Raw genomic sequence first — 72089 nt, forward strand, 5'->3', positions numbered from 1 at the left:
GCTCCTGGCCTTCCATTAAAGTGGATGCCATCTCGTGTAAAGCCTCCGCCAAAGCCTGCTCTATGCACTTCTCTGTTTATGTCTGCCACTTCAAATCCTTTCTCGTGGCTTAGCTTTATTTCACAATTTACAGCCACAACGTCCTTGGCAATTGCTCCATTCCTTCCTTGCACCTCTGGCACTGTGCGTACCACGATCTGGACTTGCTTTGCTATCACCCTTAAATCGTCAACTCCCTCCGCTAAGCTCCCCACTACTTTTGCAGCTTCACCATTCAACACATCATTTAGCCCCGCCGCTACCACTACCAAATTGCGCTCTGCAACATTCTCAGAAAGCTCGCTTTTTGTTTCTCTCAGTACTGCGTCCATTTTCCGCCTGGGAACGTCCCGACTGCTACCCGCTTATCACCCTTTGCACGCTCCATTATAGCTCTTTTGCACTTCTTTATATTTGAATCACCACCGATAAGTACTAGGGCATTCTTTCCCTCCCTCTTAACTTCCAGGTTGTGCTTATCATTGACTATGAGCTCATTCCTTGGGGTTAGCTTGTTCCCCTCCTCTCCTCGCGCTCGCTGGCGCCCCTGTGGCTGCAGCGTCGCCTCCCGCGGGGCGTGTTGCGCTGCTTCGCTATAACTACGCCGATTCACCGGCGGCGAGCTGACTACCGTTTGCTCTGCCAACCTGCCCACGACTTCACATGTAGGGTCTACCCTACAATCTGTGCTTTTGCCACCGGCTTGGTGTCCCGACCCATCATTCTCCGCTGCGCGCGTCTCAAGCGCATCGAGACGCCTATGCAGTTCTGCTCTCCTTTCCTACTCTTCTCCAAGCTCGGCCACGGTTCTTACTAATTGCGCGGCCTGCACCGCTTCCACCTTCCCCAACTCGGCGACTTTCGCCTGCAAAGCTAACCGCCTCTCCCGCTCCTCCCTCAGGTCTGCATTCAGCTCCTCGAATTTGGCTGTCCAATTTCCTTCCAGTTTTTGGACTGCTTCCCTGACCCCTTCGCACAGCCTGCACGTAAAGCTAGACTCCTCCGCGTCTGCTAAGCTCTGGAAACTGGTCTCGTCGAGGGAGCACCAGCGCAGGCACTCGTCGCACTGCACTTGCTCCGCGTCCCCCGCGGCCTTCCCTTTCTTTGGTTTCATCGCTAGGCCTACGTCCTTAGGCTCAACGAGCACGTCCGCCAAATCACTTCGAAGAGCTAGCTGAGATAGTTAATTAGGCCTATCAAATAGGTCCCGCCTAGCACCTAGATCTAACGAGGGAAACCGCCAGACCTAGACAAAGCCGGTACGTTTACCACATAGAGTTAGTACAACAACTCTAGAGGAAAAGCTGGGCCGGAAAAGTGGGAACCTCTAGGGCGCCGCCCTGTTGCTACTGGTCAATGTGGTCAGCGCAATTACTATTGAAAGAGCTGAGAACAAGTACAGGTCACCTTATGCTTTTTCATCTAAAAACGCATACCTGATGGTTTTATGAAGGTGGTACGTTAATATTAGGTTTACAGAAAGCGATCGCTAAGTCCGTGACTTATGGAAATCACGATGTACGCATTCATGCAATAAAGGATGACGCGAATTTCGGTTTCGAATCTGTTTTTTGGATGCGTAGTAGTTTCGTTTAGGTTTGACATGCGATCGCGCGTCGACATCGGACGCTATGACACACTCGTGCCTTATGTGCCACCGAAGCCCCGAAGTGGTCTGGCATATACCTGCACATGTAAGTAAACGAATGTATCTCCTTGTTGAGAATATCACGCGAGTAGGCAGCTCTTGTGGTACATCACAATCGTTTGAGAAGCGTCACAGTATAGAGCATTTTTCTGCATGCGGAGCGGTGTTTTTATTTGCAGGTTTCCCTTCAGTAGGAAATTGCTGAACAGGTGGACCAGCGCACCGGAATTGTACTGGCGAAGCCACAAGCAACTCAAACAATGTGTTAAATTGTTGCACTTTGAACAATCATGCTTCTACAAAGGCCACAGCAGAAAAACAGCCTGATGCCGAGTATTTCTGTGCCACGAAGTAATCAAGAGGCGAGTGCCTAATGCGGACGAAATCGAGTGCATCGAGACTTAGAACGACAGAAAGCTGAGCTAGTTGGTAAGGATTCATTATGCAAAACAGGTGAGGCGTGCAGACAGGACACAAGAGTAGAGAAGTGGGCGGCGCTCGTGTTGTTTGCTTGTAAATACTCTACTCTTGTGTCCTGTCTGCACGCCTCACCTCCATTTTGCATAACGAGTGCATCAACCCACATATTAATAGCTTAGGCGTTTTATTAACTGTACAATATTTTCAACACTTCCTTGCATGCCATTTCATGTGGAATATCTTTTCTGGTCACAAATTTGTGCAGCGAATCTATTTGCATGATCGACTCTGGCCCTGTGGGACCGTTCACTTGCACTTGATGCTGAGTCTTTTACATGTATCCATAAACTGCAGATATGCACATCAGATCCCTGCGAGCATTTTCGAAATTCAGTTATTTTCGACAACAGGCACATATGCAATACTGACATAATCCCGAATACCACTAAGCAGCTGGGACACATTTTTGTTGACCATACTCGCAGGTAAAATAAGTACATCATGTGGACAGCTCCAGCTCATTTTCCTTAAGTCAGTGTGTACAAGGGTTATGCAAAAATAATTTTTTTCTCGCGCACCGATTATTTTGCTTTAGAAGCAAGAGAACCCACCACGTTAGTGTAACATATCTTGTGCATCACACTAATATGTGCTTTCATTTACCAAGTGAGATGAGTTACTTTTATGGCTCATTCAGTCATATCACACTGCAAGCTGCATTCATCAATCTTCAATTGGATTTTGCAAATGTTTAATGAAACATGTTTCCCTTTTATGTAGATATGCAATGGCAAGCCCTTCCATGTGTTCCAAAAGTAAAATTTAAGCTCTAAATTAAAGAAGATATTTCTAGTCAGAAACAAGCAAAAATGGTGACTGCAGAGTATCAGAAGCCCAAGGTACAGAAATTATGAGAAGTGTCGAATGATTTTAAGGAAAGAGTCGTATTTGAAAATGCAAGACTCTTTAGTGGAGGTCAAGCAAGTCAATATAGGTAGAATACTCTGCAAAATTGTGCGAGTGAGGGGATGTCAAACAATGGGTCAGGAAATGCATTGTTTTTCTGCAAAACAAAAGCTGATTGCCATTACATAAGTCACTTTAGCATCATGATAAATTCAGAAATAAACCAAAAAACAAGACACGCAAGAAAAAAAAAACATTTAATGATATTCCAGCAGAACTTTTTGTTGGGCTAGTTGGTGCATATTACTGAAGTACTATAGCGCCAAACAGACGACACAAGAAGAAGAGACACGGACATAAGCGCTCGTCTGTGTCTCTTCTTCTTGTGTTGTCTGTTTGGCGCTATAGTACTTAAACCATTTAATGATGCTCTCTCCACACGGGGATAAATAAAAACAAACACATCACATCTAATGTGGACATATCAGATGCCTTGTGAAACACTAAAGGAACAATTCAGTTTCGAGTTATGGCACTAGCCGCATAGATGTGGGGGGGGCCTTGCACCAATAGTGATAGTTACCACTGCATTTAGAAATTGAAAGCGTTCGTGCAGGCAAGGATGATTCTTTATATTTTTGGCTACCACTTCAAATGCTTCCACCAAGTGTTACAATGCTGCACGCAGCCATACTAAGGATCTCGCAGCAACACCTACAGGTAAAAAGCAGAAGCAGTCAAAGTGCTGGTGTGTTCTGGACACTGTTTGAAAACTTTTAGGCAAGAAGAGTGCAAGAAGCAGACATAACAACTACATTTATTTCCATAATTCCCCATTTAATTGGTCTTTTCTTTTTGCTTAGACAATGCCTACGCCTAGCCACAGCAGCTCCCACATACAGACTCCGCAAGCCAAGAGGCCGTGGAGGCAAATGCAGGTAAGAGGCAATAAGCAATAGCACTGGTATCTACATTCATCTAATTTCTTTTTATTTCGTTTAGGCAGCCAGCACACCTCCAACAGCCACCTTGACTGCGGGTGTGTCACCCTAGTCGCCAAGGAAACATTTGAGGGAAAGTGACAGGCAATGTGAACAGCCACTTCTCCATGTAAACAATACTCTTTCTCTCGGATGACTCCTTTGCCTCGCCACACCAGCACACTTGTGCACAAAGATGCCGCAGAGGCACGTGCAGGTCAGAGGCAAGAAGCAGTGGCACTGGTGTCGACATTTACCCCATTTCTTTTTCTTACACTGAGGCAGCCAGCACACCTCGAACAGCCACCTTGACTGCAGGTGTGTCAGTAGATTCCTGTTGTACATATGCTCATAATAAACTTCAGTAAACTTTAACTTCATAATAAACTTGAAGGCAAATGGGACGTTGATGCATTGTATTTTTGAACATTTATTGTACACATACAATGTATGTTATACTTTGCAGTGCTACAGAGCGTATTTTGAAGCTTCCCCCTATATTTTGCACCTTTAATTACGCATGTGTTGTGTGGCCCTCAATGCAGTTCATGTTGTAGCAGCTGCTTTGTCTGTGTATCGCACATTGGCTTAAGCTCATGATATCCACATACTTCTCTCACATATACAAAATAAAGTTCTATGTAGTCCTGAGTGTAACAACAAAAAATGAAAGTAAACAATCCGATCGTGGAATTGTGTTTATTACAGTGATTCCTACGACAGTTACTGACAAGTTGATAACTTGAACTGGTCAATCGGTCCATAGCCTCCTCTATTTTTCAAAAATAAAGGAGGCTATGATCCGTCATGGCAAGGAATTGTATGTATACATAAAAAAGGGGGTATGTGTGTGTTTGTAGTGGGGGTATAGGATTAGGGCAGTACGAAAAAATGTACCAACACCGTCCTCTAGACCCATTCCGTTAAGGTAGCGTAACAAAGCGTATTATGCATAAAGTTCGTACAACCAACTCTGATATTACTACAGACGCCAGGCGACGCGAGCTACATTTGTCATGATGCATTCGAGACTGCACCGGATGCCCTCCACATTATTCTCGTTAATCGTGCTCACTGCGCCGAGGCAAAGGAAAGATCATGGGCGCAGATGCCTTTAAAATATCTCGACCTTGCGAGGCACGGCTGCGCGAGCCAGGGGAGCTGTCCGCGCGAACACTCCCTGGCACACACCTGCCTCGGCGGCCCCAACCTACGTACCGTTCTGCTTCGAGCTTTGATCCCCTCACTGTCCCTCGGGTGCCCTGGAGTTCCTGCGCCGCCTGCTCTACTATCATCTCGGGTGATCTCCTGAGACTTCCGTTTGTCGGTTACATGTGCCCTACAGCTGTTTCATTACCTATAATAATAAAAAACGCGATCTATCGTCACGACGATAGATCGCGAAAGCGGCTTTTGCAACATACCGCGCCCGTGCGAAGAGAATTACGGAACGCCAACGAGGAATCTGACCACAGCTTCGAGCTCGTAACGTCGTCGAGTGACACTCCTGCAACAGGCGTGACCGCTGAAAACCGCATACCGCCGGAAACTTGAACAGGATCATCCCTCAGTTCCATAACTGCCAGCTGTACGGCCAACATGGACCACACCCACACCATCCCGCAACATAGAATAAAGAACCGACTTATAAAGCCCAAACACACGGCTGCATGCACACATCTCAACACTACAAGTGAGACGCCATGCTGCTGCGCTGCTACTGTTGCCGGATTAAAACTGACTACTGTCACCATGTCTAGCAAGCGTCTCAGGAGCTGGCAACCTCGGCGCGTAGCAACATGGTGGCGCTCTTGCGGTTCCCGATTTTAATCCATGGGCCCTATGGGTAGCTTGTCCTCTAGAGTCAGCATAGTAACTCTATGGTTTACCACGCTTACCACGAATTCAAAATTTGCGCTCCTGCTCAATGAAAAATAAAACACTTCAAAAATATCAGCTAATAAGAAGAAAAAAGAGTACTTAGCTACGAACGAAGTCGCTGGAGCCTCGACACAGGAGCGTCCGCATGCCCAATTACTATTTAAATGCAAAAAAAACAGCAAATAAAAACAAATGCAAGCTCAAAGCATGCACAAAAATTTATGATTTCGTCGTGGCCACGGAGCCCCGAAAAGCACGTCCATCCGCCACAAAATCCAAATCCAACTCTCCCAAGCGACCTGTTGATGGCGCCACCCACCACCCCGTTTTCAATCCAATCCAATCCAATCAGCATGTCTCTCTGTTCATAGAGTTTCCTACTTTGCCTACAAAGTAATTTTGACGAGCACATCGAAAATGATTTTCACCGCTCTTTCTGCGCACGCGCGTGGAGCAGTAGTTGAGAGAGAGAAATGTGGGGACTTTTGGCGCTCAAATGTTCTCTTCGCCTAGGTACTACTGGGAAGAAAACCGCTTGCTCCGTTTGTCCCTAGCCGAGCTTGCAGCACAGAATCGACAGGATGCGTGGGCGGCAACACGACAAAGCCGCGTCCGAGGTGAGTTTGTTGCTATTTTGTTGCGACCGTAGCATATTAACGCGACAGCGTTAAGGAGCTCGTGTCGCAGAAAAGCCGGTGTCGTCGGCGTCGGCGTCGTCGGCGTTGGCCATGAGCGATAAATCCCAGCAGGCACTTCATGAATAAGAAACAGCTTGCAACATGGGCTGGGTGGGAATCGAACCAGGGTCTCCTGAGTGTGAGACGGAGACTCTACCACTCAGCCACGAGTTTTTTTTCTTTATTGCCTTTTTACAAACGCAAACAAAAAGATCAAACACACGACATGTACATATTCTAAAAACACCAGGCACAGCTCGGCCAGTGTAAGGTGTTTAAAAGGGTTTCACAGAAGCCAATTGGTCTAGTACAGGAAGCCATTCCGGGGGTTCACATAGTGCTCTGAACAAGTCGCGTGTGTATATAATGCTCTCAGCAAAATAGTGTCTTGCTGAGTAAGCCTGTATATGACAATGCCTGATGTCCATTCTCGTCTTCCATACGCTGTGCATGCAAAGCAGCATTAGCATATCACTCGGCGCTCCCCCTGTTTCTGCACGTGGAAGAAACCGGATTCCAAAAGGGCTTATCGGCAATTCTTTTTTAAGTGTTCTTTGTAGGACGTCCCACAGAAATACAGCGTCATGGCAGTCAATAAAAATATGCTCAATTGATTCTGGCTTATAGTTAGATGCTTCAAAGTGGTACAAAAGCTTCTCTAGTGAATGCGGTGTTGGCTTAGAAACGAGCTCTATGGCTCAGGCGTGCGTCGCTTGCTCAGGCGCACATTTCGTTGCCGCGCCGACCGCGGCGCTGCTCGACGCTCACCGCGTCCGGTGCGGGACGCGTAGTCGCTGCGCCGTAGCCCACCGTCTTACACCCCTTGGCGGGTCGACAGGAACGCTGTCGCGTTCCACTCTTGAGGGTGAAGCTTAAGCGTCCTCCAATTTTTAAATTTTATAGTCGCAAGGGAATACGTTTGGAAGTGAGGGGTCTTCTCGGATGACTTTAGTGGCAAAGCATTACGTCGTGCCGATGCATTGTTCATTAGTGTCGTTGATTAAGGTCAGCATACCACACACTTCAGGGGAATCGCGAGAACGGAAACAGTTTATGAATTAACTGCCGTGCCGGTGCATTAGCTCTTAATGTAACTGAGAATACAGCACACTTGGAGGTTCGTGGGAATGGAAATCTTGTACTCTGTATGTGTAAGTATAAAACTTGCGTCGCCATGCAATCTGAGCCGTAGGTCGTTGTGAGCTGTACAGCCACACTGGCAAAACACTACGCCCTGCGGATGAATACGGAAGAAATGTATGCTAAAGAAAAATAGACGTCATGCAATTTCATAGTAGTAGACTTTTGTGAAAGCTGTGCAGTAACACTGATGTTGGCTATAGTTAATAATCCCGGCTGTTACGATGTCTAGCTCATATACGGGGCGCTCTATGTGGGCGAAACAAGAGCTCAGATCACTACAACCGCATGCGAAATAGCTCTGAATGCCTGCCAGTATACTTGTTCGGCGTCTCTGTGCTTGTACTGCGGCAGGAGACGTGACGGCAAGTGGGCACGTATATCACAGTGGCCGCTTTCCACTCTTGGTATATTTTGCCGCAATACAATGCGCATGCTTCATTGCGCGACACTGGTACCTTGCAGCGAAGCTGGCTTTAGGCAAACGGCATTATGCAACGCTCGAGCCATGTTGTCCGTCACTGTGGATAGAAAACGCATAAACGTTCATGCTATTTGAGCTGCATCACTTTGTCGATGTTTAACCATCTGTACTAAATGAAGAGCATAATAGCATAATATACGCCTGTGTGGGTGATTTAAAAGATTGATAAAACGCCTGGTAACAAATGTGCAGTCAGTCAAAAAAACACTATTTATGCAGACGTCCACGCTCCTACAAAAAAAAAGAAATGCAACTCATTGATGACCCTCTGGAGGTGGATCCGCACCTGTATAAGCACAGCCGGCTCATCAGTCGCAATGTAGGAGCTGAAGAGAAATTTTTAATGCTCATTACACGACATTAACAGCGATTCATTTGTGGTCAGCCAGTGACAAACGCATTGCACGAAACAGTGAGACATTGTTTATTCCGCAATGCTACTGTGGCCAACGTGAGAGCAAAAGGTGAAAACAATGTTTTCATACAAGGCAAGTCATCCATGTAATTTCATTTATCGTTGGTGTAGTGTTGATGCACTTTCTGAAGAGCGTTGATGCACTTTCTGAAGTCCAACCTTCAATGCAACTTAGTTTTCGTTGGTGCAAGTGCTTCTACTGGAAACATCCAAAATATGATTTAACAAATCAGGTTGCTGTCTTGTAATTTTAGAAATTTTCCTCTGGTCTTAAGTCTTTTCTGAATCTGGAAGAGCTGGCTGATTGCACATTTCATCTCGAGATAGCTCACACACTTCCTGCAGCACAGGTTAGCACACTTTGTTGAGTGCAGATGAGCACTGCAAATTCAATCATTTTGATGAGGCACCGATCTAATGCCGCTCACTCTTGCCACAACACTTTTTCAACTTGTACTGTACTTTTTTCTTCCACCTTCCATTTGCAGCACCAGGGCTAAGGCACAACAGCAATAACATTTCTAGCAGAAAATTCTTACTCCTTGGCATCTGAGCTCCCCATTAATTTGCTACTTTCTTCAAATTTTTCTTTTCATGTGATGCTCTTGCCTTCACACACTGTCAGGCTTCTCCTTCATGCGTTTCTTTAATACTCCTTCTGTCGGCTTCTTGCTCGACGTACCGTGCATGCCTTCAGTCATGTTCAATTGTTCGATGCAGTCTTGTCCTTTTGTCTCTCTCCTCCAGAACCTGCAACTTTCGACAACCACTCCCCAGCATTATTTTGCTTCTTTTTGTTATAGTGCCTGGCTATCTGTTGCTGATGCCACACATTCACTTTGCATGGTTTATTAGACCACATACATAAATTAGTAGCTGTACAAAACCTTGACTCTCCAGCACTTCCACAAAATTCATGCAGAAGTGGAAACACAGATTACACTTCATTCCTCACCACAGCTTACTAGAACGACAGAAAGCTGAGCTAGTTGGTAAGGATTCATTATGCAAACTAGAAGTGAGGCGTGCAGACAGGACACAAGAGTAGAGAAGTGGACAACACGAACGCCGACTATCAACTGAAGGGAGCACTGAGGCGAAAAATGAAAGAAGACACAAAACTTATCTGCGCATGCTCAGGAATGGTAACACCACGTGTCAATCGGGTACACGTGCTGGTCTACGTGAGAGATAACTGTTAAGACACTTAATCTCTTCCTTATGTAAAGTAATCGAAGGCTGACTCACGCACGCACTTCCACCATTATAGATATGCCATGCCTCTACCATAAGACGCGTATCTTCATTCTTATGCCTGTACAGTATCGCGCATTCATCTAACTTTGGCTTGCAGTTACAATCTCGGCAATGTAGCGAAAGATTAGAAGGCGATCCACCGGTTAACGACCTTTTATGCTCCATTAGCCTCTGATTGATACACCGTCCCGTTTGCCCTACGTAAAACTGGCCACAGCTAAGGGGAATTTGATATACCACACCCATACGACATTCTGTAAAACTGTTGTTCTTATTGTGCTTCACTGGACAAATATCTGTTCGTTTTTTACCTTTAACATGCTCCTTTTTATTCTGTACGGCAGCGCATATCTTACCTAGCTTATTGGGAGCAGTGAAAGCAACATTACCATCATATCTACTAGCAACTTTTTTAAGCCTGTGCGACACTGAATGAATATACGGAATAGCCACTACTCTTTTTTTGCGATTACTGCTTTCTGTGATTACGTCCGTCCCCCTGGAAACCGACTTCTTTAGGCGCTCAGCTACAGTGGCCACCGCTACATTAGGATAACCTGCTTCTAATAGGCGCCGGACCTGCGCACTAAAACTGGCGCTCATTTTGTGCATGCAGGATCTTGTGAGGGAAGACTTAAGGCACGACATGGTGATTCCGTTTTTTACTAATTTAGAATGCTTGGATTGAAAGTTTAGCAACGGCTTCGAAGATCTTGGGGAATACTGCCAACAAACATGATTTTGTTCGAAGATCAAGGAAATGTCAAGAAACTGAATTACGCGTCGCTGAGGTAATTCCTTGGTAAACTTTATTCCTCCCCCATAAAGTTTAAATTGCTCACTTACTGAGGTAGCAGCCGAGTCTAATTCTTTCCTATTGCAGAAAATCAGGTAATCATCAACGTAACGAAATATCTTGATAACGCTATCACCTAAGGCTTTCTCTAAGCAGTTGTCAACCTTACTCAGGTAAATGTTGCTAAGAATAGGGGCAACCTTTGAGCCGATGCAAATGCCTGATTTCTGCAGAAAAACGCCATCTCTCCACCCAATCAGCGTCGACTTCAAGTACATTGAAAGAATTTCTAGAAAAGCTCCCGTGGAAACACCGCATCTGTCAATAAAACCCGACTCTTGCACTTGTTCTTTAATGCACTTCTAGTTTGCATAATGAACAGCTTACTATGTCTGCATCAAAACTTGATATTACCTACACGTGTGCACTGTGTTTGTGTCTTCCTTTCTAGCTGTCGGTCACTGCATGAGCAGAAAAAGATTTTGTTGCTTAAATGTTCATGTGCTTAAGTAGGCAATGTAGTGTACTTGATTTTCACAATGCTTAACTCAATTGGTGGTATGCCTGCACTATAACATGCACAAACTGAACACCATATCCAAACAAGAAAATTGCTAGCCTATCACAGTTAGGTTGAGTCATTTGAATGAAAGTTGGGACAGTTTTTGTATGGGATGGCTGATGGCATTCAGGCTCATCATATGAACATCATAGTGGGAGCAAAAACGCAGTACATGTATAAAATATGAGCAGTTTTATTGGATTGTGGTGCTTTACATGCACCTCACTTCAAGCACAACGATGTCTTTGCGTGTAACCTGTGTCGAAATAAAGCCACTGCAGCTGGTGAGCAATGTGCTTGCAGATGGCACTGGCTACATTCCTTTGGAAAGGCATCCTCATGTTGCACAATAAAGTGAAGATGAAGGCTTTTAAATTAATGTGTACTTTATTTTTTATTTACCTCTCACCTACTGTTGCCAACACAAATGATGTCTCCTGGTAAGCCGAATGCCTGTGAACATTGCAAAGCACAGTGTCTGGCAAGCGTTTATAATCTTCAGCATAATACTGTAGAAGGCGGCCTTCTCGTTTGTATACATGAAAGCACCAGGAAAGCAAGCTAGATAGACTAAAGACTAGCTGACTTGATAGCTCTGTACAGCTTGTACTGCTTACAGAAAGCAAGTCACACTGCTCATGGGACCTATAGCTGCGGCATGCAAATAGAGGTTTGTATTGCCTGTAGTACATATACATAGCCTTTCTTTGAAAAATAAGTTTGGTCACTTTTCATTAACTTTACCTAGTCAGGACATGCATTATCACTTAAGCTACTTGGTCTTCAAATAAAATGAGCATTTTCTGCATAGTAACCTTTACTTACATGAAATATGTGGTGGTGTTGACTTGTAGAAGTGTACAGCATACATAAAATTTTGAAGCACTTAAGCAGAATTTACAAACAATGCTAAATTTAGGTGTGCTGACAAACTGGACTGTACAACACAGATAATATAGGGCACTTGCAAGACAGTTTCTTGATGGCCTAGTTCCTAGAAGGTATTTAGAACAAAAACAGTGTCAACTGATTGGAAAAGGAAAGGGGACAGACACAGTGCTCACTTATGACTCAAGGTTTTTTTTGTGTGTTTGTGTGTGCAGTAATATATACGAGGTGGGTTCGAAAAGAAACCGAACTTCTGAAATAGCGTGCCAATCAGCAGAGGGAGCGCGCTGCGGCTAGTGAGCGCATGTAGCGGCAGGTTTAGACAACAAACTGCCATTTTCCGCGTTTCGCTCTGACCGTTGTTGGCGAGCTACAGCCGCTGAAGTGAGCACATGAACAAGCTGCTCTTCGGATTGGTGCCAAAGTGACAATGAAGGAAGTGGAAGAACAGTGTGTGTGTGTGAAGTTCTGCTACAAACTTGGGAAAACTTTCACAGAGACTTTTCAGTTGCTTAGCCAAGCATACGGGGAGGACTATGCGAGTCGCACGCAGTGCTATGGTTGGTTCAAGCGTTTTGAAGAGGGAAGAATGTTGGTCGGTGACGATCCCAAGCCTGGACAACCTTCCACATCCACAGATGATTACCACATTGAGAGAGTTCGAACTGTGATTCGTGGAATTCGTTGTTTGACTGTTCGAGAAGTCGCTGATGAAGTGGGTATCAGCGTAGGATCATGTCATGAAATTTTGAGTGACAAACTAGGGATGCGTCGTGTCAGTGCAAAATTTGTGCCATGTTTGTTGTCTGGTGCACAGAAGCAGAGCCGTGTTGAAATCAGCCAGGAAATGCTTACCACTGCCACTGACGATGAAATCTTTCTTAAGAACATCATAACAGCCGATGAGACATGGGTTTATGCCTACAATGTTGAAACGAAAGTGCAGTCGTCGCAGTGGGTGGCCAAAGGTTCTCCTTGTCCAAAAAAAGCACGCATGAGTCGGTCAAAAATGAAGGTGATGTTGGTTGTGTTTTTTGACTGCAAAGGCATTGCCCATCAGGAATTTGTGCCACATGGTTAGATGGTAAACAAAGAAGTTTGCCAGGGAACCCTAGCATGTTTGAGGGATTCTGTGTGGAGTAAGAGGCCTGAATTGTGGGAAAATCAGGCTTGAATGTTGCATCATGACAATGCCCTGGCTCACATGTCGCTCCTTGTCCGCAGCTACTTAGCGAAACACCACACTTCTTTTGTGCCCCGCCCACCATATTCTCCGGACCTAGACCCTTTCCAAATCGTAGAGGAGATCCAGGACAATGCGAGAAGAGACCTGCATGCCATTCCAGAAATTGCATTCCAGGAGGCTTTCCAAAATGGAAGAAAAGAAACATTCACAAATTAATTGTAATACAGAAAAAAGTTATTCGCCATATCGAAAATTCCCCATACGATTCCCATACGCGGGATTTGTTTCAGTCACTTAATGTCCTTTCTGTCAAGCATGCATACATATTTAACCTGTTCTTAAAATACCAGACCAGCTTAAGACGCACAAATGAGCATTTTCTTCGAATGAGCTGCCTCAAAAAACCATTGCAGCTGCCGTACAGCGTAAGGCAAAGAGAAATATGGGATTTGCATTTTTCCCGAACTAATAATGGTTTTAACAGGTTATAATATCGTGTACCATTCCTGCTAAATAGCCTTGAAAAGAGGCATATAGACCCGAGGACCATCACTAGAAAACAATGGAAAGAATTTTTAATGGCAAACGACGGTCTTCAACCTTAAAAAAAAGAAAGAAAGGGGAAAAAGGCGAAGGGAAAAATGTAATGTAAACGTTTTCTGTTATAGTGCAGGTCACTTGTTTTCGTATTACCTTTGTATGATTCTTTATTGTCTGTACGACCTGAGTGAAAATGGTCTAAATTGGACCAGAAATGCGTTTTTTATCCTTCCATTTTCTTTATATGTTTTCAGACATGTTGGCCTGTACGTGAGATGCTATTGTACGTGAATACATTTGTCATAGATTCCTTTTCCTCAATATTGTCACGTGGTAGTGACGGTGAAGAAAGAACACTGTAGCAGTACTGTGAAAGACAGAACTAGCTTTTATTGGGCGAACCTGTGCCCACAAAACAGGATACACTTAAAGCACAACGATAGCGGCGAACACAGTCGGCGATCGTCGAAAATCTGATCAGCGGGTCAAGTGCGTCGGCTTTTATAGAGCAGTCGTCGAATGTTCCAGACTAATCGTTCGGACCCATGTGCCTTCCACAAAGTTCTACACCATTCGCGTTACGCGATGAAATCAGATAACACAAGGTTCGGCGACAACAGACAGCCAGGTAGAAGCATCGATAACTTTCCAGAAACATCGGATACATTCAGGCGCGTCCCTCGCTGTGCGATTACAGTTGTTAAGCGGCGAAACGTGGTCGCCCGATAAAGATAAGTACACGTGTCAATACCCCCCTCTTAAAAAGCATCGACCCGATGCTACATACAAGCGAAATAAAAACACCCGTAGCAAAGAAAACACCAACAAAAAATAAGGAATTTCGTCAGCGTCCGTAAAAGGGTTTAAGGCGCACCACGTGGACCACTTCAGATCGTGCGCGGCGCCGCTGTGAATGCGAAATGCCGTCTGGCACGACCTCATAGTCCAGAGCGCCAATACGTCGGGTGACCTTGTAGGGCCCGAAATAGCGTCGGAGTAGTTTCTCACTGAGTCCTCGTCGGCGTATCGGTGTCCAAACCCAAACACGATCGCCGGGCTGGTACTCAACAAACCGTCGTCGGAGGTTGTAGTGTCGGCTGTCGGTCCGCTGTTGGTTCTTGATCCGTAGGCGGGCGAGCTGTCGGGCTTCTTCGGCGCGCTGGAGATAGCTAGCGACGTCAACATTCTCTTCGTCAGTGACGTGGGGCAGCATGGCGTCGAGCGTCGTCGTCGGGTTCCTGCCGTAAACCAGCTTAAACGGCGTGATCTGTGTTGTTTCTTGCACCGCCGTGTTGTAAGCAAATGTTACGTACGGCAGGACGGCATCCCAGGTCTTGTGTTCGACGTCGACGTACATCGCTAGCATGTCGGCGAGGGTCTTATTCAGCCGCTCCGTAAGGCCATTCGTCTGCGGGTGGTAGGCCGTGGTCCTCCTGTGCCTTGTCTGACTGTATTTCAGAATGGCTTGGGTGAGCTCCGCTGTAAAGGCCGTTCCTCTGTCGGTGATGAGGACTTCTGGGGCGCCATGTCGAAGCAGGATGTTTTCGACAAAAAATTTCGCCACTTCGGCTGCGCTACCTTTCGGCAGTGCTTTAGTTTCAGCGAAGCGGGTGAGGTAGTCTGTCGCCACGACGATCCACTTATTTCCGGTTGTTGACGTCGGAAAGGGTCCCAGCAAGTCCATCCCGATCTGCTGGAATGGTCGGCAAGGAGGCTCGATTGGCTGTAGTAATCCGGCTGGCCTTGTCGGCGGTGTCTTACGTCGCTGACAGTCTCGGCATGTTCTGACATAATGGGCGACGTCGGCGGTCAGGCGCGGCCAATAATACTTTTGTTGTATCCTCGAGAGTGTCCGGGAAAAACCGAGGTGTCCAGCGGTCGAATCGTCATGTAGGGCATGCAATACTTCTGGACGAAGTCCTGACGGGACAACAAGAAGGTAGTTGGCGCGGACTGGCGAGAAGTTCTTCTTCACTAGTAGACTGTCTTGAAGCGTGAAGGAAGATAATCCGCGCTTAAATGCCCTGGGGACAACGTCGGTGTGCCCTTCCAAATAATCGACGAGGCCTTTAAGTTCCGGGTCCGCTCGTTGTTGTTCGGCGAAATCTTCCGCGCTTATTATTCCAAGGAAGGCGTCGTCATCCTCGTCATTTTGCGGCGGCGGGTCAATGGGGGCGCGGGATAGGCAATCGGCGTCTGAGTGTTTTCGTCCGGACTTGTATGTTACGGTGATGTCGTATTCCTGTAGTCTGAGGCTCCACCGTGCCAGCCGTCCTGAGGGATCCTTTAAATTCGCTAGCCAACACAAGGCGTGATGGTCGCTGACGACTTTGAATGGCCTGCCATATAGGTAAGGGCGAAATTTCGATGTAGCCCAAACGATGGCGAGGCATTCCTTTTCGGTTGTAGAATAATTGCCTTCCGCTTTTGACAACGACCGGCTAGCGTAAGCTATCACGTGTTCATGTCCATCTTTTCTCTGGACCAGGACGGCGCCGAGGCCTAGGCTACTGGCGTCAGTATGGATTTCTGTATCGGCGTACTCGTCGAAGTGCGCAAGTACCGGCGGCGACTGCATGCGTCGTTTGAGTTCTTCAAATGCGTCGGCCTGCGGCGTTTCCCACTTGAACTCAACATCACATTTAGTTAGACGTGTCAACGGCTCGGCGATGCGTGAAAAGTCCTTGACAAAGCGCCTGTAGTAGGCACACATGCCAAGGAATCTACGCACTGCCTTCTTGTCGGTGGGCTGCGGGAACTTTGCGATGGCAGCTGTTTTCTGCGGGTCGGGGCGTACTCCGGATTTACTGATGACGTGGCCTAGGAACAGAAGCTCGTCGTAAGCGAAGCGGCATTTTTCTGGCTTCAGAGTGAGCCCTGATGACTTGATGGCCTCTAGTACTGTGGCAAGCCGCCTAAGGTGATCGTCGAAATTTCCGGCGAATACAACGACGTCATCCAAGTAAACGAGACAGGTCTGCCATTTCAATCCCGCTAAAACCGTGTCCATCACGCGCTGGAACGTTGCAGGCGCCGAGCACAGTCCAAATGGCATAACCTTGAACTCGTAGAGGCCGTCTGGGGTGATGAAGGCGGTCTTTTCGCGATCTCTTTCGTCGACTTCTATTTGCCAATAGCCAGACTTGAGGTCCATCGAGGAGAAGTACTTAGCGTTGCAAAGCCTATCCAATGCGTCGTCTATCCGTGGAAGGGGGTATACGTCCTTCTTCGTGATCTTGTTCAGACGACGATAATCGACGCAGAAACGTAGGGTTCCATCCTTTTTCTTCACCAGGACAACAGGGGATGCCCACGGGCTTTTCGACGTCTGGATGATGTCGTCGCGCAGCATTTCGTCGACTTGTTCTCTTATAGCTTCGCGTTCTCGCGGCGAAACTCGGTAAGGGCTTTGGCGGAGTGGTCGAGCGTACTCCTCGGTGATTATGCGATGCTTGGCGACTGGTGTTTGTCGAATCCTCGATGTCGTCGAAAAGCAGTGTTTGTATCGTCGGAGCAGACTTCTGAGCTGCTGTTGCTTAATCACTGGGAGACTCGGATTAATGTCGTAGTCTGGTTCGGGAACCGTGGTCGTCGGGGTAGATGTGGCGGAATCCGAGAGGACAAACGCATTACTGGTTTCCACAATTTCCTCGATGTACGCGATCGTCGTGCCCTTGTTGATGTGCTTGAACTCCGGGCTGAAGTTTGTCAGCAACACTTCAGTTTTCCCTCCATGCAGTCGAGCGATCCCTCTTGCGACGCAAATTTCACGGTCTAGCAGGAGGCGTTGGTCGCCTTCGATTACACCTTCTACGTCAGCGGGTATTTCGGTGCCGACCGAAATAACAATGCTGGAGCGGGGCGGGACGCTCACTTGGTCTTCGAGCACACTCAAGGTGTGGTGACTACGAGGGCTCTCCGGCGGTATCGCTTTATCTTCCGACAGCGTTATTGACTTCGACTTCAGGTCGATGACTGCGCCGTGTTGGTTCAGGAAGTCCATACCGAGAATGACGTCTCGAGAACACTGTTGGAGGATAACGAAGGTGGCAGGGTAAGTCCGGTCATGAATGGTTATCCTTGCCGTGCAGATTCCAGTCGGCGTAATCAGGTGTCCTCCAGCGGTGCGAATTTGAGGGCCTTCCCATGCAGTCTTAACCTTCTTCAACTTTGCGGCGATGTGTCCACTCATGACGGAGTAATCAGCACCGGTGTCCACTAAGGCGGTAACTGCGTGGCCGTCGAGAAGCACGTCGAGGTCGGTGGTTCTTTGTCTGGCGTTGCAGTTAGGTCTTGGCGTCGGATCACGGCTGCGTCGTGTTGAACTGAAGCTGGAACGTCGCGTCGTCAAGCCGTCTTTCGTCGGTGTAGTCTTGGCTTCCTGACTTCGTCGGGTCGGCGGCGTGTCGTCATTAGGTCGTCGAGATCGTTTCTTTGTCGTCTTCGTCGGCGGCGGAGGATCTTCGTCAGTTCGACGAACAGCAACCGCACCTCCATCGGTTGCTGCTTTTAGTTTTCCGGATATGGGCTCGCAGAGCGGCCCCGGGCTGGGCCGGTATATGGTCGGCGCTGCGGCGACAGGTAGCGTCCTGGTGACGGCGAACGGGACGGCCGTCGAGGGCTCCACTGAGTAGCGGCGAGGTAATCGGCGATGTCACGTGGGCGCTCGCCAAGCTGTGGACGCGGCGCGTTGACGGCGAAACCTCGCAGTCCCATCTCCCGGTACGGACATCGTCGGTAGACGTGACCCGCTTCTCCGCAGTGGTAGCAGAGCGGGCGGTGGTCAGGAGCACGCCAGATGTCCGTCTTCCTCGCGTAGGTGCGCTGGGCGACGGGTGGTCGTGCTGGCGGCGGCGGCGGTGGTCGACGGAATTGCGGCGTTACGGGGCCCTGACGCGGCCGTGGAAGGGGACCTTGACGGCGGGCGACGGCGGCGTAGCTCATCGCTTGCGGCTGAGGCTGCGGCGGTTCTGGTTGCACCTCAGGAACTCCAAGCGATCGGTGCACCTCTTCTTTTACGATGTCGGCGATCGAGGCCACTTGAGGCTGCGACGAAGGCAAGACCTTGCGCAGTTCTTCGCGCACAATGGCCCTGATGGTCTCGCGCAGATCGTCCGTGGCCAGTGACTGAACTCCGGCGTAGTTTGTCGAGGTCGTGCGGCGGTCGAATTGCCGGTTTCGCATCTCGAGTGTCTTCTCGATGCTGGTGGCCTCGCGAAGAAACTCGTCGATGGTCTTCGGTGGGCTTCGTACCATTGCGCCGAAAAGTTCTTCCTTCACACCACGCATGAGAAGGCGGACTTTCTTCTCTTCGGGCATATCCGGGTCGGCGTGGCGGAAGAGACGTTTCATTTCTTCCGTGAAGATAGCAACGTTCTCGTTCGGTAGCTGCACTCGGGCGTCCAGCATGGCTTCGGCCCTTTCCTTGCGCACGACGCTCGTAAAGGTGCGCAGGAAGCCGCTACGGAAGAGGTCCCATGTCGTTAAGGTCGACTCCCGGTTCTCAAACCACGTTCTGGCGGCGTCTTCTAAGGCGAAGTAGACATGCCGCAGCTTGTCGTCGGAGTCCCAGTTGTTGAATGTCGCGATTCACTCGTAGGTCTCCAGCCAGGATTCCGGGTCTTCAGTCACTGCTCCATGGAAGGTCGGTGGGTCCCGGGGTTGTTGTAAGATAACGGGGGACGCTGGGGCAGCCATTGAGGTTGTCTTGACCACAATCTTCTTTGTCGCCTCAGGTAGAAGTCCGTGCTCTGGGGGCAGTCCTTGCAGTCTGCGGCTAGCACGCTGGTCTTGGGCGGTGTCGGTTTTGTCCTCGGGCTTCGGGCTTGGATCGCGGCTTTGCGGGGGCGTTCGGTACATGAACGCACTAGCACCTCCACCAGATGTCACGTGGTAGTGACGGTGAAGAAAGAACACTGTAGCAGTACTGTGAAAGACAGAACTAGCTTTTATTGGGCGAACCTGTGCCCACAAAACAGGATACACTTAAAGCACAACGATAGCGGCGAACACAGTCGGCGATCGTCGAAAATCTGATCAGCGGGTCAAGTGCGTCGGCTTTTATAGAGCAGTCGTCGAATGTTCCAGACTAATCGTTCGGACCCATGTGCCTTCCACAAAGTTCTACACCATTCGCGTTACGCGATGAAATCAGATAACACAAGGTTCGGCGACAACAGACAGCCAGGTAGAAGCATCGATAACTTTCCAGAAACATCGGATACATTCAGGCGCGTCCCTCGCTGTGCGATTACAGTTGTTAAGCGGCGAAACGTGGTCGCCCGATAAAGATAAGTACACGTGTCAATATGTTTTCAGACATGTTCGCCTGTACGTGGGATGCTATTGTACGCGAATACATTTGTCTTGTTTTTTTTTTCTGTGAGATGCAACACATATATGTAAACAATATGTATTTACTATGAGTGTAAAACTTTCTCGCTGCCAGTTAAACAGGGGCAAGGGCCTCGTCAAGCTGCTTGTAGCAGCTTTTATGCTCTTGTCCTAGCATTCTTTTTTTCATACGCGGAAGAATGCTGAATAAAGATTTGATTTCATTTGATTTGGAAGAGTGCATTGCCAGTAGAGGGGACTATTTTGAAGGGGACAGCACTTAAGATGTTGTACCATAAGCAGCAAAGCTGTTATAGCAAAAGTTCAGTTTCTTTTTCAACACACCTCATATGCATGGAAAGGGTGGGGTTCAAGGCAGGTGCAACAAAAACGCCCAATGTGAGGTCGAATGTAGAGTTTAATGTCCAAACCACAGCAGTAAGCTGGTAACCTTTAAATGGTAAGCAGAACAGTAATGCTACGGGAACTGTCATGCCCTTCATAATTGTAACAACCGTCGGAATGTTGAAGTGTCTTTTCAATGTCCCATTAATTTCCACTATTCTCATTCTAAATGGGCAAATGCACCTCCATTCATTTACCATAAGACATATCAAGAGGTCAACCCCACTAATGCTAGTTCTTTCTAGGTAGCTGAAGCAAAATAGCATTTCGTTCAGTCAGTATTGATGCAAGTTTTCAAACACTCCTATCATGAAATAGCTCAGTTGTCCATCTTGAGCAAGGCAGTTATTAGCTGGTATAATGTCAGAATTTGTTTATCATTTACTGGTAGACCTGCTGATGATAATGTAAGCAGAATGCTGCTGAGACCATTGAGAAAGTGTGAAAAAGAAAATAATTATTGCATTGTTCCAGCCATCATTCCCTAAGGTGTCCACCCTGCCCCATCGTAAGCAATCACTTCACATCCCAGCATGCATATCTTGCACATTTCTTTATTTCACTCTTTCTCTATTGTGGCCTGGCCATATTAGGACTGGCCATATTAGCTTAAAGCACTAGAAATCACTAACAATGACATCAGCATTGCCGCTGAGGAAAGACTGAAGTTAAAGAAAACAGAACAAAATCATACAAGGAAAGTAAGGAACACACATGAGCACCTATTCACAACTGGAAGTTTATTGGTGGAAAAACAGGTACAACACAAATTGATAAGGAAAAAAATGTTCACGGAAAAACTGTACATGTGTAACATAACCTTGTGGGTGCATAAAGAAAAAAAGACTAAATGTGAACCTCATCACCCAATGGGTCCCTGAAACTATTTTATTGGTGTGTTACCTACACGTACACAGTATCTCTCCTCGAATGGTTACTCAAAAAAAGCTTCATGTCACCATGCTATATAAAGAGCTGAAAGTGGTTAAAAGTTACCCCACTCTAAAGCCTTTCCTCTCCAATGTCACTTTTATTCTATGTGGCCTTGGCTATGTCCTGCCTCATTGGACACGACATCGTACAGTGACAGTAGTGTTGGCTACTTGCAGTTGACTTGAACCTAGTGTGTTCCCGTATGACTTAGAGATGCAGCTTTTTTTGTGATTGTAGTGATGATGGCCTCAAAACGAAGTTTACATAGAGCGCTTACGTTTTGTACAGTGTGCAGTCGCGGTAACTTACTCTCTGCACTCACCTGCAGTACTAGAATATAAGTGCAATATGTACAGTGCAAGTTTCTGCCACCACATGTACCCCTCTGCTGCTTTGCTTTGGTTGCTGTCGTCACTGTGCTATTGTTAAACATTATTCACTCTTTTATTTTCACTCTTTGCCTGCACATCTACAGCCTGGCACATCTATAGCAAAGCCCTGCTTTTGTGGAGAAACTCTAATTCATACCTTCCCTACCACACACATACAAATGTACTATCGACCCAAAAAGTTAACGAATGAAGGGATCTCACAAAAAGCTGAATATCTCCGCAGCCTCAAAACGAAGCCTGGTATTCCCATTTCCAGCCTCTACTAGTATATGCGAACATTGTGATGTACGGTTTTACTGGCTACCTCTAAAGGCTGCTCGGATATTTAGCGTTTTCTGAGATCCCGTGGTCCGTAAACTTTTTTAGTTGATAGTATGTGTGTAGATAACAGTGGCAGACAATCTGCTATCTCAGGCAAGTCTACCATTGGACTCAAGAAACATCTACATGTCTTACATTAGTGTGTTTACTTTTACAGGTACATCAATTACTATGTCTTCATATCCTACTAAAAATAAGCTAAATGAGGAGGCTTGCTTTGTGTATTCTTAATGATGTCATGTGGGAAGCCAATCCACTTCATGAAAACTCAAAATAATTTCAGAGCCCTGAAAACGAAGCTTTTTTTCCCTACTCGTCAGGTGTTTCACAATCTGCACTGATGGTATTCTTCTCGAGTATGGCTGGAGTACATATTTGTGCTGTGCGAATGTTCAAAATGTCAAATGTAAATCAAATAGCTGTTGACCATTTGACTTGTATTCAATTGGAGAACACGCAATTAGAAGTTATCAAATCTTCCTTTCTGTCAATAATTGCACATACTGGAATCTTTAGGGAGAAAGTCAGGTGCATGTGGTGACCATTCTGAAAGGGAACTGCAGTTCCCGAGCGGACATATACAGCAGGTACTTTTTTGCTTTGCTTAGTAATTTCTAGTCGCGCAGTAAGGATGCCTCGCCTTTAGGCAGCCAACGGATTTTTCTCAATTGAGGCTGTAAAAATTATCATTTGGACAATGTGAACATGTTCCTTATGTCATCTTGGTGCGGCAGATACTATCACCTTTCAGTCACTCTCATTTACAAACTTATCAGTTGACCAGAAGCCTGGTTGTGACTGGCATTACATGTGTCAAACAATCTAAAAATCAGGGTGTCTACCAACCGGGAAAACCGGGAAAACCGGGAATTCTCAGGGAATTTGTATAGTCTGGAAAAACTCAGGGAAAACTGAGGGAATTTGTGCCTTTCTCAAGGAAAAGTCGCAGTAATGCTGGCTCGAGTAACAGACAGGACGCACTTTATACGATTCGTACGAAGCGCGTTTTCTCCAGAGCCATCGCCGGGCTCCCGCACTGTACTTTCTAGAGAACGTGCCAGGAAAGCGGCAAAAAGCGCAGCGCTTCAAATTTCTAAGCGAGTCGAAATTATGCGGACACTTCCCGGCGCCAAGTACTGCAGAAAACGGGCTTCGTAAGGCTCGCAATCAAGTTTTTCGACGGTCGCCGGCGTCCCCCCTCCCCCCCTCCCCCCCACTTGTTGTTTCCCAGCCGAGAAAGCTCCAGCGAAGCGGCAGAAAGCGTTGCGAGCGAGACTATAAACTCGCGGACAACTTTCTACGGGGGCGGAGCTTCTGCCCATGTGTTACCGCGCCAACTAGTCCGTCAGCGCTTGACAGTGCTTTCGGTTGCTCGGAGAAGACGCTGAATCGACGCTGCTTCCGCGAGCGGCGGTTCCCTTTTGTCCAGACGGGGAAGGGAAAAGCCTCCAAATAAGTAACCTTTTACGTTCAGTGGTGTGTTTTGTTTTATTTAACTGTTTCTAATAAGATGTGTGTTTTCTCTTCCACAGCTTAAACTAACGTGGATGAAAACGCGGGACTCTTCAGAAGGGCTCACTTGCGCGCGCTTTGCCTCCGTAGCTTTCCCTGCAGAGCCACAGAAAGTTGTCGCTACGCTTCCGCTTTCCAGTACGAGTCTTAAACGAACTTTTCCTGCGCAATGCTTCGATGGAAGCGTCCATTTCTACCTTGAGGGGTGGCACGCGCGGGACGCAGGCGGCAAAGCAGAGGGCGACTATAGCTTCGCGCCCTGCCATAACGCTGCCGCGAGCTGCCGACGCTGGCAGAGATACAAAGTATGGAATCGTGTCGCATTTTTTAAGTTTTAGTGACCTCGTTCTGACCCGACTTGGTTTAGTTACAGCAGTGGTGCAGCAGGCAAGCTTTGTTCGGTGTCAAGTATGAGCGCGTCCAAGTGTACTTTCGTCCAGGACTGGACGAATCCGAAACATTGTGAGTTTGCCACCTGGGTTAGGCCCGTTGAAAATAACGCGAACGCGGCGTACTGTACGCTATGCAGAAAGCAGCTTTCGCTGAGCAACATGGGAAGAAGAGCGCTGACAAGTCACGCTGTAAGTAAGAAGCACCGACTTGCTGCAAACGGAGCCAGCACACCTTCTGTTGCTTCGTTTCTTACGCCGCCAGCAAGTGAACCATCGGGCGCTGTTGTGACCAAAGCTGGGCCAGTGGCGTGAGGTTCTGCGCCGCCTTCATCTTCTTCAACCACAGCTACGGACATCCAACCCGAGCGTGCAGCAAAGGATATTTTTCAACGTGACACAGAAGTGGTAAATGCTGAGGTGTTGTGGTGTCTCAATGCTGTCATGACGCACACATCATTCCGTGCTGCCGCGGCATCGGCTTCTCTGTTCCCGTTGATGTTCCCATCATCAGCTACTGCCAAGAAAGTGCAGCTTGGCAAAGATAAGGTGGGATATACTATTGTCTATGGCCTCGCACCTTTCTTTAGAGAGAGCCTCGTGTCGGAATTGAACCAAGCCTCCTACCTCGTCTTAGCGTTTGACGAATCGTTAAACAAAGTTGCACAGAAGGAGCAAATGGACGTGTTGGTTCACTTTTGGTCGGATGCAGAGGGAAGCGTGAAAACACGCTACCTGACGTCATGCTTTCTTGGGCGCACGCGAGCTGAAGAATTGGTGTCCGCATTTAAAAGTGCCACTGATGGACTCTCACGTTCGAAAATTCTTCAGATATCAATGGACGGGCCAAACGTCAACATGAAGTTTCGCCGTGAGATCAAGCAAGAACTGTGTGAATCCAATGACGGCCGCCAAATTCTCGACGTTGGAAGCTGTGGCCTTCATGTGGTGAACGGCGCGTTCAAAACCGGACACGCGGCAACAGGATGGCAACTTGTGGAATTTCTCCGGGCTATGTACAATTTATTTAAATGCGTACTTGCCCGACGTGCTGAATACGCACGCATTACCGGGAGCAACATTTACCCTTTGAAGTTTTGCTCTGTGCGACGGCTTGAAAATGTTCGAGTAATTTCGAGGGCTCTTGAGGTTCTGCCTCACCTAAAGGTGTACGTTGAGTCGTGTCAAAACGAGAACAAGCGACCGACCAGCGCCAGTTACGGCGTCGTCGAAACATCCATCCAAGATCCTCTGTTGTCTGCAAAGCTAACTTTTATGCTTTGTATCGCGGAAGAATTGCAGCCGTTCCTGGCTTAGTTCCAGATGGATTCGCCTATGCTTCCATTTCTTGGTACAGCATTGGAAAATCTTCTGCGATCACTAATTAGTAGAATAGTGAAGAAAGAAGTGATGATGGCAGCGGACAGTCCGTTGAAGTTGATAAAGGTTGACATGGACCAGCATGCGAACGTTCTTGCGACGCCCAAGATCGACCTTGGCTTTGCTACGAAGAATGCGCTCCGAAAGGCCCCAAAACTTTCAGATGGTACTATTTTTGAGTTCAGAAGGGACTGCACCGCTTTCACAAAGAACTGCGCCAAAAAAATCGCGGAAAGGTCGCCGCTGAAATTTAAGCTGACGAGGGGATCGTCCTCTCTGAATCCCGCGTGCGCCCTGATTCCGGAGCTTGGGGAAAGGCGTTTCACTGATGCACTCGAAGTTGTGACGGAACACCAATGGATGACCGGAGCAGAAGCTGATCGGGCAATGCGGTCCTACAAGCATGTGTGCTCCTTAGCCTCGGCGCAAGCAGCGTTGAAAAATTTTAACAGGAGCACGGATCGGCTGGATACCCTTTGGGCAGGCATCTGTGGTTCACACAAGGAACTACTCACTTTTTCCAAGATGATTCTATCTCTTTCGCATGAAAATGCGTCTGTGGAGCGGGGATTTTCTGTTAACAAGGGCTGTCTTGTCGAAAATCAGAAGGAACAATCTCTGGTCGCCCAACGAATCGTCTTTGACTCCGTGTCATCGCCTGGAGGAGTTGCCAGCGTAGAAGTAACTAAGAGAATGCGTCAAATGGTCCGTGGGGCGAACGCACGGTGGAAGGAGGAGCTAGAAAGGAAGAAAACAGAAAGACCGACGCACTCAAGAACGAACGAGAAAGGAAGCGTGTCGCCGCATCTTTGAAGCAGCTCGAGCTAAAAAAAACAGAAAGTGTTGGCTGACGCCGAGATGCAGGTGTCCCTCATTCAAACTGAAATAAACTCTCTAAAACAGTGAACCGCAACACTGGGGCGTTGTGCGCGAGCTGAGCGTATATCAGGACGGTTGACGTTGACTTTGTAGCTGGTGAGAGAGAATCACTTGTGAGAAAGTTCGGGCCTCCAACCAAGATGGTTGCTATCACTTAATAAAAATAGCCCACTTTGAAAAATATTTGCTTCTGTGTGCGCCTCCTTTTTATTCGTATTTGACAATACACGACTCAATTTGCAAAGGGCTTTACCATTTTTTTATCGAGAATATTTTACTTGCTGTGCATTTTACTAAACCTTCTGTTTTCTTTTTGAATGAAGTAAACATTACACCTTACTATTCAAACTAGATTAAGTGTTTTTATAATTGCAGTAGCAATTATATGGACACTCCAGGTGCGTTTTTACCGTCGCCATCGCCGTGAGTCTCCGTATAAAGTCCAAGGGCGATAAAATCGTCGGCGTGCCCCGCATGCTGTATGTGCGGGTGAAAGCCTACGCGGGTGAGCCATCGACAGCGGCTCAATCTCGCGCACTCGACGGAGGAAAGCGGCGAGGAAGTGCACTGTCGCGGGCAAGGCACCAGGGGAACGGACAAGATGCTCATTTGAGGGATCGACTTCCGTTTGTGTTCAGGCATAGCCTCCTATGGTTCAGGCGCCAGTAAGAGCGGGCGCGAGAGAGAAGGTCTGGGTGCTTCTGCTCCTTGAATATATGACTCTGCCTAGGCACTACGGAGGAGGTTTCTTAGCGCATATGTGTAGGCGTTTGTCCCTAGGCGTGCCGGCATTGCGGAGTGGAGTCGAGTTTGTTTACGCACGGACGCTGGCTGCCGGCGCGGTAAAATAGGTGTAGCAGCGGGCACTGACGCCCGATGTGGCGACCGCTGTCTCAGACATGCTGCCTCGCGGCTGCGGCGCTCGCGCTCAGTCAGTTGAGCGCAAGTGCCTGAAAGGCAGCCGGTGACGATGACTGACTCAGCACCAGCGCCGCAGGCGCGAGAATGTCTGTCCGATGTACCTTCAGAGGCAAAGTTCTGACTGGTGTTGCAAAAGTCGTACGTGGGGCGCGGGTGTGCTCGGGCTTAGCGTCACAAGTTGACGGCTGGACGTAATTATGTTTATTCAATCGTCTGCTTTACTAATTGTAACAGCGTGTCATTATTTCGCAATATTGGCGGCACTTCCAGGACACCAAAGCTAGAACCCGGTCTGGTCCGTGGGTTGGGGCTCGCTGAGGCCTGCGCGTACCTGGGGTGTACAACATGGGATGTCCGCTATCGCGGAAGCCACTTTTTTATGCGAACACTCCTTGGTACGCTTCGGCCTCCGCGGCACCAACCCACGGGGCGCCTTGCTTCCAGCTTGGATCCCCCAGCTACCCGTTGGGTGCCCTGGAGATCCTGCGCTGTCTGCTTTATTATCACCTAAGGAGCTCTCCTGAGTCCTCCGTTTGCCGGTTACATGTGCGCTCCTGGAGAAGTGCTTGTCAAAAAATCCCATGTATCGTCGCGACGAAAAAAGCGACCCGCGACTTATACAACCTTGCCCCTTCAGAAACAGCGATCACCATTGGTATGGGGCGTCCGTGCCCACTGCTTCACCGTGCGGGCAGCCCGCGGACTCCGCACTCCGCAAAGCCGGCATGTCTAGGGACAAACGAATACAACACGCGCTAAGAAACCTCATCCGTAGTGCCTGGGCAGAGTCGTATTTTCAAGGAGCAAAAACCCCCAGATTGTCTCTCTCACGCCCGCTGTTACTCGCGCCTGCGCACAAACGGATGGCGATCCCTCAGTCTAGTGGGTAACGGTGGTGGTGGTGAGGGGAAGGGGGCGTTCTACTTCGGGCGGCCGCGCGCGCATGACCGGGCCGCTGTATCTTGAAACCCATCTGCGACAGGGACAGGGTCCGCCGTGCGCTGTTTACCACGCTTAGTTCGCGTTGAAGCGAGAGGCAGCACGAAAGTCAATTCGCTCATTGCTGCTGCCGCGCTTCCTCACTCCACCGTGGTGACAGCGATTTTCCGTGGTCATCAAGTGAGATGTGCTCACAGTTGCTTCTGCATGCGTGACACCATGCTTGTTAATTTAGTTAGTAAGTAAATGTTACAAACTTAAATGGCCAATAAAACTACTAGCCTTACTTCGTATAGCTGTCTACTAGTTTGCTATCGCGATCGATGCTTCGCCTTTCGGGCGAAGCTGCAACTTTTTTTTAACATGCTTATTAGAGAGTGACTGCATCGGGCCACATGGTGTCAGCCCGTCTCGACATAAAACAAAGTTCAGTGTCACTCAGGGAATTTAGCAAAACCAATCAGGGAAAACCTGGAAAACTCAGGGAATTTGGAAATGTCAACTTGGTAGACACCCTGAAAAAACATCTCTTCTAAAGCTTTCCGCGGTTTATTTTCCACCTCTTGAGTTTCAAAACCCGCCATAATGCCTTTGGCATTGTGTGCTGCTAATCCCAAGGGCGCGGAATCCAATTCCGACTGCAGCAGCTGCATTTCCACAGGGAAGAAATGCAAGAACACCTGTTTACCATGCATTGAATGCACATTGAAGAATTCCAGGTGGTCAAAATTAATTCGGAGTCCCCCACTATGGTGTGTCTCATAATCATGTCGTGGTTTTTGCACATAAAACCCCAGACTCACCTCTTGTTCCCTGTAAGTAGCATTCGTTACACGAATTTAAGGCCATACTGCTCCACTCGAGGCCTATATGTAGTAGGGGTTTTCATATTCTGATATTTCTGGATAGAATTAAATATGGATATTTGATGAAACTGACCTATTGAATATTGAATAACAAATATGTTCACATTACAGAGAAGTGTGGAGTATTCTTGAAAAAAAGAAACTTTACATTGCAAGGGTGGACTTTTAACATTGTTGGTACAACATTTTTTTTAATGCTTAGCGCAGAAACCATAGACAAGACAGGCGAGAGAAGAGACACACACAAGTGGTGCTTTCAACGATTTATTGGAAGTTGGATTACGGGTTTATACATGCAAGCATTTGCTACACACTAAGAAAAAAAAGAGTATCCCTTACTTTTTTCGAAGAGTCTGGACTCGTCACGTATATGACACACTTTGTGGGAGACACCCGAACTCTCTTTTGGCAGAGAGTCCCGAGACTATCTGTGCTCCATACAAGGTGTTCGCGTGACTCCGCACACAATAGTCATGCATACTCTGTTGTAGTAGTCGCCTATACCCTCTCAAAAGGGTTACAAGACTAGTGCTGAGGGAGTCGGTTAACAATTCTAGATGAGTCAGACGACTCAAGATAAAGTGTCACATGAACACTGCAAGAATGATTCAGGTAATTGTTCTAGATGAGTCTGATGACTCCAGCAGTGTGTCAAGTTACCCTTAGTGCGTTGTGCCGGTCTCTTGCAAATAAAGTAAAGCAACTGATCCATGTTAGTCGTTTCACTCTTGGATGGCAGTGTCGAGCTGCTTTTCAAAATGTGTCAACAACTCTTGCTGTAAGTACACACGACTACGGCTAGTTCTCAAGAAGACTGCTGTGAAAAGACAACATAGGACAACAAAGAATCCACAGTAAACGTGCAAAAAGCACATGGCAGGCTAGCAAGAAAAAGTTAATATTTCATCAATCTTTGTTATTGTCTTCTGGAAAATTCAAATGTATCAGTCAGCACAGAATCACTATGAAAGCAAGACAGTTCTCATTACTATTAAACTGGAATCAATAGCCAACCAAGCAAAATGTAGCAAAAGCAAACTCCTATATATGGCCTGCAGCTGCATATGCATGACACTGCAATGCCACTCAGAACCTTGATGAGACCCCAAAATATTATGTAACTCATGTAGAAGTTTAATTCACCCCCGCACAAGTCTCTTATATGATGTCAAAAGATTGATAAGTTCAACCTATTTCCCTGTTCTAAACTTACGACTTAACATTCTAAGCAAGTAAGCTACACATAACAAATAAGAAAGGCTGCACTTATGTGGAAAGGAGACCCATATAATGAAATGCAATAAAAACAACATTCCAACTTAGATTACATTATCTATGCATTATACTATGCTTGTTAAAAACAACTGGTTGGCAATTGATAATCCAATCTAACAGTAAAAACAGCTGTCTTACCTTATGGTACTCTTGTTGGCACTTTTTCCCACACAATTTGTGCATGTTAGCCTGAGATGAAAATTGATCTGAAAAACACCACATTAAAAAGTTGTGCATCAATTTTATTCTGTCATACAACATGCAACAGTGTATAAAAACTTCATAACTGACAAAATTACAAAAATAAATACAGCAACACTTATACTGATCATTTATTTATGTTGAGAAACATACTTTTGCAAGACTAAGTATAATAGCTGACACAGACAATTTCACAGTTAGAAAAAACCGCTAATACAAAACTTTCCATAATGCAAACACGTTGACAAAATAAGTAGCACAGGTAGCTGTATTTTGTTACGGCAAAGATAGCACATGAATTATGAGGACAAGGAAGGAAGCAGAACACATAAATACCCAGCTACATGCACGCAGCTGTAACAATACACATAGTGCACAAAGATCCAGAAGAAACAAAGAGGAAGATGTGAGGAAGGCTTCTTTTACTCATCACAAGTCATCCTGTAAGAGCACATTATGCACTGGCTGTAATCTATCCTCAGCCCATACATGAATAAGTTACATTAGGTGCCACATTTACAAATCACTCATACAATGTTCTTGTGATTTCCCTTATTCCAATCTTTAACTAAGCAAGCATGACTGAGTTACGTAAAGCCTTCCTACGGCTTGGCACATATACAGAAGGAAGTGTTTCTATAAACACTGGAGGTCACGGACGGATGACTGACACATACCTCTTTTAATTCTTTTGTCTTTGTCATTATGATTATCTATCACAGTAGTCTTTTGTAGAGTGAAACACTTCCAGAAAGTACTGTGTGCAACCAAGTGTGAATACCTGTTCTCGATTTCTACCTTTCTCTGGTGTCCCGCTAAGGTAACAATGGCGCAAAGGATTGTCTTCCCAATGTATGCGTTCCCATACAACAGGAGCAGATGATAAGCCACATTAATGGTGCGTGAAATAAAACATCTGTGCTTAACTTTCCACTGCCGCTCCAATCTGGAGTGATTTTTTTTTGCTTTCTGCACACTAGCACAGGTGCTACGTAGTCCCCTTGGTGCCCAAAGCAACTCTCACACCCCAGCAGGATGTCCATTTTCTTTAAATTTTAAGCAAAACTCTGGTTATGGGGGACAATTGCGAACTTATATTTTTGCTTTGTATCCTAATTATGTTGTTGACCTTTAACTTTAGCCACTTCACTACTTTTCTGCAGGTGCAGACAGGCCATTGCACCAATGCTAGGTTTTTAAAACACCAGAGCAGGGTAGAAAGCAAGGACAGATATTTATAATTTGGGTGCCCACTCTGCATTGCATGGATATGTTTCAATGAACGATAAAACTACTTGGTAGATAAACATATGAAAGATAAGAGAATTAAGCTCGAAGCCTACCATATCAGTAACTGGGAATTTCATGTGTAAATGAAATTTTGCGATTCCCAGTTATGAAGAAACAGTTTTGACAATATGTGCCAAGGTCACCAACTCACTCATGCTCACAAAGGAAACAAAATAAAAACAAGCAAGATTGAAAGAAGTTCGAACTTGCAACCTAAAGTGAGACACCTCGCATGACTGATTTATGTATTTACTGAGCATAAATTACATCTGGCACATAATCTGCTTGCACAAGATGACAAACAATGAGTTCTGTAAGCCTTGTGGGACAATTCTGTGTGAAAGAGAAATCTATTTGATCATTACCTTTTGGGTATGTGTATCTCAGAACTGGTGCTAGTCTGAGTTCTTACAAAGTAGACGTCATTGAGTACTGTAATTCTAATGCCTGCCGCTGCTATAAATTTCTGTCAGTCGCACTGTCATGAAGCAGTTATTATGTTCAATCATTAGCGGCAGTCACTGCTGAAACACTCAGTACAATACACGAACTAAATATATGCAGTCGGAATATAACTGTCGAACAAAGTTATAATCAAGTCTACATTTCACAGAACTGTCTTTTTTTCTGTTAGTGTGCCAATACCAATTCCACATTCACAAACATTTTTGTATTGCTCTCCTGACAAATGCAGGAAAATGCAGTCTCTAACAGAAGCCCTTGAGAAGACAGCCCAGAGTCGCTTTGACAAGAGGACTTCCCTTAAACTTTTGTCGCTATGTTGTAGGTCACTATAGCAAGGGGAACATTTTGCTGATTGAATATTACTCGAAATATTTTTATTATTTGTACTAGAGGTTTCAAAAGAGAGCCAATTGTAGAGTTCTTCATGCAGATTTCATATATTCCATTAGTTTTTGTTTAGCTGCTTCTTGAATTATGTCCTACACAACAGCAAAATACATAGTCATATTTGCGGGCACTTTCTTGTGTATTAAATTTTCACAAAAAGCAGTGTGCTGCAGCTAACTCAGCTCTTTGTACACTGCAAAGTGTTAATATCTATTCAAACAGCATGTAAAGTTAATAGAAGTATGCAAGATTAGTAGGCAGGCAGACAGGCCTGCCTACTAATCTTGCATACTTCTCATGCTATTGTGAAAAAAAATTAGAATATTAGGGCTGTGCGAATATTCGAAACTTTCGAATACCGAAGCGAATAATGTCATATTCGATTCGACCTTCAATTTGAATAGGGCTATTCGAAAACATCGAATATTTTCGAAGTCTTTCGAAGTTTAATAATACCGGTACGCGTACATTTTTTGCAAGTTTGTCTTTCTATATCTACCCTGGGTAGAGCATTTTCATGCCACTTTGCTGACGGAGCCACGACCGCTTGAAAGAAACAAGCGTGACCGAGCTTTGAACCTAGCATTCAAATTCACGAACGTAAACAATATTGATAACGATAGCGATGGCTCTTCGGAAGTTTTAAAAAAAGCGTTTACTATTGCATATTTTGGAACTAAATGTAACGTAACTGTAACGTCATCATAATATCCGTAGGTATTTATCTACCTAAAAGTACATATTATACCTTGTGATTGTAAGATATAATATAAATCGCCTTAACACCGACAAAAAAAAAGTTAGTCTTAGCGGTAGCAAGTATTTGGTGAAGCAACCATGTGCTTTCTATAGCTTCTTTTTTTAGGCTTGCGTTCTTTATTCTATGCTTGCGCGTGCCAACGTGGTCGCCGGATGTGTACGTCGCTTCGAGTTATCAAGTTCAGTCACGCGTTAGTTGTTCATTTTGCTCGATTGCGCGCGCAGCCGAAGTAGCCAAACCATGAACGAATCGGCGCAGCGGGTGTTCCGGAGTGCCATCTGGGAGTTCTTCGATCGCGGAGCCAGTGACGCGACGTGCCGCACGTGCAAGATGCGCCTTAAGACGCCCACGGGCACTACAACCACCCTCGTCAATCACCTAAAGCGTCACCCTGACCCATTCAAGCAGTTCGAGAAGCTCCGCGCTGCCGAAAGCTCAAAAAAGCTTGCAGGCCCGAAAAAGACGACGGGCACCAACAAGGCGGACGCAAGTGCTGCTAGCTGTAGCTACTTCAAGCCGACGTTGAAAGGCGACAGTCAGCGCGCAAAAACGTTAACGAAGGTTGCACAGTTCCTGGCCACTGGCTTGCACTCTTATTCGATCGTTGAGGAGCCAGGCTTTTTGTCTTTGATGCACACAGCAGTGCCCGAGTACAAGGTCCCATCGAGGACTACGTTTTCTCGGAGTGTCGTGCCAGAGCTTTACGCCAAAGAAAAAGAAAGGATCAAAAGTGAGCTGCGCCATCACTTCGCTGACGGGACCCCATGCTACTCGGTGACGACCGACGGGTGGACGTCTAGGCCCGGGGATAGTTACGTCTCATTTACATGCCATCTCGTTGATAAAGAGTTCCGGCTTCACAATTACCACCTGGCATGCCGGCACATGCCGGAAGGCCATACATCTGACAACCTGAAGCGCATCCTCCTTGACTTGGCAAAGGAGTGGGGACTGCCTCAAGATGTTCCAGTTTTCATTGTGACTGACAATGCCAGAAACTTCCTGGGCGCCGCATCGCGAACGGGATGGACAAGTATACAGTGCTTCGCGCATACGTTACAGCTGTGCATCCAGTGTGCAAAGAAGGACACTCAGAATTTTGAGCAGCTGTGTGTCAAGGCCCGAGCAATTGTAGGGCACTACAAGAGGAGTTCCCAAGCCAGAAGTCGCCTCAAAGAGGTTCAGGTTAGCATGGGCTTAGAGCCCCTTGAAGTAATTCAGGATGTTGCGACGAGATGGAATATTGAATATGAAATGATGTCACGCCTTTTAAAGCTCCGTGTACCAATTTCCTTGAATCTGTCGGAACAGGACACATTGGAAAACTTGACTTCAAGTGAATGGCATCTGATGGCATCCATCACATCAGTGCTAAAATGTGTTGATGATGCAACAAGAGAGTCTTGCTCCGAAAAGCACCCAACTCTCTCGCAAGTGGTGCCACTAGTGCATTGCATGCAACTTCTGCTCACTCAGCAACAGCAGCGTTGTGGGGAGGAGTCTGCATTTGCAGGAAACCTCCTTCACAGCATGAAGTCCAGGTTTGTCGATATAAAATTGCAGGTGACATATGCCTTGAGCACAGCACTGGACCCCCGATTTAAAGCCGTTTGTTACGACACCACAAGTGAGAAACGGTGGCTAAAAAATCTACTCTGCTCAGCTGTGGAGAAAAGCCTGCCTCAGGAGAGAGACAGCGAAGAGCCCAGTGCACCTGCACAGGCTGTCTCTAGTGATGTGTGGGATGTTTTTGGAGCTTTGGCCTCTACCACCACTTCAAGCACTGGTTCCCAGCGACTTATGGAAGAGGTGGAGGAGTACCTCCATGCACCTGTTCGGCCCCGCTTGGAAAATCCTTTCCTGTGGTGGAAAAATTTCGGCGAAGACAAGTACCCGTCACTGTCCAAGCTAGCTCGGCTATACCTGTCAGTGCCAGCAACCCAAGTGTCATGTGAGAGGTTGTTCTCGTCAACAGGAAATGTTGTCACCACTAGAAGAGAACACCTTCTCCCCGACCATGTTGAGCAGTTAGTGTTTATACATAGCAACATGCACTAGGATGAAAGGCTGGGTGAGCAGTGCACAGTGGTCTGAATAAATTGAAAAATGAAAGGTCTCATGCCTCATGTCTGTTTGTCATTGCCTCACATTTATAATGGTTCAGAAAATATAACTGATAAAACAGCCAGCAGAGATCATTGTCACTCCATCAATTTTTCTGTTGTGTACTAGGAGTCCCAAATATTCGCTTCGATTCGAAAATATTCGCTTCGCTTCGAATTCATTCGAATTCGATGACTATTCGCTTCGTATTCGCTTCGAAGTGAAAAAGCACTATTCGCACATGCCTATAGAATATACTTCAAAAACGTTTTCTCACAATAGCATGAGAATAACCTTATGCACTTATAATTGTCCTATACTAACGAAATTTGGCATACATACTCTTCAAGATATGCAGAATGCTGATATCTAATTGAAATCGCAATCTGTAAAATTATTTAATGTGGCCTAATATTTTTTGCATAGTTCCAGTAATTGTACAAGCCGTTTCGATAGGTTTCATCACTTTGCAGTATATAACTAGCTAAATAAGATACAGCATGAAGCTATTTCTGAAAATTTTATACACAGGGAAGTGCCCACAAGAATATTTTGCCACTGTGTAGGACCATAACTAAAGAACAGCAGCTACACAAAAATCAATGACAATTCAAATCTAATAAAACACTTTATGAATGACAGTATATTCAAATCTCTAGTACAAGTATATAAAAAAGTTGTTTTGAGGAGTATTTCCCCTTAATAAGTGGGTGTCAGTGTTTTCTCCCAAAGTGTTAGAAAATGCCTTTAGGCATACCATGGGGAGCTTTATAAATAGCACACGCACGCATCTGCCTAAAAAGGCCCACGCCCTGCTTGCATTCATTCGTCATTTTTGCATTCTGTTGTATGTCACCATTTGCATCCCTTAACATTGAGTGCGCAAAACGAAAAACAGCCTAATACCGTATTTATTCGCATAATGATGGCACTCGCGTAATGACCGCACCCCTAAATTCTGATGTCAAAATTCGATTTTTTTATTTCTCGTGTAAGATTGCATCCCAAACTTGCCGCAGCGATATGTCATGTGCCAAGTCCAGCTAATAATGATTGCGCTTACCATCTGTCAACTGCTATGCGAACAACTCTTCAAGACAAACCAAGCAGTCTGCACGCACCAAACATTCTTAAGCAGATGCCCCATTTCATTCCGTCAATCACTTTCCGCACTTATATGACAAAAAAAAAAGCTACAACCAAACTTGCCTTTATTATGTGTAGGCTTTGTAATGGTTGTGGTCAACAAAAACTACAAAAAAGGCACCTTTCGTTTCTTCTCGTCTGTACTTGTGGGCACGCAACAAATCGCGAGCGGCAATGATAGCAGCCACGTTTACACTGATACGTTAGAAGTGTACCCTACTCATTCGCCGATGTTTGTAACGCAGCTAAGATATTCACCCACCCTTAGCGGAAACGTGCCATATTAGGATAGTGGTGAAGACAAATGCTGCAGTTTCCGCAGCATGCCCGCCATGTGTTCCTATGTCACAGGCAGCTAAGCGCGCCCATCTGTTTCTGTCCCCTCAGAGTGGACATGGCTATGTTATTGCCGCAAACTTGCCGATATTATTCAATACTGATACGGAAGAAACTGTTTGAATGCACGTAATGTACTCACGAAAAGAAAAAAAAATCGTGTTCGGCGTGTACGGCTTGCTCTGCCAGCCACCATGTTTTTTTTTTTTTGTGTCCCGCAGTACATACAGAGGCAGCCACCTCTTTGTCGACCTGTTGTCATCCCGTAGCAAATGGCAGAGGATATATTTTTTTTCTTTTTGTGGCAAATTTACCCAGCGTAATGATCGCACCCCTGAATTTGAGTCAATTTGAAAATAAGTGCGATCATTATGCGAGTAAATAGAATAACACACTGAATTTTTAGCCTGTAAAGGGGTTGTATACAAATGGGGCAGCCAACTCTAGTGTGACAATAAACAAATATTTGTTCTCACAACAATGAAACCAGACATAAAATATATCCTACAAATTTGGAGATGAATGCCCAAAGAACCTTGCTGATTGTCACATTAATTTCCTAAACAAGATCTTTTGATGTTTATAATTCCTAGTTTAATTCACTTTCTCTAGTAAATGGGCTCTGACCTAGACTATTCAGTGTAGGAGACTAACCCAGACCTGGAAGCCAATATTTAAATCTGAAATAAAGTCATTCATCCCACGACCACGTCACTGCTATGTCATCAGAAGCGTGCATCCATGGACATATAGTCTGTAAAATAATTTTTACATAATCTGTACTGTTCCTCTTGCACTAATAAATTAGGAAATGCATTTGCTATTTAAAGCACTGCTGTAAACCTTTGTGTTTGAGAAATGCAATACTCAAAAGTGTAACACAACCAATGTGTACATGAAACCTACGATGCCTTTGACATTCGTCAGAGTGACAAATAGGCACTGAGAAATGCCAAGGGCATCATAGCTTTCTTGTTTCAAACCTTGTATGCGAGTATATTACTGGTATCTTTGCAGTGAAGGGAAGTCACATCATTATCAGACTTATGAGGGGAACTCATGTTTCTCTAGTTTAATATTTTCTTTTTTGTGCTCCTATATTCATTACTTTTCCAAAAATAATGGGTGTTTGAAATAAGTACTCTATATTGCTCTTAAATTTTTCCTGCACCAGAGCCCGCGTTGGGCTACATTTCTTGAACACTTTGCAGTGCTGTAGATTCTCAAAAGGAAGAAAAAAATGCCGTAAGTTTGCATTTTAGCCCTCTGTATAACAAGAAGTATGAACCTATCAATTACATAGACAAGTACAAAAGAACTATGAAAAACTGGGCATAAAGACAGACATACATTATAATAGCAGGAATCGATGGCGAGAATTCTAATAGAAAGGAACCATTAAAAACTAGGCACTAAAGACACATATTAATTATAATAACACAAGTATTTGCTAAGGATTTGAAGAGACAAAAAGAATGTCTCTTCAAATCACTCCACCCCAACATTCATCCATGGTTCGATGAGTGACCACAGCTGGTGATGCGGTTTGGATAGGGGGAAGCTGAGTGCAGCTGTGCAATAGATGGAACATGTTGAGGGTCACCAAAGGTTGCACGCTGGTTGCACAGCAGGTTGCCTCGATCTCCGGACTCACTCGACATCATGCGTTGAGCCTGGTTATACGTCGTTTGCAAGAGGCCTGGCCCAAGTGTGTGGCACGGCTTGGGTAAAATTTCGAGGCAACCTGAAAAACACAGATCCATATCTATAAGCAACAAAATATTCTCCATCATAGGGCAAACCTGAAGTTTACCATCTGCACATAGCAGATAATGAAAACAGACACAAGTCACCAGACTTGAGGTATACAGATGTGCAAAAGTGTAAATGAATGTGAAGAGCTGCTTATAGGACGGAATGTTTCATTCCGTCTTTTGTAGATCAATAATAGTATCTTAACATAAAGTCAAGTGTACTGGGCCCTCCATAAAAAAATTCAAACAATGGGGTTTTATGTGCCAAAACCACTTTCTGATTATGAGGCACGCCGTAGTGGAGGACACCGGAGAGTTCGGCCACCTGAGGTTCTTTAATGTGCACCTTAATCTAAGTACACAGGTGTTTTCCCTTTTCGCCCCCCTCGAAATGCGGCCGCCGTGGCCGGGGTTCAATCCTGCGACCTCGTGCTCAGCAGCCCAACACCATAGCCACTGAGCAACCACGGCGGGTATGGCCCTCCCTACTTCTGTAAGTAGGCTATTTCATGCGAGCTGTCCCGACCTGGCACACGACCACTTGAAATTTGTTTTCGAAAAACTGGAGGCCCTTCAATATAGGACAAATGTTAATTTCAAGAAATACTTGTGTAACGCACCAAACTATGCATCATAAAAGGCATAGCCAAAAAATTGGTTCCTTCATTAAGGGGGCCAAATTTTTCAGGACAATAAAGAGAGGCCTTACACCAAAAACTGAACTGCTTATTAGCCACTGCTCAGTTTATTATGGGTCATTAAAAATGAACAAAATGGCCTATTAACTTTATTTTCATAGAACTCGCTTACAGCAAAAGCTGCAAATTTATGTAATCCACATATTTAGGACTTGTGCTGCACGCAAAAACTGGTTTCAGGAAGATAAATTATGCAGCAGTGCACAGAGATGAGGATTAACTAGCAAAAAAAGTCAGTTTTGGTGTAAGTTTATCAGCATACTTACTATTGAGGCAGTCCTAGTAAATTTATGCCCAATAACATGTATGAAAGTACACTGTATTGTTTTTAAATTCCTAAAGCTTTATCAAAGCAGTTTTGTGTCAAGCAAGAAAAAAAATTGTACAAGTGGTCTCCTACTAGTTTCAAAATTTGCATCGCATTTCATCTAATCCACATAGCCTCTTGGTGGCTAAGGCAAAATGGGTGGACTTGAGCATTCCTGCACCGATAGCAGGGAGTCTAAACTGCTTCGAAGTTAATTCTTTTATTGCTGAGTGGCTACAAGCCACTTCACTCAAAAACTTGCCACTTAGTTACATGTATTTACCTCAATCCTTCTGTCGGCTTCCAGCCTGCTTGGCATCATCACGAAGGCTGCCAACTCCCTAGTGGACGTAGTCAGGACACAGTGGTGGCAGGACGCAGTGGCAGGAGCCGCCAAAGGCTTCGAACTCCCTAGTGAACGTAGTGAGGACACGGTGGTCGTAGGATGAAGGGGCGGGAGCCACCAGAGCGTACCTGCAGCAAATTTGCACAAACGCTCTTAGTCCTACCATGTCACAGTTTACAAGAAAAATTCAGCTGTCTGTGTAACATGGATACCAATACAAATAAATGTAAACAGTTAGGTCCTACAACACAACTAGAACATCGACAAAGAAGAAATGGTACTTATGTTTATGAAAATCCAAGCAATGAAAAAAAAATGTGCATCCGATTTGTGCGTGGAAGCTCAATGGTAACCTGAGCTCATACCATCAAGTGATTTGCTAGTCAACTGCAAGCCTCTTAAAATGTCATTGTATATTTTTTACATGCACTATGTTAAGCTGCATTAAAACAAGTTCAATATCTCTGAATATAAGTAAATCACGAAGCAATTCAATTATTGAATTCCAGTGGTCGTTAATGCAACAAAGTGCAAGCTCTGAATGAAGCTGGCCAAACTGGGTAGTGACAAATAACAATGTGGTTCTCTATATCTTGTTTTTCTGGCTTTCGCTGTAGCATTAAAATACACAAGAAATTTCACATTCCTGACATTTAACCCTGCAAATGTTTATTCCATAATGCATAATACTTCAGCAAGAGCACTAATGCTGTCTTTTAATCGTAAATAGTGATAGAACAAGAAATTTTACTGGGCCGTCCAGCAGGTCTCGGCGGCTCTTGAAAGACAACGGCCGAGCGAAACCGACGGAACGGTGCCCCTCAGGGCGACCGACCGCGGGAGTAACACGCGCTGGAGTTGAGTAGAGACCACCCACTGAGAAGACGTCTGGGCCCGCATCATGGCGCCATTTAGTCATGGTGTCGTTCTGCAGGCGACTACATGAAGTTGTCTCTCTCTCTCACTGGAGCCAATGTTTGGCAAGAAAACTTATCTCCTTCTCTTTGTCGAAACATTGGCTCCAGCGATGCTCCTTGTTCTACGGCTCTTATCATTTCAAGTCTCTGTCTTCCTGTGAACCTCTGTACTTTCAATGTTGTATCAATAAAATTGTAATAACGGAGAATTAGTAAATGTAGCTGACGAAGAACTTGGGCTTGTTGGTAGATAACAACAGAGTAACTGCGTAACATAGACATACGAACAAAGGAGGCTTTTGTGTGTCGTCTCCTCCAGCCATGTGTCTCCTTTGGACAATTACTCTATCTCGATGTAAAAGTATTACCCTTTGCACAATAATGCTAAAATGAAAAAGGCCAGGAAAGTGGACACAAAAATTAAAACAAATAGCATCATATGCTAATGAGATATGCAAAAGTGCCTGCTACGATCTGTCTCACCCATAACGTGCTGGGTAAGATGGCGTCTTCTTCTGGATGTTGCCATTTCTTGAATACATAAAATAAAGTGCATTTCAAAATTACAAAGATACACAGAACAACAGCAATAGCAGAGGAGATAATGCATTGTTTAGTAAAAGAAAGTAAACTAATCTCTGATACACCGCAGACGAAATTTCCTTTATTAAATTAATAGAAAAATACACCACACCTCATTTCATTCAATGATGTGAGCGTTTCTTGGTACAAGAAAAAAAGGTATTTCTGCATGAAAACAGTAAAATAATCATAGCATTCTACTTTTACAAAATACGCTACAGTGACTAAGCCAACTACGGCTGTATATACTTAAAATTGTTATATGCACCTTACAATAACCAAGACGGGATAAAGTTGGGTTCATATGCATCTCACCGGGAGATACAACTTTGCAATCAACTCATTTCTGCTTGCCAAATATCTGCACTAACATAAGACTACAAATAAAAAGGCCCTCTTTTTCATAAAACACCGGACTCAAAATAGAAAATCCAGTAGGAATAGCACAAATTCTCTACACAACACAGCCAGGTTTTGTGCGCCTAGTAGGATTTACTATATAAACGTTGCAGCAAATTCATGCTTTTAAATATTTACAACCGTGAGAATAAAGATGACAAAAAATAATAGCATTATACATCGGCTTATACTGTAAGCCAATGTGTTTCCGACATGACGCCAAATGCACATTTAATTTGTTCTGTTTCAGCGCTTTTAAAGGGTTGTGTCTGTTCGCTCGTGCATGCAGCCGCCTTACTGCTACGAAAATATCTGTGCTGCCACATCGCCTGACACTTCCATACAGCGTGGTAGCGTTTTTATTATTCGCGGTAATATACCTAAAGCGCTAGTAAATCTTCAGAATAGATAACTGTTTTTTCTACAACCTGTCTTCGCCAGCGAAAGTCACACTGGTGCTAGTATTGTTTCTACATTTCAAGTTACGCAGTACTTGGTATTCTACGGATTTTTCGATGCGACAGGCCACTCGTCATTGGAGTCGTTAAGAACGGTGTTCATCTATGGCAGTACAGCTTTGCTATAATTTCAGATGCTCTCCTGAGGCTTCCGTCTGCCAGTAGTATTTTCGCATACATACGCCCACGCATGCCTAAGAAACGTCTGTGAACTGCCAAGAGAAACGTGGCGCAAAATGTAGCCGTGCCGGAAGGGCCGATTACGCGCCGTTTGTAAACTCTGAACAAAAGCTGATATGCTTACCTGAGAGGCTAAGAGAAATATGGCACAGGTCACTCTCCGCTGGTAGTCTTTCGTATGCATCTGGTCGTCTCTGCGTTGCGATCTCCCATATCACAAGGAAGATGCAGTGCAAAACGCAACACTTGCGGCGCTTAGGACGGTCCGGCGAGCTGCACTTGATGTCGGCAAAGACGAAATCGGCGACACGCCGCTGCTGGCGGCAGTCGTCCTCGTCGCAATCACACAGCACGGACAGAAGTTCCCACCGTAACTTGCCGCAACGCCTGGTTGCAGCCACCCCTAACACAGCGCTTTCAGAACCACTCCATAGAATAAAGAACCACCACTCGACGACAACGTACGCGCGAGATGCAACACAACTGAAAAATGGCGTCATGCTATTGACGGCTTCGGCTTTGGATCATTTGAATCCGCACAACTAGTTTCGGTTTTCTTTCCTTGCGTTGAAACAAAAACTGTTTTGCTCACTGATAATTTTACGTCACGTAAGCAATGTTCACGAATGAAACAGCTGTGAATTCAACACGCGTCCTGAAATACCCGCTACTTTCACTTCGCAGAAGCAAAATTTGCTCGTCCCAGTGCGGTTACGTTTGAAATATCTATCGTTGGGCTGTCGGAGCATGGTCGAAGTGGGAAGACGCGGCGTAATTGTTCTTAATTTGCTTAGCTATAACGGTGCGGCTGCCTTGATCCCTGTCGAGTTCAGTTTGCTCTGATGTAAGGCATAACTACAAAGCCGCCGACGTTACTGAATAATCTAGTGCACCTGAAGCTGCCAGAACTCCGGTATTTCCTCCACAAATTCTTGCGACTGCGTTCCGCTGTCACCAAATGCGAGCGTAGTGTTTGACGGAGATTTAGCAACACATTTTCCCGAAATATCGTTCACCGCTGTATCACGACGTGTGGAGCAGCAGCGTTGTTGGTCCTCAGTAAAATTTTCTGTTTATTGCGAATTTTGCGATAGCAGTTATATGGGCACAACCGTCCGAGCTTACGTATAAAGTCAAGTGCGATAAGATCCCATCCCGCGCCGTTGACTGTGCGCGTTAAAGGAAGTGTTCGAGGCTGAGCCGGGCTGGATGGGCGCCCCAAGTCAAGTATCTAAGGAGGCCACGTGATAAAACGCGCGCAAGCCGGGAGAGGGAGGCGCTAGTTTAGCGCGCTTCTCCTCCTCTAGCCGTTGCTCTAGCCCGGCCCGGAGTGGGGGGGGGGGGGGGGGGGGTAAGAGCATAGGTAAGAGTGTGCTCAGATAGCGCAAATTTTCGGAGGCGCTTTGAAGGAAGAGGCAGCAGAAGCGTTCGGTCCGCTCTGCTCGCGCCCTTCATCACGCCAACGCTGTGACAACCAGTGTTCGCCGTCATTGAGCGAGATCTGTTGAAGTTTGCACGTGCGCGCGTGACCCAGTGCTTGCTAATTTAGGGAGTAAGTGAATGTTTACTGCAGTTTATTCAGCCGATGAAACTACGAACCTTGGTTCGTGCAATAGTTCGTGCAGTGGTTCATGCAGCATTGGGGTGAAACTGCTGTATTATTGTTTTTATATTTCTAGGTGGTTCCAAAGCAGTGTTGCGTACACTAATATTTGCTTCTGGTCGCGGAACGCAACGCACTGCGGTAGCCCAGTGGCTTTGGTGTTGCGCTGCTGAGCTCGAGGTGACGGGTCCAACCACAACCGCGGCAGTCACATTCCAACGGGGTCAGAAGGCGAAAATGCGCGTATACCGTGGATTCCGTACACGTTAAATAACCCGAGCTGCTGAAAATAAATCTGCAGCTTTCCATTACCGTGCGCCTCATAACAAGATCTTGATTTTTGAACTTAAATCTTCAAAATTTAATTTTAAGTCGTGGAATTACACTTACAATCGACACTGTTGAGGGCGCCTACTGAACTTGTTATCTCGTTGCTGTGCTCTCTTTAGTAGCCAATACTTTTTTTTTAGATTTACTTATGGTCAGAATCTAGTTTGTCAAATCCAGGTCTTCCTTAGCATAGGAAACCAGCTATCGCTTAAGCGTGCGAGGTATCAACAAACATGGTCAAGGAAAATCAATATATAGACTTCGAAGTAATTGCAGAACATGACAAGGATGAAAGAATGATACACCGCATTACAACCAGGACAGAAACCCGAGGGCCTGCCTAAAACAGAAGAGTTTATCTGGTATTTCTTCTCCTGCATTAAAATCTTTCTCTCGCCTGACTCATCTCAAATATCAGAGAATGGCGATTTTCCACGACGACTCTTCGCGTGCTATTGAGAGTCAAACGACCCATGCGCAAATGTTGACTCTTGTTTTCTGACTCTACTCGCGTAAAAGTGGGTCTTCGGAAGAAAAAAGAGAGTCAAGTTGCCGTGACTCACTTTTTACTCTCTTTTTTCTTAGAGTGTAGGATTCTTGATAAGCCTGGCCAGATTAATGTTATATTCCTGTAGTGCAGACAGAAAAGCATTTGAGCTTGTTTGACACTCTAAACTAATTGAGAAGCTCCAAATTGCAAATCTTCTGCCATACTTAATTGGCTGAATCTCTGCATACTTAACTAAGCACAAACAATTCGTCAGCATAAGCGATTGCCCTTCCCATGAAGTGCCAGTTACTTCCAGTGTTCCTCAAAGCAGCATGCTTGGCCTCTTGTCATTTTTAATATGTAATAATGATATAGAAGTAGTCAGTCACCCCTTTTAAATAAAGTTGTTTGCTGATGATCGTTTTTTATTTAATGAAATACATTTCTGTGAGCCCAAATTTCTGTTATTTCAATCTCAAAATTGGCCTTCGTCGGATAATTCGAACCTCACTGGTCAGATTCGCCCAAATACAGCCGTGTTATGCGCTGAAGCATATGCAACTTACTGTGGTGAAGCATACCGAGAATGGAAAAGGGCCACTGTCACAGGACATCGCACGTGTTCCTTGATTATACAGTCATGCAGTTTCCTGTCACAGTAGGAGAACCTAGCCACCTAATAAGCATAGTGGCAGCCATTCAGAGCTGTTTCTTACGTTTCAGTAGTGATTTGAGTCCTTTTTTTCAGCTTCCATGCATGTCTTGTATATGAGACCGTTAATGAGGCCTAGTACGTCTTCTTTAAGTAAATGTGCCGTGCACAGAGAAGTGGAAAACAATTGTGTTTTGGGAAAGCTAGCAAAAAGGAAGGCAGTAAGTTGAAAAAACTGCGTTAAGCTGAGGAGATGTCAAAAGCCAACAATAGAGTATGAATATATCAAACTCTGAAGGCCTACCCATACACCTATTAGGCGTCTTGGTGCTCATACTGTGACTGGAGACTGCACATGTGCATGTATGTAAATTAGGGAACACGTGCTGTCTTGCAACAATGGCACCTTTCCCTGCTTGGTATGGTTCTATGCATAACGTGGCTGTATTGCAGTGAAGCTAACAATAAGAAAAATAGTAAACTGGGCGAGTTCGTAGCTGTTGATGGTTGCAGGTGTAGCGCTAAACTGAAACGCGGCCAAAGTTAATTTTAAAGGCAAATACTGCAAAGTGAAGCAATGGCATGTTTCAATGTTTTTTATGCCTTTTGTTTAATTCGACCAGTCTCAATGGTCCCCTCAGGATCGAATTGATGGGCATGCCTCATAATCAGAACTGGTTTTGGCAAGTAAAACCCCAGAAAGATTATCAAATTAATGGAAGTCGACTGTATATATGGCTCAGTAGAGCCACACTGTCTAAAACTGGTACAACAAGAAAACACCAAGAAACGTAAATGACCCATTGCAAATGCAGTCAACTTTCATGGCATGCGCAAATAATCTAACTTCCTCACGGACAATGATAGTGATAGTTTGCCGATACATTGGTCAGCGGCCGATAGGATTTGCCCAGTTTCTACAATTAATCTTACACACTTGCGCTCATAATTTCCTACTCACCGGAAGTGAGCCTCCAGCCTGTGGGAGATGCAGAGAGAGGCTGACCGTCCTCCATGTCCTCGTGGAGTGTCGGAAAGCCGAATCTGACAGAAAGAAACATTTTCCGTTAGCATACCGGCAGCATATTCCCCTTCATCCTATAATGTTACTCGGCCCAGAACCGCTCTTCGACACTAACGCAGTCCTAAGTTATCTGAAAGATGTTGTGTTGCATGTTGTTAGCCCCACATGTTCGTAGCGTCTCCTCTTTTCAGAGGATGGCGCTGTGATAGTTCTTTCATGTAGCACGTGCCTCTAGGCCCTTGTGTTTCAAGGGCTCTGGCTAGGCAACAGTGCTCCAGGCATTTTTACCATCTCATATATTTTCTATTCTGCATCATTCTTTTACGATGGATTTTAATGTTCATAGTATTCGTCATCTGTCATCGCCATAATTTTATAGCAAGTAAATTTTGCGCACTCTACAGCGACTATTTTTAGGCCACGGTACAGCCAAGTCACATCTTCCACAATACATCGTCAACATCACCACTTGTCATGGCGCACTTTGGCCAAGCCTGGCCCTTGCGCCACAAAACACCACATATCATCATCATCACACACTTGCGCTTATCCCTGTATATAATAGCGGTGTCATTTAGAAGAGGGCGACATGGACATGTATTGCAATGCAAAGCAAGAAAATCGTCACCTGATACACTATATTTCTGTGCTCTCTTAAGTGCTCATTATTGCATCTTCCGGTTTGGCCTATGTAGCATCTACCGCATGACAGTGGAATATGATAGACCACTCCTACAGCGCATCCGAAGAACTCATCTTTGCAATGCTACCACAAACCGGCTTATTTGTCCTTATTGGGTTAGTGGTTTTACACAAGGTGCTTAGCTTATTTGGAGCTGAAAAAAATTACCGACGATTACGTTACTTCCTAATGCGAAATTTGAGCGCAGCAAATAAGCTGTTTCACCTTTTCGATAGATTGAGGCAAAGAAATCGAGCAACACATGTATGCGCTATCACAGAATTTTTTTTTATTTTTCACACGTATTCCTTTAACAAAGACTCCACTAACAGTTCTTGACAGTCATGAAGGAAGCTTTGTGGTCGGAGAAATAGACTGATATATGTTTGACTTGGTACACCAATGCTTGATTCTCAAAGACGAGATCTATACAAGTGCCTCGCGAGGTTGTCACAGCCGTGGGACGCGTTACGAGCGAGAGGAACGGGATGTTCTCCGGCATAAGTGTTAGGAAATTGCTGTTTGTCTTTATGTCAACATTAAAGTCCCCCACTACTAACATCGGTGTGGATCGATGGACGGTTAATGCGAGTTGCAGGAAGTGCACGACGTCTTTCGTGAGTGCGGTAGCGGACTCACGAAAGCGGTATCAGTCAGTCGCTGCTAGCGCTGGGGGGATGAAAGGGGGGCGGAGCTGGTTATGAGGCCGACGATAACGCCGACGACGACGCGAAACCCAGGAACGGACGCCAAAGAGCCATTTGTGTAGCCAGCCCTCCTCCACAGTCTCTCCTCCTCCCTTCCATCATCCTCCCTCGCCCGGAGAGCCGACAGCGCGCATGCGCGGCGGCGGAGCAGATTCGTCGGCGAGCTACGACGCGAAACCCAGGAACGGACGCCAAAGAGCCATTCGTGTAGCCAGCCCTCCTCCACAGTCTCTCCTCCTCCCTTCCATCATCCTCCCTCGCCCGGAGAGCCGACAGCGCGCATGCGCGGCGGCGGAGCAGCAGATTCGTCGGCGAGCTGGTTACGAGGCCGACGACAACGCCGACAACGCCGACGACGACGACGACGACGACGCGAAACCCAGGAACGGACGCCAAAGAGCTGCGCTCTAAAAACACCCGTACATTACCTTGGCTTCCCATCTTTTTCAGGCAGTGTGATATCTGGTGTATATACGGAATCACAGCGATTTTCACCTGGTCACGGCTGCTAGCTCTTGCATTTGCACGGAGGCATCGTTTCGAAAGTTCCTGTCTGAGCAGCCTTTCTGCCACCGACACCAACACGTGGTTAGGGTAACCAACCTGCTTAAGACTTGCAGCCGATTGCTGGAAAGTGGTTCTCATTAGGACGTTTTTGAAACACGTGTTACTTACGAAGGGTGTAAGATTGGGCTTGTTGATAAATTATGCTTCAAAGTCAGGTTAACAGCGCAAAGCCACCAGAAGGGATAGAAGGAGAATGGAGCGCTGAACTTCCAACTGTTCCTTTTCTTTTCAGAAAGCATCGCCATTTATACAGTCACACAATAGCCCACCAACCATGCTTAGAACATCACGACAAAGCCACGCAAAATTGAATGTGGTGATAGCCTGAGCTATCTGATCTCCTTGTCAGTGACAGCGATAGAGGGGTGCTGATGCAACCATCCTTTAAACGTAGAATTTCTCCCGCTTTGATTATCTCACATGTAACATGGTCTCCGTGTTTTGCAACAATAAAACATTTTTTGAATTTCGGCCTACATCCACATGCGCAGCAGTGGGCAGAAAGCCATCCCTATTAGTTAGTTATGCCCCTCTTCACCAAATTCAAGTGGGCTGAATGAAATTGGAGAAGGGGTTTCTTAGCTCATGGACTGTAAGCCCAGCAAGTCCTACTATCAGTAAAGATCAACTGAAAGTCAAGAAACTGAAACGTATTGCACTTCAAAAGTCACTTCAAGAGGTCTCAAACACTCGCAAATAATCTTAGACATCGGGACATTTTTCTACAAAACTATTACTTGGGAAATCCAGAAACACTAAAAAATTGTTGACAAATCTAAAAGCTCGCTGAAAAACTGTTAGTCCCGTGAGGTGGTCATATATGTGCCTATCTAATTGTGCTAAATACAGGTTGCTAAAGACGGGAGCCAGACACAACCCTATGCAAATGCCTTTCTTCTGCAGATGCAGCCTATTGTTCCAATGTGCAATGGTTGGCGACATGTAAAAACACCATAATTCTAAATACCCTTCTACTGAAACAACCTGCTTCCTGTGAAAACCTTACGGCGCCATATTTGTCAATACAATCCTCGACACATTGAAGAAGGTCATTGAGCAGGATAGAATAATATAATTCTTTGACCTTAGCTTAGAAGGCCTTGAAGCCCTTTTTGCCGCGAAGAAATCAACGATTCGTCAGAACCTTTTACAAGAAACTGGTCATCAATCTCTTTAACGTTCAGCTTTGAAACCAGGTACGGGGCAGCTTGCTTCTGCCAGGTACCCCTTTCGGAAGTTGTGACCCGGAAAAGAGCATCCTCCTTGTGCACTTACTAAAAACTACATCTTTGAACTTTTTTTTAGTTTATCGAGATTCAACTTTCTGTAAATTTCACTTGGTTTTTGTGCTACTTTCATAAGTGATACATCCTTGCGCTCACTGAACACTGCAGGAATTGCTTGACTGGCTTTTTCCAAGAAACATTTAAAGGAAAAAAGTGCAAAACCACCCTCTTTGTCAGCTGGTATGACACACAATGAATAGCTCTTCAGGTAAGACTACACATATTACAGGTAACTTAGAAGGTTGGGGCTTGCATCACAACAGGGCATCTAAACTTTCCGAGTTCATCCTCACACCATCTTCTTGCGGGGCTCTTCTGGACACTTTACTTATGACGGACACGGAAGTTCCGGTTTAGTGCAGCTGGTAGCTTGGGCAAATTTTGGACCGAGGCCAAGAACTTTGCACACACTGTTGGGTAGGATGAAACCTTCAGAAACGTAGACATCACTTGTTGCTTTCTGTCAATCCTTGTTCACATGAGCCCGTAGTAGTCTTATTTGAGGTTGTCAAAGAAACTTGGTGACCTGATCAGCTAAGTGCAGGTGCCTCCACAGAAGATTCCTTGCAACGCACGGCTCATACTGATAAAACATTTGCACGCTGAGGTAATCTCTGTGGAGACACGCCTGCTGAAGTTGTTTAGCACGTACAATCTTCAAAATTCTTTTTCCGTGACCGACATCCGAATGGTGCGAAACCAGTAAACAACGATTTTATATCCTGTGGAAGGTGCTTGTTACGAATACAGAACCTTAGGACACACGTGCTGCTGGCAGCCATGGCAATGAGGGCAACAGTATGCCCGGAATCCTGAGGAACATATTGAAAAAAGCCTGTTGTACTAGAAATGAAATCGACAAGGTTGGCAATATGGGCTTGTTGGTCGGTCATCATGGAATGGTATCTGGGTAGTGCAGCAAAACACGGACATAAAAGAAAGCTAGAACACCTGTGAGCACATATATATGCACAAGTGCATGGTTGAGTAAACTCACAGGTGTTTAATTTGTTTTCTTCTGTTGCTACTTTTTCTTGCATTTTGATTGCTACATATATTGTAATTCCCGCAAAAAGCATCAGCTAGTAGTCACCACTGTATTTTGCAATGCAATTTGTATTTTGTTATGCAATCTTATCTCAGCGCGCGCCTGAAGGCGAAATTGTTGCCTTAGGCAATCTATCGCCGAAGTGGAACGTTTCAGAAGACGTCCCCAAGAATGTGCACAAATATTTCACTGAAAAACATTTCAGGCGTTTGTTTTTACTAAAATTTTGCAGCAACACAGCATTTCTTTACTCCAAGTTATTTATGAATCACTAGATGTCATTATCTACGTCGTTCATAGGTACTTTAGGCAGTGAAAACGGCACACCCACCTGCGAGCTTCTTCGATACCGACGTGTCTGTTATAAGGCGATGATATATATATATTATTCTGGACAAATCGGGCGACGCCAACATGCTAAGCATATAATGAACGATGAGTACCAACAAATGGGATCTTGTTTTGAAATCGAACTAGAACTGAAGGAAACGAAAACGCAGGTTAAGATTGCGGTAGATTACGGTAGAGTTTACGGTTACGATAGTACCCATGTAGTGGTTTCAATACCACTTTTCATCAGCCCTATAAGAAAGTGGCGGTCAGATGCAGCTGTATACCGATAAAGTATGTAGTTAAATTACAGATATTGCCCTTGCAACGAAGGTCGGCGCAAGCTGGCCGAGAGGGTTTGCTTACCTCCAGAGATGGTGCGTATACAAAGACACACGTATCGATGCAGGACTTTCTAGAGGCTCCACAAATACGCACAGCATCTATTTAATGACATTGCATTATGCATAACGGCACACGAAAGCTTCGAGACTCAGCTGCGTTAGTTATGCCAACTTCGAAAAGTAAACAGGAAGCTGCCATGGCACTTTTTGCAGGAAGCAGGTGGCGCTTCATGCATCAGAAACTGAAACAGAAACTAGCAAAACTATTTTTTTTTGTCAGCGTTAATCTTGTTTTCGGCGCTCGGAAATTATTCCATTAGTTTGTTGCAGGACGTCCGTGTCATTGAAGGATTCAGTCCCAGTTTAAATGGTTTAAATTCTTCAAACAGTTTGTATTTTTTGCACCGCGAGTACACAGAAGCGTTTCATAACGATCTTTATTGATATGTGGCCATTGTTTATTGCGTTTTGAAGAGCACTCGCTTCGTCTTTCCAACAAGACACATAGGTTCGGCGCTCCGATTTGCATTTAAAGTGAGCGTTTGATAGCCTTACTTTATCCATTTACGCGCTATATATGCGTTGTGACGCCTTTCACTAGTTTGCGACGACACAGAGTATAACAGCGGAGTCCCGCTGTTTACCTTTAACATCATAAACGAAGCAAAACCTCGGTAGTGCATCGTAAATTTTTTCTAAACATAATGCAGGCACCACTCGCACCGTTAAAGCATGACTCTTAAGAAGCATTTGCAGCAGCTCATTTGTCACTACGTTGGAGCGAGAATATTGCTCATCTGCCGCTTTACCTTTCTTTACTGCTCCATATTTTTGTGTATCCGGCTATTTTAATTTTATGCAAACCACCCCTTCCGTGTGAAAAAGAAAAGAATTTAAGGAAAGGAAGATGCAACAGTTGCAAGGAAGGTGCAACAGTTGTGTGAAATAAATAATGCTTTACCAACATCTGTAGTGACCTGGTGATCGTGCGTCTTGGGCGAATTAATTTTGTGTAAAAATGTGTTCCGGCTACTTAAAAGGTAAGCGTGACGTTGTGGCATCAACTGCTATCTCTCTTGTTGAATGAATTTTTGACAATACGTCATTGTCATGGTACCGAGGCAAAACACAACTAAAGGTCACCTTGCAACTAAAACGTTGCCTTTCAACATACGACAGGAACACATAAACAAAACATTAGTGTATGCTTCAGTATACCTTATTTTTACAGCTATTTTGAGCTATAAAGCTTAGGTAGTTGTGAAAATGACAGGCAACTGTGATGGATATAGAAGAGCATAGTATGCTTGCATGACCAAGAAATTTTTTAAGGATGAAATTTCAGTACTTGAAAACAGTGCATAAAAGTAGAGCACTGCATGGACACTTTTCCCTGGCCTGACCCGAGCCAGTGCCATGCACTGGTCCACCCTTGTCTAGCTCAGCTAGGTTTGTCCAGTTAGCCCTCGAGCCTCAGTGTAGCATGATCCACCTCTCTGTTGTTATGAAGATGCCAACAGCATATGTATTTGCTAGATACATATCTTGATAAGCAGTTTTCCACTTGCGTTGCTGCCGACAAGTGGCAAAAAAAATTAAATTTTTGGCTGCAGTGAATAATTTGCCGCCTTGCATTACTTTAGCTGTGGTCATAGTAATGCAAGCACAAAAAAAATTTAGAAAATTTCTGAGAGCAATGCAATTAACTGGAACTGGACTGGACATTAACTGGACATGGAAGGATATAAATTATGGATATACATTCACCAATTATGTTGCAGGTTAAGGTGTAGTCCAACCGACTAATGGTTTCCATTTAATTTCTTTATTCATTGTTCAAGCAAGTTGAATGAAGTTCTGTAATTCATTGCATAATTACATCTCCATGAATGAATTCTTGATTGAAAGTTTTGTTCAATAAATACTTGAAGGGGGGATGCTGCGAAATTTCTCATTAGTGAGAAATTTCGCATACACCATATTAACATACACCTGCGCTTATTCCTGCACCTTTGGACCTACTGTTCCCTATGCCACCAGCCTGGAACTGACTGCCGCTGATGCTCCACCTCCGAACCTTCGCTACAGCCACTCGCCCTCACCTCAACGCCATCAGTCTCGTTCGCCCCAGGCCCGTCGCTTCTCCCCGCTGCCTATAGACTCCTGGATGCAGCCAAAAAACTAGGCACTACAGCTTCTGGAGGTGAAGCTGTGTTGTCGACCCTGCCCTCAAATTCTCTGCTCATGTTACCTACGAACCAAAACTTTCTTGGCATTGACAGGTATACTGTGTGACGTTCGACCAGCGGGGGCGGGCGATCTTTGAGGAAGGGACCGACGGAAAGGCGCCACCAGGTCTGCTGTGACGACTCGCTTTGAAAGGACGACCAGACATCAGTCCCCAGCCCATCGGCGCCACCATGGCTGTGGCGGCGACTAGTTTTGTAAGGATGACAATGCGCCGCGTCCCCAACGGAAGGGCGCCGAGATGGTTAGACACAGTGGGCGGAGCAAGTATTGTTAGCGTGTACACTGTCAAGGTCTGCTTGGAGCAGGGGAGCTCCTGGAAGATACTTTGCGGTGCCGTCTCATGCAGCTTAGAACCCGTCTCACGCGTCAATCAACGGACAGATGCGGCGGCCACTGACTGCAGGATCAACTCTGGGATAAAGAGGCGCCTGCTCGGGTCAAGCACAGTGTCTGCGAAAACCCTCTCACCTCGGTGTGGTCAGTGCAACCTGCGCAGAAATGAGTGCGTAAACCCTCCCCCTCAAAGGCGGGCTGGTTACAAAGAACTTTGGATGCTCCAAATTGGTCGGCGGTGAACTGCTGTGTTCCGTCACCTAGGGATTTCGGTAGGACAGTGTATTTAAGGAGCTGTTGGCGGCTCTTCAGGGTGCATTCCTTTTTCTGTCATGTTAGACTGATGAACTGTAACATTCTCATGCAGATACTGTAAATAAATCCCAGATTCCTCGTTCTTGATGAGAACAAGTCTCTCCCTTCAACAACGTCCTCAGCGTGGATAAGTTTGATGACCGCATGGGCCAGCTACCATCTATTTCATGCCCGACTCCAACCATTACACCTGCCACTGCACTCATCGATGCAGGAGCACATCTTTCTATTATAAGTGCTGCCTTCCGACGACGACTGAAAAAGCACTTCACCCCAGCGTCAGCACGCGTTGGTCGCGTTGCGGATGGCGGTACTGTGCCTATCATCCGCATATGTACGGCATGTGTCAGCATCGCCGGCCGCCACACTCCTGTCCCCTTCACCGTGATTGCTCATTGCCCCATGACCTAATTCTCGGACTCGATTTTCTCTCTGCGCATTCTGCTCTTATTGACTGCTCTGCGAGTACCCTTTGCCTTGAGGTGCCGATTCTCGTAGAACCTTCTAACGCACCCCAGTGCCGCTTACGCCCCACCTGCTTTATTCGCCTGCCATCGAAGTCAACAGCCTATACTGAACTGTCGTGTTGCCCACCTGTTCCTGATGGCGAGTACCTCGTCACTCCCCAGCCCAGCATTCCACTACAGTATGACATCACCGTGCCTCACAGCATTCTGACTGTTACTGCTAACCACACCCGCATGCCTATCTTTAACTTTGGATTGGGAAAGCAAATCCTACTGCAAGGTATTTGCCTTGTCAACGTTGATTGTCTCGGCGACCATCACGTAGCAGCTTTATCAACCGACGGTTCTTCTGAGCTTAGCAGGCCCCTCGCACCAGCCTCGGGCACCGATGCCAACACAAAGAAAATGGTTGCGGTAGTCCTGTTCTCTGCGCAGGCTGACAGCCTTTGCAAAGTATTATCGTCCTACCGAGATATTTTTTACTTCAAACGATTGCCCTTTAGGCCAGACGCTCGCGGTCCAGCATTGGATTTCTACTGGCGATGCTACGCCTATTCACCGATGACCATATGAAGTTTCTGCATCGGGACGCCGAGTGATTCTAAGTGAAGTGAACAAAATGCTAGATAAAAACATCATTAAGCTTTCTTCGAGTCCCTGGGCGTCACCTGTGGTTTTGGTTAAGAAGGGCGGCACGTGGCACTTCAGTGTGGACTACCGTCATCTGAACAAAATTACTAAGAAGGACGTCTACCCGCTCCCAAATATAGACGACGCCCTTCACTGCCTCCACAGTTCTAGCTATTTCTCTTCTATTGATCTTCGTTCTGGATACTGGCAGATTGCTGTTGGCGATATGGACAGAAAAAATATGCTCAATCAGCTTAGTAAGTTTAAAAAAGTAGGGTACGCTGTTCACTCCAGAGAGAAATGTTTTGCGTTCCTGGTCCATTGGCCTTGAGACGAAATTGTCCTCGCTGTACAGAACTATAACATGGTTGAACTTCAAAAGTTCCTCCCATGAGAATGCAAAGAAGCTCCACAGTCAAGAAGACCCACAGTCAAGATTCTATGGCACATATGTTTCTTTAACAAGGCCAACTTAAAGCAAGGTGTGTGTTTTTACACCGTAGATCAGCAGCACGTAAGCTCCACCTTAAATGTGATTGTTCACCTAAATCTGCCTGCAATTAGAAAGGTAGTGCAAACCTTAAAATTAAATTAAATTGTGGGGTTTTACGTGCCGAAACGACTTTCTGATTATGAGCCATGCCGTAGTGGAGGACTTTGGAAACTTGGGGTTCTTTAATGTGCACCTAAATCTAAGTACACAGGTGTTTTCGCATTTCGCCCCCATCGAAATGTGGCCGCCGTGGCCGGGATTCGATCCCACTACCTCGTGCTCAGCAGCTTAACACCATAGCCACTGAGCAACCATGGCGGGTAGTGCGAACCATCTGTGCTGTTAGAACCCAATTTCAAAGTGTTTGCCCAGCCCTGTGCACTGTAACTTGATGGTTCCAAATTGCTGGTTTTTAGGCCGTTGCCCAACTGGTTTGTTGAATTAGATGTTAAAACGAATGACGGCTACAATTGCCTGGACACTTATCAATGAGATTCCACTGTAATTTCACTGGTGTTCACAGCAACAACAGATTTGGTGAAGTAAGGGACAGGCAGATTGTTAAAGAGAACTGTGAAATCCATCAAACGGATATGTTGAGCTAACAATGTGGACTGATTGTATAAGGCGAGCAAGCTGCAGAGAATTGCTAAGCTTGATGTGCAGACCTCATTTCTCAGGCAAATATACTGTGCAATGTCTTGTTTTATTATTGATGACTGCTCTCTCTGCCAGTCTGTCTGAGTTGTCATTTTTTGTATTTATCATAAAGCAGGCAAATTCATGTTTTTGTAGTTGTGTGACACAGAGTCATTTGTTTCTTACAGCTGTCGTCTTCTCGGAAGCAGGCACTGATGCTTGGAGACCTGCAGAGCACAAACTGCAGCATGTATGCCGAAATTAACAGCTATTGCCTATTTCAAATAAAACCAATGTAAGGCAAGGCCCCTTTTTGCTGTACTGTGCTTGCAAATTGCAAAGCAGTGATAAGACACAATGTAGAAAGAAACATTTTGTTTTATTTGACGGAGATTAGAGTGGCATCGAAAAAAAAAATATGGCTGTGGCTTAGCTAAGGTTAAGCCCAGGATGCGAAGCATACTAGCCTTTATTTTAGTTGAACCACTGTTTAGCCTGGTGAACTGCTGTTGCTTGGCTATATTTGGTTCGGCTAGACGAAGAAACAACTCATGCGTTACTCTGCTTATTCCTTTATTTTCAAACCAATAAATACGCTGTGGTGATCAGTAAAGTAGTGGCTCTTTGTTTGAACACACACACACACAGAACACACGTAGCCGAAAGGATTGATAGTGAAACGCTTGTTAAACTCACGAGCTGCACTCTCAAACTCCCGAACTCTTCTTGCATGTTCTTCACAACGTTGCGCCTCACGTTGTTCTATATCGGCATCGGTGAGGCATTCTTGGGTCTGTAGTAAAACCATCTCTTCTGCGAGCTGCTCCTTTCATTTCTCGCTTTGCCTCTTCCTGTAAGCACGTTCCTTTTCGAGACGCTGTTGCCTCTGTTCCGGAGTTTCTTCGGCACGTATTCTCCGCTTGGTTGCATTTCGCCACTCCGAGCAAGTAGTGCTCCCAGATACACGCAACTTCATCCTTTACCTCGGACTCTGTGGAGGAACGCTGCTGTTTAGCCGCGTACTGTGCACGTCGCTTGGCAAGCCGAACTTCTCGTTCTTCGGCCGTTTCTGTGGCTCTTTGTAACTTGCGCTTTGCGGTCTGACGAGCGGCCCTTTCCTTTCCCACCATCGCGCGGAACGGCAGTTAGGCCGCAGCACCGGCTGTGCGACCGCAGGCGAGCGCAAGAGTTGAGCCCGGCTTGCAGCTGTTGTGACGTCAGTGCCCTAGTGGGAGGAGCGGGAGTTAGGCCGCAGTACCATCTGTGCGACTGCAGACGAGGGCACGAGCTGAGACCCGGCTATGTAGCTATGCGGCCGCAAGCGAGCGCACGAGTTGAGCCTCCGCTTTTGCAGCTGTTATGACGTCATATGGTAGTTACGCGGCCGCGCGCGGCGCAGCAAGGAAGAGTGTGGTTGTGCGGCTAGTATGCTTCGCATAAAAATATTGAGCAGCCCCAAGTCAGTCACTACACTAAGCAGCTCAACTGCAATTCACATGACTTAGGAATCCCAGCCATACAACCGAATGATTATTCATATAAGTGACGATCAAGATCATTCTTCACTTGAATGCCACGGAGCACTGTTCAGTAACAGCAGTCAGCTTGTGTCCCTGCAAACAGGAATATTAATTCGTGTTTTGGTTATTGGTGACATAACGAAATTTATCGTTTTCTGGCCCATCAGATGTTTGAATCAGAAATAAATTCTCCAAAGATGTACACCTTGTCAGCGGTACATGCAGGATGATTTGCGGCGGCCAGAGACTTTTGAGTGGGACTTCGGTATCAATGGAGGTATAATGTGTGCATGCTTCAGTACAAGGGAGATTGGAGGCAACATCAAGGCAACCTATGGGCACTGTGTGAAAAATCTTGAAAGCTACGCTATTTGCTAATGCTCTTCTGCCCTCTGCACTTGATATAATACTTTCCAGCTTTAATTTCAATCGGAAAAGAAATTTAGTATTTTCTGATGCTACCTTGACATGCAAACAAGTTTTTGTCATGTAGGAGGAGGAGGGGGGTTACGTTAAACTACAACACAATTTATCTATAAGTTTTTCAGCGTGCTATTTCATGTGTGGTACACTTTCTTTAATTTGGCTTGCTGACCTGGCAGTTGCATAGTCTTGGGCCAGGGATGACTGGATGCAAGAAGACAATGAGGAGTACTGTTCATTGCTTAATATGCGCTTGCGTAATATAACATGTAAAAATAAGAAAACGAGTGATATTTTTATGCTTTAAGCGTTTTGCAGAGTGAAGTAAAGTTATAACGAATTTTTTTTTCTCTAAGAGATGAGAGAAGATGGTGTTGCTTACTCATGATGTTGCTGGGATACCCTAGTACCTAGCTCATAACTCTTTAGTGCAGTGAAGATCACCAGGTAAAAACCACATCAATATGTAAGAGTTATGAATCTTCAGCATGAAAGTAAATTAGTGTTTTATTTTATTGGATACGTTCCCCTTTTGGACAGTTCTGTGCACGAAATCAAAATTAGCAAAAGGAACAAATAAGAATTTCGAACAAGCATGCTATCAACAACCCTAATGCAGAAGCAGAATTTAGTCACACTACATACCAATAAGGACAGTGTAGGTGTGAGAACGTTGCTGATTACTTTTCCATCTATGACAAAGGAAAAAGTACACTCGAGTAATTCAGATGAGAACACAATTCTTGTTACACCAGGTGTGGCGAGCCCGGGAGACCGCAAGAGCCGCAGGAGTCCTGGACTAAGGGCGCCTCCCACACAAGCAGAAAGACACCTGCTTTTCCTTTCTTTTCTTTATTAAATGTTTTTTTCTTCTCCTCCTCCTCCTTATGTTCTTTAATACAATGGTTTACCTGACTTGGAGGCAGTTTTATCTCGGGAGCTCCTATCTGAATACATGGGAAAAGAGAAATAGTTTTTCTCTGAAGCCAGCAATATAATTCGATGAGGTTGGTTACATGTTAAAAAGAAAAAAAAACTGAAATGTAGCCACTGTTTTAGGGGGCAATATTTTGTGGCAGGAAATTTTGAAAATTGTGAAATTAAAAAGACTTCCGTATGAAGTTTACAACTTGATACAAAAGCTATGACATTGTAAACTTCGTGCTTATATTTTTTAAGCTTACTGACTCAGCAATTTTTCCTAAATATTCAAGGTCCTAAATCAAAATTATGCAGCCTAGAATGACTAAAATTTAACTTTTTCTCTCAAATGCAACAAATTTAATTGAAATTATTCGAGCAGTTGTCTCAAAAGCATTTCTGCATTTTACATGTATTTGAATAAAGAGATTAGAGTTGGCACTGAACTAAAGCATCCTCCTCAAGGTAAGCACGTCAATTCTGGCCGTAAGGCCAGTTATCAGTCAACACTCTACACTATAAAAGAGAATTGCCTTTTTTTACACTTTTCTAGCAACTCCAACTTAGTAGCATGCTTAACTGAATGCAGCTAGGAAGAAGGAAACTTGACAATATTGAGTTTATGTGCAGAATTAATGCATTTGTATGTCACTGAATTTCGGCCTTCATGAGCATTCATATCCTTGAATTTTTTTCAATGTTGAATCTAACATTTGAATCAATTGAATCAAAGGAGCCATCAGGCCACCAAGCAACGTAAGGGCAAATAAGAACTTCATGTGGAAGCACTTAAAAGGTCTGTTCAAATCACCTGCACAACTGCGAACCAGTTAACGGAGGTTCACAAGAAGTTCAGAAATTGTGCAGCTTGTTTCTGCGGTGCAGGCACAGCGCAACACTCGAAACGAATGGCAAGGTGCAGATGCGGTGCAGGCGTTATGTTATGCCCGATAATGTGCACAGAGTGCATACATTTGAAAGATCGTGAACTACAAGTATCAGCTTGTGGGCCTAACTACAAACCACACTTGTACACACATCAGATGTGCGTAAGCGGGCTTTTAATGGCGCTTGCGCCCATGTGCTGGATTTTCTGCTGCACTGCTGCGTCGCACTTGTATGGCTGTACCAAGTCGGCACCGACAGCGGAGTAGGTGCAGCAAAATCATGAACCAGCCCTCCACCTTTTGAAACGAACGGAGTGGTTCAGCGGGCGCCACTGGAACAAATGGCTGGATGCAACACGTCGTGAACTCGTTCAGGCGGTGCAGGCGAATCGAACACACCTAAAGTAAAGCACATTCAGGGGCGCTATAACATAAAATGATTTCAAACTGTTTTGATTCCAATCTCCTTACATCAAATTTACGTAACCACCGGTGCAAGCATTGCGCGGTGACCTGCAGCGTGGTCTGAACAACCCAATCAAACACTCTCCTCGTTTATAGGAGGTCACCTTTGTTCACTTTCAAAACCAATAACATTGCCTACACTCAGCGGTTTTTCTTATCTAATTGGCTGACAAGAGGCGAGGAGTACGGTCTAGTGGAGAGGGTTTCGATGGGGCTGAGCCAGCACAGTGAAAATAGATAACTGCATGAAGAGGGTGGTGCTGGCTTCTCCGATTGGTCCGCTTCACCTTACTTAGCTTGCGGTGGCTGGTCGAACATCGCGGCGGCTTGCAACAGAAGGATAAGAATGCCGCTAAAACGGATCCTCAGCAAGGAAGAGTTGGCAGAGCGATGCTGTATACATGCCGCAAGGGCTCGATAACGTTTTACTGTCATGCAAAAAGGTTTATCATGTGCAAATAAATACATGCTGACCGGCAGGTGCGAGTAGCGAGGGCCTGAGCGATCGGCAGGCAGCCATCTTCTATTCCTTTCAGAACGGGGCAGTCTCTGTTTATTCAGAAAAATTTTAAGTTTTGTTCGGCATATTAATGCATTTTTTTTGGCGAACAAGTCACTTTGATGCAGTGAGTTTTTGCTGTTTTGTGAGGTCGCGTGACAGACAGGTGAGGTGGGTGTCCACCAAGAACATTGAACCAATAGCAGAGGGCTAATGCTGAAAAGGCGTTGAATAAGGAATAATTATTTTTCTTTTGTGCGGTTTAACCATTCATTATCAGTGTGTACATGTATATCAGATGGAGAGCCATCACGGTTTTCGTGACGTCGCGTGACAGACGGGTGAAGTCTGGAGTGGCCTGAAAAAGTTTTGACCAATCGTGGTGAGCTGATTGCAGAATTGGAATAGAAAAGTTTGGAATCATTTTATGTTATAGCACCCCAGGATTCTACAGGGGGCCATAGAAATAGACTTCCATGCAAAGATGACCAACCTCACAAGGTTCACACGGCTGATGTAATGAAGTCAACCTAAGCTGATCTCAACCTCCCAAAGTGATGCAACATTGGTTGGCTTTTAAAATTTTTTAGCTATGGCAATGGCAACCTCATGGACAAATTTGAGGTTGAGTGAGGTCGAATGCTCGGTGAGGTTATATTTCACAGCAGCTGATGTGCACATTTCCACCTCATGAATAAATATGTGGAAAGTTTTATGATTTTACTGATATGAAGGGGTAATTATTTAATACAATAGCCCCAGGCTGGAATCTGGAAGTGGGCTTCACCCCAAGCCACCTGAGGCTTTGTTTTCAATTTTTATAGACAGCTCTCATCACATATGAAGCATAGGTGCCCATTTCTTTTGCTTTACTTCAGATGTGTGACACCACCGCAGTTAGATATCTTGCATCGGCCTGTGTCCTCTGACCATACTTTTAAAAGACAGTGAGTCGCATGCCAAACTTCTTCCTCATCGAGTATTCCTGCTCTAAACTAACAAATGACAGTTGCTGCCTCTCATTCAATGTTGGCCAAAGACACCTAGCCAGAGTCTTGGCACTGAATAATGAAACTACGCAAGACAAACATTCTTCTTCTGGTATGTTGCCTGTAGGCAACAAATGTCAATGAAGGGCTAATGAGAAATAAATTAAAAACTGAAATACAGTAGAACCTCGTTGATACGATCTTCACAGGAACTGGAAAATAAAGTGTATCATAGGAAAATCGTATCATCCAACATATTATCCAACCAAATTGGATTTTCGGGAAAAGAAAAACAAAACTTAACATTTCGAAAAATGTATTAAGCAGAATCGTATCGAGGTTGCACTTTATAAAAAGAAACGACACTGAAATTGGCTGTAGAAAAGTTAGTAAATTACTAACTGCGCTCTGAAGCTTGTCACAATTTTTTCTAGAGTTTAGAAGTCTAGGACCTTGATTTAACGCAAGAAATGAATAGTCAAAAATATTGTTACGGTGAAGGGAAGGAAGAAGTTGGATTAGACTAGACGAAGACGAAGTCTGGCAGTTGCCTGAATGCCATTAACGTGAGTTGTAATTATACATTATTTTACACTTGTGGGCCTGCTTTCTTCCTGCAACATTTTGGTGGAGGTGCTGGGTACAATCACGGAACTTCGCAGCAGACGTCATCTACCTGCCGCCACAATGGCAAATCAACCGGACGATACCGATGCAGACTCGGACATCAGTGTACTTACTATCCCTCTCCGGCTTCCTCCATATTGGTGACGAGCAGCGGAAAGATCCTGTTCTTCGAACACTTATGGAACGCCTAAGCTCCTCACCCAATGACCCATCCCTCCGGATGTTCACCTTGCGCGATGGAACATTACACCATCGCAGTGTTCGCCCAGACGGCCCGGAGCTTCTCCTAGTCGTTCCCAAGCACATTCAACTCGCCTTGCTCCAGCAACTTCACGCTGCTCCTTCTGACCCGACATTTATCGCTCTGTGCGCCGTTATGTCGCTTCTTGCGACCTGTGTCAGCGCCGAAAGATGCCTGCTATGCCTCCCGTTGGTTTGCTGCAACCGATTGATATCCCTACAGAGCCCTTCTACTGGGTGGGCCTAGACCTCCTTGGCCCCTTTCCAATTTCCATCAAAGGAAACAAATGGATTGCTGTAGCAACGATTATGCCACTGCGCTACAGATGTCGCCGACTTCTTACTATACGACGTCATCCTGCACCACGGCGCCCCTCACCAGTTGCTGACGGATCGCGGCCGCTACTTTCAATCGAAGGTCGTCGACGATCTGCTCTGCTCCTGTTCTACAGAACACCAGAGTGCTACCGCGTACCACCCTCAAACGAACAGCCTCACCGAGCGACTCAACCGCAAGCTAACCGAAATGCTGGCCATGTACGTTTCCGACGATCACCGCGACTGGGACGTCGCTTTACCATACATCACTTTTGCATACAACTCGTCCCGTCACGACACTGCCGTATTTTCACCATTTACCTGTTGTATGGCCGCGACCCCACCTTGCCCTTTGACACGTTGCTACCTTCCGCAGTACAATCACCCAGCACTGGTTACGCTCGCGATGCTATTGACTTAGCCGCCCAGGCCCGAGAAATAGCCCATTATCGCCTCACAGTCTCGCAAGCTTCTCAAAAGCGATGCTACGACCTTCGGCACCGACTCCCATTTTTCACCTGGTTCCCTTGTCCTTCTCTGGACGCCTTCACGCCGCGTCGGCTTGTCGGAAAAACTACTTTGCCGTTATTCTGGTCCGTACCAGATCTTACACCAACTTTCCAACGTGACATACGAGATCGCCCCAGTCGGTCAGTCTTCAGTGCCTTCCAACGTCACCAGCGATTTTGTTCACCTCACCAGGCTGAAGCCCTATGTCCCCCCATTAAGTGATGCTCTGTAACTTGCACCGGGACGGAGCTACCCCGCCGGGAGGGTGATGTTATGGTGAAGGGAAGGAAGAGGTTGGATTAGACTAGATGAAGACGAAGTCTGGCAGTTGCCTGAACGCCATTAACATCAGTTGTAAATATACATTATTTTACATTCGTGGGCCTGCTTTCTTCCTGCAACAATATCATGTAAGTACCCCTTTAAAGTTCAACATCTTGAGACGTATTTCTGCACATTGAGACGTAATATTTACCGAAGCCATAAGACTCTTAACAAAGCACCGCCAACAGTGGTATGACATCTGCAACGCGGTCGATGGGCAGCTCCACAATGGCAGTACGTGGCGCCTCCTTCGTCACCTCTTGGGGGAAACGCAGAGCAAGTCTGCTCAGCAAGCAAACCTGCAACGCCTTTTGCACAAGGAACAGGCTACCACGAGTGATCACCAGCTCGTGACACGCCTGCTAGCCAAGTACTTCCCTCAACGGCCCGATGTTCAACACGGAGATTACACTGGAGAGACAAATGTGACACTCGATGAAGAATTTCACGAGTCAGAGATCCGCGCAGCTCTCCACGACCTTAATGGCAAATCAGCACCTGGCCCCGACAAGGTTACGAACAAGACTCTAAGAAACCTCGATGATGCCTCGATAACCGCTCTTACGGCATACATCAACAAATGCTGGCGAGCAGGTTGCATCCCAGAGGCGTGGAAACGCTCTAAAGCAGTCCTGATACCGAAGCCAGGCAAGCCGTCCAGCCTCGATCACTTGCGGCCCATTTCCCTCACATCCTGCGTTGGCAAGGTGATGGAGCACGCGTTCCTCTCCCGCATCAACCACCACCTCGAGGACACTGGAGCCTACCCACCTACTATGGTGGGCTTCCGGTCACACCTCTCCACTCACGACGTCATGCTCCAGCTCTACCACCAGATTATCAATGACCCAACTAGTGGCAACCGGGCCATCCTCGGTCTAGATTTGGAAAAGGCATTTGACAATGTAGCACATGCAGCAATCCTGAGCCGCATAAACAAGCTCAACTTGGGTGAGCGAAGCTACAACTACGTCAGAGACTTCCTGTCGCGCCGCACAGTCACCCTCGCGGTCGGCAGCAAGACATCCGACGAACATACACTAGGAAGCACCGGCACTCCTCAAGGATCGGTCATATCCCCGCTCCTTTTCAACCTCGTGATGCTGGGTCTCCCGGCCTACCTCGACCAGATCGATGGCCTCCATCACGCCTTGTACGCAGATGACATCACCCTGTGGGTCAACAAGGGCAGTGATGGTCAGATAGAATGCACCTTACAAGCAGCGCTCTCTGCAGTCGAAACCTACCTCCAAGACACAGGTCTCCGACTATCTCCACTGAAATCGGAGCTGCTCGTCTACCGCTCGCGCCGCTGGCCCAAGCCTACAGCCGAATCGCGCCAATGTGACGACATAATCCTCTATACGCAAGACGGCTCCTGCATTCCCCGAGTCCCGAAGATACGCATCCTAGGCATGCATATAACAGCCAACGGGTCAAACATAGAAGCTATTCGCAAAGTCGAAGGCAAGGTTACAGCGGCTACCCGCGTAATCAAACGCATTACAAACAAGCACACGGGCATGAAGGAGGACAGTGTCATGCGCCTCATACACTCATTCGCAATCAGTCACATCACTTATGTGGCTGCCTTCCACAACTGGAATGTCACTGAAAGGGAGAAAATCAACACCCTTATACGCAAGACTTACAAGATCGCCCTTGGCCTACCGGAGTCCACAAGCACTGCTCGTCTGCTACAGCTGGGGGTATACAACACGCTTGAGGTAATTGTGGATGCGCAAAGAACCTCTCAACTCGAACGCATGTCTCTGACAGCCACGGGCCGCTACATCCTGCAGAAACTCGGCTTCAACTACCACGTCCAACACGGTCAGAAACAGGTCATTCCACCTGACCTCAGCGACACGCTGATTGTCGCCCCTATACCTCGAAACATGCACCCCGAATTTTAATCGGGGCCGACGCCAGGCCCGTGCCAAGGCACTGCTGCGCTCCTTGGGTGGAAAGAGGACTACGCGCTTTGTAGACGCCGCAGAATACACACGAGAACACCGGTTCACGGCGGTAGTCGTAGACGTTAGCTCCCGGCTTACGCACGCGTGTAGTGTCGCAACAGAACACCCCGAAACAGCAGAAGAGGTAGCAATTGCGCTTGCGCTTACCGACCCCCTCTGCGAGGTAGTTTTTAGCGACTCGCAATCCGCAGTTCGCAACTACGCGCGGGGGCGCATTTCCTCCGAAGCTCTCCAGATTCTAAGGAAAGCTGGTCGACAGCACTTAGATAACACCGCCATCATATGGTTTCCAGCGCACGTCGCCACCCCCACCGATGAGGGCCTCATTAACTTGAACGAGGTAGCACACCGCTCTGCGCGAGAACTGACCCGCCGCGCAGAATCGGAGACCGCCTCTTCGAGTTCAGAACTGCTGGCTCAAAACACGCGAGAACGCCTGGTCAGGTACAATGACATCACCAAGCACTACCAGCTAGGCAGGCGGTTGCTGCCCCCACCTCACCCCATGCTGAAACGTCGCCAGGCAGTCATCTGGCGACAATTGCAAACACAAACCTTCCCCAGTCCGGTGCGATTTCAGCACATTTTCCCCGCCCAATACCCGACTGCTCTTTGCAAATTATGTCAGGCAACTAGAGCGACGCTGTCACACATGTTGTGGGAGTGTCGGGTTACATCGGCTACAATGGCAGTAGCTCCGGAGGCTCTTGCGTCGAAGTGGGCCGCCGCTCTGCGCAGCTCCAACCTCAAGACACAAGAGTGGGCTGTCCAGCAAGCCCGAGAGGCGGCGACCAGGCAAGGCCTCGAAGTCCCCTCATGGGAGACCTGAGCCCGGGTCGTCAAATTTGCCGGATTGAGAATAGATTTGGAAAAGGCAAGCGCAGTGTCTGTGTATCTGTTCCTTTCTTCGTCCTCGTCCAAGTCGCGCTTGTACACTCTACCATGGGTTCAGAATAAAGTTGTTTCCATCCATTAACAAAGCATATTTCAGTCTTGCAGGCAAACCAAACATTTACAGTGGTGAACCTTCAAATGGCGCAGTCAATTCTATGGACCTAATGCTTGCATCTTGCACACCTGCTCAAGCCAGAGGCAAAAAATTAGGACAACCTCCAAAACATTTCAATTATCTCTTTCTGAAAGAGAGAAGTGTGTTTTGTCCAAATATTCTTGACATAGCCAGAGTGGTCTAAAGGTAAATTGACAACTATGTTCCTCACGAAGGCCTGATTCGCACATGTGTTATCGGCCCCATCACGGTACACGCGTCTGTCAGGACAGAGCATTTCCTTGCCGATTTCTCCGCAGAAACAAGAGGCTATCGACATTTGCTGATGCTCGAAACATCATCAGTATCCTATGTTAGAGAAGAAAATGGTGTGAAAACCCTCTATTTTCACAGATACAGGTTCCGTAACATTTTATGCCGAGACATGACAGGATGGGTCAAATGTGTGGACCAGAATTAACTTACAATGGCACTTGAACATAAGATAAGTTAGAGAAACATTGCTGTAAACAGATCGCAACACAGGTGAAAAGTTTTAGATAATGATGGCAAAGGACAGACACCATTGCTTGAAATACTTCAGTAGAAGCAAAAGGTGAGATTTTCAAGATCATAAGTTGGAATCTAAATGACACAAGGCAAGCAAAGCCCACCTGCCAACTGTGTTCACAGCAGCCTACACATATTGTCAACCCACGTGACGTTTATGTGGCCAACATACCATGGCGGTTGTGCCGGGATGACTGTGGACGCAGATGGCAACGTAGCCAAAGCATTCTCGCCTTGAGCGCCTGCTGCATAAATCAGTCTTACGTCTGGAAGCGTCCGCAACCTCCATGAAAGTGTTACAGAGGAAAAGAGATGCACCAAATATATTTACTGAATATTTACAAAAACTGTAGCAGCTGACAAGATAGTAGTTAGCACGCAAAATCCAAAAGTGTTCCCTTTTTCATCAGCCTTTTAAAGTATGCTCTCTAGATCACTAGACTTTATCTAAAGCAGGAACAATCGATCAATCCTCTTCAAAAAAAGACAATACAGCACTGACATGGGTACTTACATGAATGAGCCCACTTCATGTGTCGACCACTCGAATCTGTTTTAAACACAGGCCCATTTCCAAAGTTCCAACTGCAGTGCACTTGCTTTTATCAAATATGTAAATTAATTTGGGCTAGTTGATGGGTCTTAAACGAATGCACAGTGCAAAACAAAATATAGATAGAAGTGACAATGGTGCACATAACCGTCTTCCAACTGTTCCTATTAGAGCATAACCTCCCTATAGCGAAGCAACATATAGGGAACTGACAGTTCAATTGAAAAAAGTGCCAGTCCCGATTACACTCCCTTAGGCATTCACATATTTTTCAATAATATCCCTTTCATGCACTGCGTGCACAAGAGACTATTTAAATATGACAAGCCTTTGGGGTAACTTAGAATGATCAGGAGTTCCCTGCAGTGCGATTAGGTGACAAGTTTGGTTCAGTACATATTGATTGGTTTATTGCATGGTATCTACATAATTGTTATTTTTACAATATATTTCGCCTAGTGCCTAATGCGAAATTTCAGTGCAGCCCTATACATGTTTCCATTTCGCAATATATTGGCTAGCATGGACAATCTGTCTCGTGTGGCACTTCGCAAACAAAGCGAAATGTGGCACAACTGCGTTGCTAATTGGAAGACCACGAGAGCAGCACATGGGTGATGCGTGGGCGCAATTCACAGCAGCTGCCGCAGACAGACCTCTGCTCATGCAGCGCTTTGTTTCCATACAGATGATGCGCACTAGTGTGGTATAAAGGCATCCAAGATTTTCCTTCCTAGGAAACATCTAATGAAGCAATAGCTCCTAAGAAGGCCACTTTCCAAAATAATCAAGAAAGGAATAGAGAAAAATGTCAAAGAAAATCACATCAAACTAGGTCGCAGCATCAAAAATTGACCAACATTCTAGGCCTTGCCCTTGGAAAAAGTCTTGCAGCAAGGTTAATTGAGCACAAATTATATGCAGGTATTCTATGGAGTGATGTCAAGGCTCGAACACTAAGCTCTGCTCTTCTGCAGGACCTTGGTGATGCACATTTTAAATGCCATTCTTCTGGCTACTATGGTTTCCAGGAAACTTGGTCATCCATACGAGGACAGGACACCACCATAGTACATTTTCAGGCATATTACTTGCACTAGCATACAAAACAATTAAGGTCTACTGACAATGAACATTTGCGGCAGGACACAATAGCAATGACAGTATTTGGCAGGATGTTTAGACAACAGACTAAAAAGAGTGGACTGGAGGTGAAACCAGTTCTTTTGGTGAAGTATTTAGCTCGGCTTTAAACAGCGCATTGCTTGCATATAGGGTAACATACTTGTCATGTGCAATTTTGTAACAGTGTACTTATGATGGAAAATTCTGATCAAAACCACACAGTGGCATGGTGAGGCAAGTGGACAACACAGTGGTTTTAAAGCATTGTTTCGTGCTGAGTACTAAGTAGCAAGTTCGGTATTCCCGCACAGCAGCCAGGTTAATAAGATCAAAAATGGGAATAAAATGTCAAACCAAGTGACAAAGCATGAAGCAAGACCTATAAAGTTTCAAAGTTCTTTGAGTCGTGTGTGCACCTTGTTGGCAAATGTGTGAACTTTCGACGCAGAAAAAATGTCATTGGAAACAACTTGTCAAACATAATCACTTGTTTATCAACAAAGCGAGATTTTATCACACAAAAGTTCAAAAAAGCCTGCTTAAAAAATGAAAAACACCAGTAATTTTGACCTTCTCTTACATTGTACACCCTGTGATTAAACTGTCTATGGCATCTCTAGCATGTCATGCAGACCAACACCTAGACAAGAGACAATGCCAGCAACTGCTGCAGAATAGGGGAAAGCAGAGAAAACAGTGATGGCACGAAACAGGCTGTAGCATTACAAAAAAAATGCACAAGTTTGATGACAAATGATAAAAAAATACAATTCAGAGCCCTTCCACTATGTGAAGATAGAAGACCAGCTGAAGCTGTACTTGTTGACAAGTATATTCAGTTATATATGGTTAATTCCAATATTTATTAAATAAAGAAACATACACACAACTTCGTTATCTTTGATATTCTGTTTACTTTGTTACCATGGTAACCATTGCTTTGTGGTCACTGCGACATACTGCAATTGGTCGCGCGATGCTTTCGTGCCCACTCCTGCTTCTGTCTGCCAAGGTGATCCTCACGGGCACGCTGTTCTTCATCGGTCACAGAGCAGCTATCCGACATTACGGATCTGCAGACAAGACGGGTCTGGCTATAGCAGCTGCCCGTTGCCTTCACGCTGATGCTCACACCGGTGCTCTTAACATGCACATCGTTCTTCTTCAGTACGGACTAGACGCGTCCTGGCCATAGCAGGACCAAAGTAAAACTGCTGATAACATCGCTAAGCAATGTAGACTTCACAAGAAAAGGAGGCACAGACATTGGTGGGTACACAATAACGTTTTATAATTCTGCCATCCACTCCAGAGCCACTGAGCACTGCTGGCGCACAGCAGGCTACTGTGGATTCAATTTTGTCGACGCAACTTTTTTCTACACACCCTGTCGATGACCACTATTGGTCGTGGTCAGAACCTAGCCATATACAGCTTCGCTGTAAAAATAGCAGGGGAAACGGAAGCACACACGTTCAATGCATCACTAAGGAATGCAGCAAGCAAAAAGATGCAGTTTCTGCAGCACAAGCCATGACCTTGTACAGCTTGTGGCAACAAAATGCAGCACAAGCAGATAGCTCAATCACTTCGCAGTTGTACTAGCCTTGTGAACTGGAGCAACTGGCTTTCCTGTCCAGGAAGCACGGGCCACGACACTGCACACATGTTGGCAATATCAAGCTTTGATGCAGACATAGTAATGTGTGGTGAGGAATGAAGTGTAATCTTTGTTTCCACTTCTGCATGAATTTTGTGGAAGTGCTGGAGGGTCAAGGTTTTATACAGGTATTAATTTATGTATGTGGTCTAATAAACAATTGCAAAGTGAATGTGTGGCATCAGCAACAGATAGCCAGGCACTATCACGAAACGAAGCAAAATAACGCTAGTGTACTGGCAGGCATTCAGAGCTATTTCGCATGCGGTTGTAGCGGTCTGAGCCCTTGTTTTGCCCACATAGAGCGCCCCGTATATGAGCTAGACATCGTAACATCCGGCATTATTAATTACCCTTGCGCACATGCACCTCAGAAACGCTACGAATCTGCACCACGTAACCAATATCAGTGTTACTGTACAGCTTTCACAACGGTCTACTGCTATGAAATTGCATGACGACCACTTTTCTTTAGCATAAATTTGTTCCGTATTCATCCGCAAGGCGTAGTGTTTTGCCAGTGTGGCTGTACAGCTCTCACAACGATCTACGGCTCAGATTGCATGGCGACGCATGTTTTACTACTTACACATACAGAGTACAAAATT

The 72089-nt window shown here is 45.7% G+C and overlaps 3 protein-coding genes across 3 annotated transcripts; 2 read left to right on the forward strand and 1 right to left on the reverse strand.

Annotated features, from left to right (window-relative positions):
- Window positions 1-12682: 12682 nt before the first annotated feature.
- Window positions 12683-25421, forward strand: LOC135918878 (uncharacterized). Its single transcript, XM_070532745.1, has 3 exons — window positions 12683-12808; window positions 12911-13169; window positions 24421-25421. Exons 1-3 carry the CDS (start codon window positions 12683-12685, stop codon window positions 25419-25421), a joined length of 1386 nt encoding a protein of 461 aa, XP_070388846.1.
- An 8286-nt stretch (window positions 25422-33707) lies between these two features.
- Window positions 33708-35525, forward strand: LOC139055300 (zinc finger BED domain-containing protein 4-like). Its single transcript, XM_070532746.1, has one exon. The coding sequence runs from the start codon at window positions 33708-33710 to the stop codon at window positions 35523-35525; it is 1818 nt and encodes a 605-aa protein (XP_070388847.1).
- Window positions 35526-38399: 2874 nt separating this feature from the next.
- LOC139055301 (uncharacterized) lies at window positions 38400-46784 on the reverse strand. Its single transcript, XM_070532747.1, has 4 exons — window positions 46730-46784; window positions 42818-43096; window positions 40095-40285; window positions 38400-38796 (listed from the first exon to the last, which is right to left on the reverse strand). Exons 1-4 carry the CDS (start codon window positions 46782-46784, stop codon window positions 38713-38715), a joined length of 609 nt encoding a protein of 202 aa, XP_070388848.1. The 3' UTR covers window positions 38400-38712.
- Between the last annotated feature and the right edge of the window lie 25305 nt (window positions 46785-72089).

This window comes from Dermacentor albipictus, chromosome 2 (genome assembly GCF_038994185.2).
Source record: "Dermacentor albipictus isolate Rhodes 1998 colony chromosome 2, USDA_Dalb.pri_finalv2, whole genome shotgun sequence".
Taxonomy (NCBI): domain Eukaryota; kingdom Metazoa; phylum Arthropoda; class Arachnida; order Ixodida; family Ixodidae; genus Dermacentor; species Dermacentor albipictus.

What these genes read in the sequence shown, in the direction of transcription:
- LOC135918878 (XM_070532745.1), top strand. Translation starts at nt 12,683, where the DNA reads ATGTTGGTCGGTGACGATCCCAAGCCTGGACAACCTTCCACATCCACA. An exon ending in TTCGAGAAGTCGCTGATGAA is followed by an intron (nt 12,809 to 12,910) that starts GTGGGTATCAGC and finishes TCTGGTGCACAG; the next exon opens with AAGCAGAGCCGTGTTGAAAT. An exon ending in TCAGGAATTTGTGCCACATG is followed by an intron (nt 13,170 to 24,420) that starts GTTAGATGGTAA and finishes CAGTGGCGTGAG; the next exon opens with GTTCTGCGCCGCCTTCATCT.
- LOC139055300 (XM_070532746.1), top strand. Translation starts at nt 33,708, where the DNA reads ATGAACGAATCGGCGCAGCGGGTGTTCCGGAGTGCCATCTGGGAGTTC.
- LOC139055301 (XM_070532747.1), bottom strand. Translation starts at nt 46,784, where the DNA reads ATGGAGGACGGTCAGCCTCTCTCTGCATCTCCCACAGGCTGGAGGCTC. An exon ending in AGGCTGGAGGCTCACTTCCG is followed by an intron (nt 43,097 to 46,729) that starts GTGAGTAGGAAA and finishes GCGCTGTGTTAG; the next exon opens with GGGTGGCTGCAACCAGGCGT. An exon ending in AAGCCGACAGAAGGATTGAG is followed by an intron (nt 38,797 to 40,094) that starts GTAAATACATGT and finishes TGTGTTTTTCAG; the next exon opens with GTTGCCTCGAAATTTTACCC.